We start from the raw sequence: 72,089 nt of genomic DNA, 5'->3' as shown, positions 1-72,089 counted from the left end.
GACTGCTCCCTGTTTGCAGTCATAAGCAAACTTTGTCAACTACAGAACTTTAGTTTTTTTCTTGTACTTTAGAGAAATAGATTACAAACAGTAGAGGTCCCAGTACTGATCCCTGTGGTGTTATTTTTTAAGAGTTCATGGAATTTTAGAATAAGGGCATTGTGATTAGAAATAAGACAGGGTATAGTGAACGTAGATATCTTTGAAATTATGTCCTGTGATACCAGTATTCTGTCAGTTCTAGTTTGTATGCCATATTTATAGGAATAATGAGTAGAGAGTAAAGATTTGAAGTCTCGCAGAGAGAATACATCTTTCAAGTTAAGATTTTCAATCCAGTATTTAAGCACTTTTGCAGTGGAAGTCATTCTTAGTTTTCTTTCATTACTAGAATATGAATAATCTCATAAACAGTTGAAGTCACTGCCTATTACTAAAGTGCCTTTACATACATCAAGAATAATGTCTATTTTTAGCTACATTTTGCCCCATCCCATGGCAACCAATACACATTTACTAGAGTCAATAATTTATTATGTTTTGTAACAACAAGAGTTGAGAGGCCATTTTGGTTCTCATATTTATGAATGATCTGTGGTAGGATAGCAGTTTTTCCATAAAATCATCACTCCTCTTTTCTTGCTATTAAATGAGAACTGTGACAAAACTGAATAATTAGTGAGATTCCATACATTATTTTCTGCATATTTAAAATGTGGTTCATGAAGGAATATAACTCGAGCCTTGTTTGCTTTTAAATAATGAAGCAGGTTAAATATTTTCCTTGGATTATTTAAACCATTGACATTCAAAGATAACAGAGTTAAGTCCATCTATAAAATATGTCAAGACAACAGTATAATCATCAACCTAAGTTGATCTAGCTAAATATTGTATAATTATACCTCCTGCAAATTTTGATGAGTTAAAAAACAACATTTCAGGCAAGATATTAAGTAAAATGGAAAACAGTAATAAATCAAATATAATAATTCTATTAAATACATGGAATTCACAAAAATCCTCACCTAGTAAATATAAAATCCACTAGACTACCTTTCACTATCTAACCAGCCTAGAGCTTATCAAAGAATAGAGAATTGATAGGATTAACAGAATTCTGCAGCAACAATCTTGTAATAAGGAGATCTATGAATTATAAGGATTATTTTTTCCAATGAGAAGATGGTGAGAGTAGACGTGGATAAGACAACTGAATCAATCTGAGTATGGGAAGGAGAGATGAGATGGTAAATGTATGTTTGCTCCTTTATATTAAATGTAGAAGTCCAAATGAATGAATACTGTAATGCCAGACAGAGTAAAAAGTTAATGCCATCAAGTCAATCCCACAAGTGCTACACACATCAAGTGCTACCAGACATAAATGATTGCACAACAGAGTATATGGAACTATTAAGAACTATCAGTTTAAGGTAGGAAAAGCTCGTATTAATGTCGGAAGTAATCTGCTATGTGATTGATACCCGAGTGAGAAAGGAAGATGGTACTGACTTTAACAAACAAGTATAGGAACTGAGGAGGCAAATAAAATTTGAGTCATTCTTGCTATCAGATGAAACTGAATTAGGCAAGCTTGCAATTATTACAGTACTAATTACATTAGCCCAAGGTTTGAGGTGCAATTTCCTAATGAAAGGCAAACTGATGCATTTCACTGTTCTCAAAGCAACAAAAACCAACAGCTCACACTAACCTCCAAGCCCATTTTTCCTTCCCAACATAACCAAGAAGTCTATTATCAGAGAATTGTACACACATACTCATATATATATATATATATATATATATATATATATATATATATATATATCAAGTACTTTAAATAGGTGATGAGATGAAAGAGATTATTTGCAAGTATTGCACATTAAAAGAACATGCTACCAAAATAGCAGTTGAGTTAAATGTAATTGAACACTTAGCATTTAAGAGAATTCAATTACAAAGCAGTAAAATCAAACTTCGAAAGAGTCACGAGACATACATTATTTTTAAATCAATTACCTGAATGATGGGAATGGACACTGTCTTAGTTCTCTAATGTGACTATATATATATATATATATATATATATATATATATATATATATATATATATATATATATATACACACAAACACACATACACACACACACACACACACACACACACACACATACACACTGTATATACTCCATTTTTGTCACAACCTTCCCCTTCATTTCCCTTCAATATTCCCTTTACTTACTAATTAAAAAGTGAATGGAATCTTTGGAGAATATTTGGTATGATAATATTAAGGAATAAGAAAGTCATTTTACTAAGACATGGGAGCCTTCATAGTCTTTGTGTTATTGTTCAAGGTTTTATCTGTTTTTTTTTCTTTTTCTTTGTGCCAGGCCATGAGTTCTTCACTGGAGATCTTTTTAAAGTATGTATATGTGTGTGTGTGTGTGTGTGGGGGGGGGTGTACAGTCCATGTCTTTAGTAGTTGGAAAAAGGTTTTTGCTTTTTATGAGGGAAGAAGATTCTTCTATATTGTTGAACATTCTGATACCATTTCAGAGATGAATTTTTATTTAGCAGAGAAAATTATTTGAGATTTGATCCTCTTTTTTTGCATATTTACATAACAGGCCAACATTTTTTTTATTTCTAAGGTTTTAGCTGAATAATCATTATCAAATCTTATGTTGTTCTGACTATATAAGCAATTTTAAGGATCAAGTCTTTAGCAATGAAAGAAATGAATTTTATTACTATAGCTCTTGGAGGAGTTGAAGTAGAAGGCATGGGTTTATCTATAGTTCTATGTACTCCTTTGATGTCATAGAAAAGTCCTATCTTAAGATTTAATAATTTTGGAATCCAAGAAGATAAAAAATGTAACTAGGTTGTCTTCTTCAGTTTTGTGTCTGGCAAACCAAATATTTTTAAGTTTCATCTACTTTCTCAGTTTTCAAGGTTGTCTATTTTGTTTTAAAACCGGGTGTTTTGTTTTAATAAATATTCTGTTTGAGTTTATTCCTCCTTTAATCTCCCTTCTATGTTATTTAGACCACTCCCAGTGTCAAATGGTTTAGTCTGATGCTGTAGGAACATTTCTTTAAAAATGTCAGCTTGTTTTAAGGAGTTCTGTTTCAATTTTTTAAGTTTTCCTGAAAACAATGTATTTTCAAAGATAAATCTTAAAATGCTGTTGTCACCAGCTGCATATACTTTTTCAGAAAAGAGCCAGAGTGGGAATGCTTAGAATTGCTCATTTTTATTCCAGCCATAGTTGCCATGTTTTCAAATGCCGAAAGCGGGACTTTTTTGTAGAAACATGAGATTTTGCAGTACAAGACATAGCCATGGTCGATGCAAAGGATATAACTTCACTTTTTTTGCAAAAATAAAAGCTTATTGTTGCATTTGAGATGCCTATGCTGTTTCATATAACATTTAGGTGCTTCAGATACAAAATAATTGTTTTATGCAACTATTAAAGAAAACTTAGGATTTTTTCCCTAAAATCTCAGAACATTAAGATTTTTTTGTCCTAAAATTTCAGGACATTAGGAAATTATTTTGTACTAAAATCTCAGGACATTTGTAATTTTTTTTTTTTTTTTTGCAGGACATAAAAAGAGGGACAGGTGCTAACCCTACTTCCAGCCAATAAGTCTCTCAAAGTTTCTAACAGGAAAATGTTGATGAAGCTTCACAAAATTTGGAGGCAAGTAAACTTACACTATTATAAAATAGTGTGTGAAGTAATTTTCCTTAGAAGTAAATATTTTCCTGTTTATTTTGTTTTTTTCCTGAAGAGCTCTAAAATGTTGCTGCTTTCATTTGGCCATCTAGGTTCTGCACCCCTGCTTTTATACTTTCCTTGCATGGGGAAGTGTGGACTACCTATTCTGTATGCTATATTAATGAAAATCTTAAACACACTGAACACTTTGAATAGCCTATAACAAAATAGTCAATCACTGTAATCCATCATTTATCCTTGATCATATACTGATAACTGCTTTCAGATGGACAATAACCCTTATTAACACTGTATTAGTAACTTAAATCTGAGTCAGGTTATAGGGAACTGTAGGGTATGGAATCCATGAATACATTTTAATGCTTCCTATTAATCTAATTCATGTTTGTAAGGAGGCTTTCTGTTTAAATAAAAAAGTGCTCCTAAAGAAAAAATGGCTATTTATGTGAAATATTTTCTTTTTTCTGCAGTGCAAATCATAGTACTGGTAACAAAGATATTCCAAAAGTACCTGTTGAGTCTGAAAATGACAATCCCTAGTTTTTTTAGTCAAATATGCCACAGTTTGCATTCACAGAACTATACTGATAAGGAAAGGAAGGAATGTGTAATTGTAAGGTTGTTGTTAGAACTAAGTTATTTTACAATAACTAGGATGAGACAGGAAATGTAGATACATCTCAGAACTACACAAATACTATGAATGTTGCGTAACTTTTGCCAGGAGGGGGACTACATGAGCATCTTGTTTCACATGTTGGAAGGGTGAAGTAACTGCAGGTTGAGATCTAAATACTGCAGTAATATGTGATTAGACCTGTGTAAAAAGTTGTGGTAACTGACCTAAAATTTAAAAAATTGACATGCCTCAACTTTTGTTTAGCATCATACAGCATTCACTGTTTATACTCATGAAAGCAACAACTCTATGCACAAAGGTTTTTTTTTTTGGAGAGTGAATTTAGATTCTTATTTTAGCATGTCTGTATTAGTGCCTTTATCTGTACTTACAGGATTTGGTATTTGGTTTCAGTGGTCTTATCTCTTTTGATTGTATTCAAAATGTCTTACAGTGGGATTGTGCAAAACCTGTGAACTCTTATGGTATTAACAATCTGATGGATTTTTTTCTGATTTTATTTCATATGGTTTGTGGGTTTATCACATGAATTCTTTGTCCTTCTATACAAGATGCCTAATTTATTATTATTATTTAAATAACGGTGGAATATGTAAGATATTATAAAAAGGAAATTCTTCCACAGTCCTTGTAAAAACAAATTTCGTACTTTATTATGATATTCTCTAGTAATGTGGTACACAACAATTTTACTTCTTTGAACATCACTCTTTTTGGCTTTGACATCGATGCTATCTTGGCCTAGAATTTTTTTTTCTGCACAGCTCTCAGTCATGACTTATATAGAGCAGAATGTTTATAACATATAAGGAAACAGGTATAGCAAAGATCTTCAGATAGAAATATTTCTAAATGTAAGGTATAATAATTGAAAATGTATGTATTAATTTATAGAATAAACAATTAAAATGAATATGTAAAATTTTAATTTGAGGTGGGAGAGAAGAGGCAACAGTATAAGGGATAAGCACTAATTAAAATAATACCATGCCACACTCCTGCTTGGCTTGTAACTTGGCCTGTCTAGATAAAGACTGATTAATCACACAAATACAAACTTTTGAATAGCCTCTAATATAAGTGCCTCTCATATTAGGGATTCCACCTCTGATCCAAGTATGAAGTTCTATGTGATTAATGACCCAACCATGTAGAATGACTTTTAGGGAACAGACAGAAAATCTAATGATATGAATACACATGAAAACTGAAGAAACTGGAAAAGAATGTATTACCAATACCTCGGCATTAAGCCTTTATGAAAGCACACACATAACCATCCAGATATTTTTTCAACACTGTGTTAATACAATAAAATCAGATTCAGGCACCTAGGCAACGAGACATTTCCCTGTGGAACATTTGGTTGGGGACACATGGCTGAAGTGACATTTAACTGCAGAGAAATATGTCTTTTTGTGAATTTCCTCTGGGCAAAGCGAAGCATAAACTGTCTTGCCCACAGCTTTAATAACCAAGTGCATGGGGGAAGAAGTGAAGAGTGTTGTGCTCAGTATACAGTACATGCTTATGTAGCTACAATATATAGAATTGTGCGACAGTATGGAGAATATCCTGCATGCTACTGCAGTCACATTTAGGCTCCAGTATGCATTTTAGGTAATGTTCTCTAGATACTGTGAAAGGGGTGGTAGTTCACACGCCCCACTTATAAAGGTGTTGCCAATTGTGCACTGTATTTTTACTGACACTGACATGCCCATTAGACAACCTGCTCCAGATGCCTGCCATACTGCCTGATGTCTCATGTTGCCTTGTGGGCTATGGACATTATTTTCCCCACGAGCATTTGGTTATTGAAGTTGTAGGCATGGCACTGCATTCTTCTCTTTGCCCACAGGAAATTCACAACAGCCATATTTCTCTGCAGCTGAATGTCATTTCAGCCATGTGTCTGCAACCAAATGTACCACAGGGAAAAGTAACGCTGCCTAGGCACCTGAACCCAATAAAATCAAATAATAGTGATAAAAACTACCCAGACTCACTGCTTCATTTTTTCCTAGCACTACTTGTGCATGTTTCAATACAGTGTGCAAGAATTGCTTAATGGTGTTTATATCAATGTTATTTATTCCGTGCAGCTATTTCTGAAACAATGCTTAATGGAAGGCATGCAATATTTATGTACAGTGGATAATGATAAGCACTCATTTCCTTAAACAAACCATCAGTGAATGTTAAGTGCCACAAACATGCTACAATTTATTTATTTATTTATTTTTTTCATTAACATTGTTAGTAAATGAGTTAATGCTCCCTTAACCCGCACTGTTAGATTTATAGTGAAGGGTTGAGAGATAACTGAGAACTATTCTCAACAGCCCCCCCCCCACCAACAAAGCACAAATTGCAGTGCTATTTGTCTAGTACTTTCAGTGTAGTCTTCTGTTGCTTCATATACATAACCTCTTCCATACTGAAATTTTATATACATTCAATGTTACAATTTGTAAGCAATAATCCATGGTAAATAAAACCATAATCATACCATTAAGTATAAACAAGCATGAGTAGACAAATTTCAACTTGCTGAAGGCAGAATTTATGAACTGCATTCCAGGCATCTAGCCTGCTTCATTGAGTAATGATATGCATTATTATGCTGATAAGCTTTTTCTAAGGCTATCTATTTTGTAGCATCCAGAGATCCAACATTTCCCCACCTATTAAATAGAGTTGTTATTCTTTTGGCTGTTGAGAGGAAAGACAAAAATCCAGAGAGAAATCTAGAGTTTCATTTTTTAAACCAATATTATTCTTGAGGTTAGGACATTTGGGTTTCATTTCACATTCGTGTGCTTGTCTTTTACTGCTGCAGAATGTCAATGTGGCATGCCAAGGTTTTAGCATAAGAATATCTGTCAAATCATTGTCAGTTGCAACCTGCTTGACAGGCCCTAAGAACACTATATCAATGTGAAGGAATATACACTTGGAACACCCCCGCATGTCATTTGCTAACATATGTTTCTCATGTACTAACAACACTTGCATGCATGTAATGGAACCAGATACATGCAACCCCCATGGGGTTGGTGTGTACTACATTACAGATTTTGGTACTGTTGATTTCAGAAACTTGTTTTGATATGAGGAGTGAAGCTGTAAGTCATGAAACAAATTCTTCAATCCTACAATGCAAGATATTTCATGAAAGGGACAGACCAAACCATATGTTCTAATTTCTCAAATGTTCTGTGTTTCTTATAAGTTATAGTTATATTATTTATAGATTTTAATGTGATATATAAATTTTTCTTAAGAAGAAGGAGTTAAGTAGTTTGAACAGATTTTCTGAATGCAGCATCTTGTTTTTCTGTACCATTTTGAAGTACTTTTCATTTCTTTTCTATATATTACTTTATTTTGATATATTTTAAGAGAGAAGTGAGTGCTGCGTTAGCATTTGTTAGTTTTATAATTTAATTATACATTGCTTTTATTAGCTTCCTGCAGCTATCAGCTGCTACCTGCTCCTTTCCTCAATCACCAGGTCTACTAGATCTGTCTTAGTTTCCCCAGGGCTCTGGCTGACCCATACCAACATCTGATAAGAAGATCAAAGATGTTAGTTTAGCATCATTCTTTAACCATGGAGTATGCCCTAACCTAACCAACCAATGGCAGCTTTAAGAGATCCGTTATAGCTGCTTCAGGATGTATATGTGCTTCTGCACATGGGCAAACTCCTGACCAAGTGACACGTCACTTGCAGCATGGAATTCACCTAGCTCATTATGCTAATATTGCATTTAGGCAAGTTGTCTCCCCCCAGTATGGGAGATCAAGCATCGTCCACTCACAGCTAGTCCTCTCCTCCTCTTTCTCCTACACCATGTCCGTCCAACAACCATACCACAGGTCAAACATGGGTTACTTGGGATGCACTCAGTACTTTATCCCTCTGCATCACAGAGCCCGATGACTATACTTTTTGATTAGTTTAGATACTTGCAATCTGGTTTGTTTGTTTGTAATTATATTTTTCTCATTAGCTGTGGTCTTTCTGTGTTATATTTAATTTACTATTCTGATATTTTTCACTTTGATATGAATGAAATTTATTTCGTTTTTTTATTTTAAGTGTGCAGTGTTTTGTGGGGATTGTGCATATAGATGTTGTATGTACAGTTATTTTTTTAATCATTGTGAATGGGAAATGTAATCCATGTTTCAGTTTTTATTTATTTATTTTAGTTTACTTTTATGTAAAATTAAGTGTAGTAGAGGTATTCAGAAAGAATAATAAAATAATCCCTCATTGAAAAATAGTGCAGTTGGAGTTGCAGAACATAGTCCAAAATAGGATTAGGTATATATATGTTTTGACCTGCTGTGGGCAGTGCTGTATAATGAAGCCATGCATTTTTGAACATGGCAGTCATTGCATAATTGGGTAGATCAGGATACAGTAGATTATATTGACCTGGGGCCATCAGCATGTGGGAATCATGCTTCCCATGATGTGCATTCAATTACGAAGTGAAGCATGATAAATATGTTACACAGGTGCAGCTGAGAGCCAGTGCTAAGGCTACAGACCAAAATGCCAGCGATGTTTGTTATAACTGGGAAGAAAATGGAGTAATGGGGCAGTCAGAAATGAGGATGAGCAGGCATATGAATGTAAAGAAGGGTAATGGGATTGGAATAGTGGCATGGGATGGAAAAAATAAAATACTTTTGTGGGATAGATTCTCTTTCCTTTTTTTGCAAAGAAGGATAAAAGGGGAGCAGGGGTAGTTATATGTAAAGGAAAGAAAATGTGTTTATTTACTGCATTTGTTACTGGGGTAGTCTGACTGGGCAAACAGATGCCCCTTTTCATTGGGGGCCAGGGGAGAAAAGCTCCATAGTACTTAAGAGTTAAACAGATAACATACAGGTATTTAAAATAATATGTTACAGAAATATAAACATACAAAGAGTTTAGTAAATTATATATAGTAGTTAAAAATATTTAGAAAATTGACATTTAGACATACAATATTGAGTTTATGGATGGTAGAAAGGGCAAACACAAAAGCATATAACACAATAAAGATTGACAAAGGAGGTGTTGATATGAAAGGGGGAGAAGCCACAATTGATACACACATATAGACAGAGGGTGGTGAATTAGTGAGGGACAGGACTGGGCAATTAACAGGGACTGTTATATACAAGGAATGGAAACACCATGATGTAAGATGAGGTGGGGTGAGGTCTGCCTAACAAACTGTTCAGTGATGAGTCCTTGAAGACATCAGTCATCTATTCATATGAGATATCATGGGTGGGCTCTGCCACAGATGGCCTGATGTTTGATGATAAGCAGCTATGAGAATCTGCAGATGTATGAGGGTGAATTCCAGGGTGCAACTTTGAAGCTTAATATGCTAGTCCACATCAGGTTTAAACAACCACTGTAACCCCCATCAATGACACTAAAGAAAACCCTAGTGTCACTCCCCAATGAAATGACTATGCCCTCCACCAGGAAAACAGCACCAGGAGCTCCTAGTGAGCCTTTCAAGTCACCATCCACACTGTGCATGGAATGAGGCAAGTAAGAACTAATCAAGCTATGCCAATGAAATGTACAGTCCTGTGGACCTCACACATATGTGGAGTTGTCATACACAATATGGTAAATGTGGTGATGTGTGGCAAGGCTTGGCACAGTGCCACAAGTAACATGTTTAACAATAGTACTATGAACAGGTAATTGACAAGTAATTACTGTAAGAGTAATCCATCTGGAAAACTCAGTCTCACTGTAGGGGCATGGAGCTTCATTACAGTTATTACAACAATGCTATTCCAGGAATACGTGTGACAGGGAAGGAGGGTGGTATGGGTGCAAATGCATTACTAAATGGCAGTCTGGCATGGGCGATAAGTACCTGTGCAGTGGTAATTATAGGTGCAAATGCATTATTAAATGGCAGTCTGGCATCGGTGATAAGTACCTGTGCAATGGTTATTATAGGTACAAATGCGTTATTAAATGGCAGTCTGGCATGGGCGATAAGTGCCTGTGCAGTGGTAATTATATACCTACAAGGTACTGAACATTAAAATGAAGTCTGGATCACATAGGATCACCCAATACCAATAGCTGGGAAAATAGATGGAAGAAAAACAGATATAGAAGTTCATGAAGACAAGACAAAAATAGCTTGTAATTTCTACACTTGGTGATTACAGTATCTTATGAACTGAGTTACACAAGTCATAAAATTCTAGGATTTGCAAGCAGGAATGAGAACAATGTGGAAGAAAGATATCTAGACAATTCCAAACATAGTAGGAGCAACAAGACTAACATAAAATAATTTACAATCATACTTAAATATGCTAGCAATAGCTATACTCCTGTATAAACCGCAGAAGGAGGCTATTATGGGTACATTGTTGATGCTGAGAAGAGCACTCTTGGATAATATCAAAGATTAAAGGAATACTAATTTCATAAACTCTATTCATACCCATCACAGAATTAGAAACCAAAACATCTAGTCTCACACCCCAGCAACCTTATCTGAAATGCTTAATACTCTCTATTATTGTAGAACCACTAAATCATGCAAATAATGTTGAGAATGTCATTACTGTTTTCTTTGTCTCCCACTGTATTTAAAATACTGTAATCTGCTCTTATAGAGTGCTGTGTCCTTCACTGTTGTGATCATGCTCTAGTAATTGTTGAGTTCTCAATGCCGCATGGGTCCAGATGACGACTGAAAAGGGTCAGTAGACCACATCACTAATCTGGTTAATACATATCAAATAAATAAACAAACAAATAGGAAGAGGGAATTTTGTAAATGGTAATGTACTGGTATGTAAGTGTAGACATGAAACAAGATGTTTAGGGTTGCCCAAAGCTATTACAGTAAACAAAAGTTAGCAACAATAGGGAATGAAGCAGTTGGTAACATTTGGCCTGTGAGTGTCAGCGTGTAGTGATTAAATGGACTTTCTTGTCAAGGTTTGTTATGTAATTGCCATATTACTGGTCTTAAATAACAGTGATGTTTAGATAACATCACATATTGAACATATTAGGGCTGTATTGAGGAAGCTCTGAGAGAGTTTTGGAAGTAGCTGGGTTGGAGATTTTTTTTCTTCTTAGTTTTCTCTTAGTGTGGTAGGAAGTGAGTTAAAATGGCAGAAAGAACTTCAAGGCTACAAGCGTGAAAGTAGAAATATCAAGTACAACTGAAAGCATAGTTATCACTTTTCATGAATATATCTGTATGAAAGATGAGGTAGATATGTTATAATAAAAAACTAAATAAAAGAAAAAAAGAAAGAAATCAGAATCTAAGAAATAGGAAAAGCTGGTGTATGTTAAAAAAGGGCATGTTCAATACATAGGATCATAGGATTATAAGATCATAGGAGGTTACTAGGCCATTGAGCTGGAGGTCATTTCAAGCCTAGCCGTTTCCTCCCAATGTAATATCATAGATACTCTAATCAATACCCAGGATTGTATTTAGTAATGACTTCCCATGTCCAGGAGGGTTGTGGGCACTTTCCCCAGTAAGAATTTACAGTGCTCCATCCACTCGTCCAGGATCTTTTTGAACAGTATCATAGAGGTGCTCTAATACACATGAATTGGCAGTCTATTCCAAAGATGCGGCAGGCACTGGGAGACAAATCTGTCCCTCCAGCATGTCCTATTCAAGTCACAGGCCATATTTAGGTCCCTGGAATGGGTAGCTGTAGTCTTGTTTGATTTATGGATGTGCAGCAGATTCATTAGGTTTGGGTCAGAGATTGATCTGTAGCCAGACATATGTCTCTCCTAAGAAATCTATACACAGCAGAGTACAGTGACAGTGACTTTAGTCAGTCTGTGTAAGGCAGGTGCTGGAGTCCCTTGATCTTCTTTGTTAGAAACCTCTGAGATCTCTCCAGTTGCTGCAGGTACTTTGTATGTTACATGCCAAAAGGGGTGCTGTACTCAATTATGGGCCTGAGTAGTGATGAGTATAGAGGGGTTAAAACCTCCTTTGCTCTAGAAGCGATGCCTTTGCTAATCAGGTGTGCTACGTAGAAGGCCTCCCCTACTACAGTAGACACATAGTGGTCAAAGTTAAGGTCATAGTCTACTTGTGATCCCAGATCCCTTACCACTTTATTGGTACATAGGGTATTATTGTTAATTTGATACTGGGGAGGGACATTGTTTTTACTGAAGTGAATGATTATGCATTTCTTTGCATTTGGTTTGAGTCTGTGACTAAGACACCAGTCATTGGTTTGTATAAGACCCCCCTGAAGTATACTGACATTATCTGGGGATTCAGTAATTGCACCCAGCTTGCAGTTGTCTGCAAACTTGCTCAGCCACAGCCCCTTAGTTTCTGAGAAGTATATACCAAACAGTAGGGGACCCAGCACTGAACTTTGTGGAACCCTACTGGTGACAGGTCTGCTGGTTGATGTGGAGTCACCCACTTTGATAGTGTGTGACTGGTTTGTGAGCCAGTTGGCAATCCATCTTACAACAAAGGAGTTTATATTCAATTTGCTAAGTTTATAGGTAATGTCTGAGTTTGGGATTGTGTCAAAAGCCTTTGCCAACTCGAGGTATGCTGTGTGCACAGATTTGGCCTCGTCAATGGTCCTGGTCACATTTTTGAAGAAATTCACCAGGTTTAACAAGTAGGACCTGCCTTGACAAAGCTGAATTGGGTAAGATCTAGGGTTGGAAGTTGCCTATGTCTTTATTTATGAGGTCCATGATGATACGTTCCAGGGCCAACAGATGAAGGTGGTTAGACTTATGGGTCTATAATTCTCCGGGTCTGTTGCTAAGCCACCTTTGTGGAGTGGAATAACTGTTGCTGTTCTCCATTCCACAGGAACAAAGCCTGTGGATAAGCTATGATTAAATAGGGTACTTAATGGTGTTACTAGTTCATGTTTTAGTTTGTTTAGAAGACAGCCTGGGATGCCGTCTGGACCCATAGAGGCTAAATTTTTGCCTTAGACAAGGCTTTAATGACCTGTTCTTTGCATATGTAGAGTAGAGGGGGAGTTGAGGGCAAGGTTTGTGATAAGGTTGGAGGGGATAGAGAGTGACATTTTTGCCAAATCTGTCTGCTAGCAGGTTTGCTATCTCTGCAGGATCTGAAAGAGTTTTTCAAGTGGTTGGGTTGGGTCCTAACTTTTAGGCTATGTACATGGACGTGATTGCTAGGTTTTTCCAAAGTTAGCCTTAGAGGATTTGAAATGTTGTCTTATTTGCCTGTTGAGGCTGAGAAGGGTGCTTTTCCATTGTTGGGACCTTGCCTAGTTTTCTTAGAAAGCAACTTTTTGCTTTTGTTGTAAAGTTTATTGATGCTGGATGTCCACCAGAGTGGCTTGTTTTTACTTGGGGCTCTGGTTTTGATTCTTTCTGGAACAGCCGAGTCTATACACTTATACAAGTGATTGTACAGGGTTTAAATGTAAGCTTTGATGCAGTTACCACTTCCAGCTGGGAGTGTGACTTGGAATGTATTTATTCCTTCCCCTAGGAGGGTATAGTTTGCCTTGCTGAAATTTTTTAGTATGACTTTGTCCTTTATGAGTTCTGGTGTTAATGTTAGATCAAAGGTGACTGATTTGCAGTCAGATTTAACTAATGAGTGCCCTACAGTTATGGTGGTGCATCTGTTTGTCATGTTAGCGAGAACCAGATCTAGTATGTTTGCTTCTCTTGTTGGAATTCGAAAAGTTTGTTCCGGGGCTTTGAGATAAAAAAAATCTAGAAACTTTTGCGAATGTGACTTAGGGTTAGAGTAGGTTTTTTCAGTTGATTGTGGGATAATTGAAATCCCCCATGACCAGAGTGTTTGATTTGTATTGACTGAAGGTTGGAAATGTATGGCTCATGTGCATCATGATTCATGGAGGGGGATCTATAACTAGCTATGACTTGAATGGGGGTCTTACCTAAAGTAATCTGAATTTGGAGTAACTCCATGGAGTTGTCCAGTCTAAATAGTTGGAAGGTGACTTTATCTCTAATATAGATAGAAATGCCACCTACTTTGGTTTTCACACAATTGTCTTGTGGTCTGAAGGTGTGGAATGTATTGTAGTCTTGCAAGGCCGGGGTACTGTCTGAAGCCTTGAACCAGGTTTCTGTGACTGCATAGACATCTACATCTTCTAGTGACAGAAGTTCTTCCAAGGTGTGCAGTTTTTGGTTTAAGCTCCTATCATTTAGCAGCATAACCCTTATTTTGTTATGACTGGCAATTTTCACGTCGGCAATTAAAACGTGCTATTGAAAACAAGTTGATAGAAGCAATTAAAGAAATTTTTAGAAAAAATATACAAGCAGTGGCAGTCTCCAGACTAAAGTAAGGGGAATGCTATGTTTCCGTTTGTTTTCTTCCTGAGACTAGATAATGGACTCTATAAAATGATGGCAAAAATAAGAATCTCTGAAAAAGAATTAGCAGTAAACTAACAGAGCTGGCCAATACATATGCAATGAATTAAACAATATCTAAAATGAATGTCAATGTTAAAGTAGCAGAGAGCCAACAATCTAATGGGTGATTTATAGCTACTGAATAAGTTGTGATAGATGCAGGAGATATTTATTTTATTTATTTTTATTTTTATTTTACATTTGTTGACAGGGCTAGTCTAACTGGATATATGTCCTTTTTCAGTAGAGGCCCGGGGAGAAAAGCTCCAGGTTATTATACATAGAACATACATAGTTCATAATAACAGGCTGTATAAGGTTATGATAAACTAAGAAACAATAAGCATGAGTAGCAATTATGAAAAAACAAAATAGTCAAAAAAAAATTTTTTTTTTTTTTTTGTAAAGTAAAATATTATGAAGGTGACGAAATATAAAAGAAAGGATAAAGAGAGATAGCTGTGAAGTAAAGATAGGACAGATATCAAAGATAGAACAGGATGAGTAGAGGAGTCCATAGTTTTCTAACAGCTTTAAAAGTTGTTTTAAGAAGGAGTGGTGAGAGAAAAATACCTAAGAAGAGAGGAGAGAAAGTTAAGATGAGTGAGTGCTGTACACGGGGTAAGTTCAATGTCAAAATGGGGTACAGATAACATGACTTGAGTAGAACGGCTTATGTTTAGTGTCTCCAAATATCTAAACTACTGAGAGTAGTGTAATGAGGCTATTAAAATCATCTCTTGTGAGGAAAGTAACTCATGTAGGTGGAGGTTGGGAACGTACTAAAGGTAAATGATGCATCCTTGCGAAAGAAGAAGAAGCAGTGAAGACATTATTAACCATCACTCAGGTAACAGTGGTATGTTTAAATGAAAAGCAGACAAAGGAAAAGAGGGTTCTATAAAGAATAAATAAATTGTGCAAAGCTCTGGAATAATACAATTGATAACCTCATGAATTGTTAGTATTATAGCAGATAGAAGAAAATCTAGAAATTTTCTTAATAATGTGAATTAGTTTTTTTTTTTTTTTTTTTTTTACAAAAATAAGCTCAAACTTCACACTGAGTATTCAGGAATTTAGTACAACACAATTATTTAAAAAATCAGTTTTGAAGATGGATGAAATGAGAACTATTACATCATGCTATTTTACCTTAAAAGTCATGGAATTATTTAAAGGTTTTGCAGGCAAGCTTGTAAATGTTATAAATGTGGTGAGCTTTACTGATTTCAAGGAAAAAGAAGATGGATTAAATATTTCAGGAAGTTTATGTAACAACAGACTATGTGTAAATCATTCCATCCAAGAAAAGATATAGAGAGGGAGTGAGAGAAGACCATATATAAATCATTTTGAGCAAGGACAGGAGGAGAGAGAGAGGCGCAAAGAGACTGGGGGATGGATTTATAGGCAGTTCGGATTGCACAATAGGTAATGTGTGCAGGAAACAGACACAATTCTTCCACAGATAGTTGAAGCAGAAACAGATTGCCCAAATGCAAAGTGCTCTATATGGGTCTAGCAATAATTTTTTTACTGGCACTGTATATTGGGCCGTACAGGACACTCAGTAGAATTGTCCACATAACACACAGTGCATACGAATGCATCACACTATGTGATAATCTGTGATTTCAAAGAATTACAGGTATCAGCTGACCACCACAGCAAAATAATGCTATTGGCATAAAGTCAGCTAATAGCATATAGCTGTCAAAATTATACTCAGTCATATTTGTTACTTTCCATGCCATCATGTAATACTCAGGACCAACTTGTAATGTGCAGTCTATATACACTCACATCAAATTGAAGTCACTTCAGACTTTATACAGCACATAGTTTAAAAAGTAAATACTACAAACACAAATGTGAAAGGGTGCAAAACAGAAAATGATGGGTGGAAGGGAGAATAAATAGAGCTAATAATGCTAGAAATGTCATAAAATTAGGAATTAACAGGTATTTATAACAAAAAGGAAACATAATCACATTTAATACAAGAGTTCTGGACATAATATGATAACATATTTCAAGATTCTGACAACAGACATAGTTACAAAAACTGTAAACAAATCACTTACATGGTATCAAATCATAATGTGTCTATGAAATTAGTACTGTTGCATCACTTAGATATGATTTATCTGAAAAATATTAGAACAATATCTTCTCTGGTGTTATAGAGGGATAAAGCTCTAAGACAGCCCAGCCAACCTAAGATCGTCTGAAGTGACTGATGGAGTGGTAAGGAAAGATGGGCATTACCAGTTCTGGTGGAAAGGTAGTTCTGGTGGAGTGTCCTGCAATGATCTCAAGTAAAGGCTGAGAACATCACTGCTGGGAGGCATGATTCAAAGGGGAGATAGGGTGGGGACATGGCTAAGTCACTGAAGAGGTAGGGCAAAATGACACATATCCTCAATACACCTGCCCCTCAGACATTACCTCTGGAACCATGTAGGGGGAGAAATGGGGTATATCATATGAAAACACCTGAGGTAGGTGATGACAGCCAGACACCCCTCCCCAGGATGCTCTTAAGATCTGCATCAGCCCAAGCCTTATCAAAGGATGTCTGGGAGGTTAGGAGGTGGCTGGTAGACCCAGCACTAGGTGTAAGGCACTGGGTAGGGAGTCCTAGAATGACGCAGAGGGAGAAAAAGCTCACCCCACAAAAAATATATTGGACTAAGATAGATTTGGATATTACATCACCTCCTTATTATAATTAAGTCTGAGGTCCCTCTAGCTTGTGGAAAAGGAGATTTCTCTTTATTTGACCATGATATTCAAAATCAGAATTTGCATATGCAATATCACACAAAAGGCACTAGGAAGAATGTTTCCTTCTGTCACTGAAGTGTAATGAACTGCTGTGGAATCAAACCAAAGACAAACAGTAAAATGCACGCATATAGATCAGCGATGCAGGAAACACTTGGAACTATACCTCGCAGCCTGCAATCATTGAAATGGGAACATGGCCCTAGAAAGTAGGTACATCCAGCTAAAACAATCTGGACTTCTAATCAGCATTTGAATACCAGATAGCACATATTTCTTCCTGATTCCAGCTGAAAAGTGGAACACTACACAGAAACAAATGCTGCATGTACCATCACAGTATTCACTAGAGATCACTACGATACGCAGAATGAGCCCTAGAAAGCTGCAAGTTTCCTACCAAGAACATTTTCTTATGGTGACTGAATGCTACAGGATTAGAGAGGGACTTATTAAAAACAGTAGGCAATACAGGGGTGTACTCTGAAGAAAATTTTCAAACAGGTCTGCATATTGCTTACATGCTTAAAAAACAGAAGCAAAAATGATGGAAAAATATAAGCGCATATTCAAAGACAGTGTAAAATGTATATATTTTAATGAACTGTACTGAAAAATTCTAATACAGTTCTGAAAAAGGAAGCAACAGAATTTGTGTTCAATTTCTTTAAATTAGTGGTGCCACTAGTATGGTGTCTTATTGTATGGTTATCTGTGTACTAGATAGTGAGAAAAATGTAATAAAAGGGAAATACAGAAAATTGTTTGAAGGTGTAAATCAAGCCTGCAAATAGGGACATGCCTCCAAAAATAGGTACATCATGTACAGAGGTAAATCAGACCTGAAAATTGGAACATTCTTCCAAAGTAGGAACAGTTTAGAGGTTTGTTTGGTACAGCTCCAGTGTCAAAAGAATTAGCAAAGGAGATACACAGAGCAGCTTGTTCACTTCTGTAACTGTATGTCATGTCATGGCCTACTCATGATGTAAAGGCTCACATATAAATAAATGGTCTACATAAGAAAATTGCTTTCACAAAGAGCATTTATATCTTTGTGCATCTTCTGCACACAACAACACAACAGAAGTCAGCTAGTAATTACTGGAATGTTTACGCACGCAAATAATTAAAAGTAAACACAAAACAGTCTGTGAAGCAGATATACAGTCTGGGGTCTTGGCTGGATCATCTCAAGATGGCAGAAGCTCAAATCAGAGATCTGAAGGCATCATCAATCTATATTTTGCATTTGTCACAGTGTACGTAGCTGGTAAAGAACTGGTTGAGCAACATGGAGGAGTATTCTTCATTATGCATATCCAAAGTGGTAACAGAAGAATACAGGGTGATAATATTTTTTAAAAGATTATCTATTGTCATACATGAAGTTGAGGTATCATAACTCTGTATACAGCCAGTAGGAAATATTATTAGCAGTGGAAAATACTATGGATACAGGTTTTGAGGAAATGATCATGCACCAAAATTCTGCCCTGCAGTATGTGGAAGACACAGTAAGAAAAGTACAGGAAAAATAGACAATCTGGAGAACAGAGTAAGGAGTAATAATGTCAGAACACATAAAAGACTAGGAAGTTATGGACTGTTTATTCAAAGTAAATTATGCACATGCCATCACAGTATTCATTAGGCTTTGCCAGGATATTTTCTTATGGTTATTGGTGCACTTTTCACCAGGTCTTTATAGTACTTACAAAAACCTGGCTCTGCTGAGAAAGTGATTCAAGATGTGAGCATTCAGACACTGTTAGTATATTGTGTACAATGATTCATAGGGCCATATGCTCTTATTAAGCTTACAGCAAAAATAAATAAATAAATAAACAAATAAATAAATAAATAAATATAAAAATACCAAGAGGCTCAGTCACCTAGTACTGGTGGATGACAGAGATCTATATTAAGCTGATTTTTCTCACATATCCCATTCCAAATTTGGAATTACCTATCAAGTTACTAATTTTATAGATTGCTAGAGAGAATCTACTTAATAAGCATGAGCAGCCTTTTCCAGAAACAATGTGCACACTGGGTATGACATACAATATTACTCATATGGGAATATAGATTTAATTCTCTAAACAGTGTGTCTGCATTACTCCTGATCTATTTAAATAAAGAAGTGCAAAGAGTGCTGTGCGCCACCCATTATGTGGGATGCTAAGTGAGCACTGCTGAGGAGCCTATATTACACTAAGAAGAGTCATGTGGTTTTCAGTATATCAGAGCTGCTAAGATATACAGGTCTTTCAATCTGGCTTAAGTGGGTAGCAAGGTGCACATTAAATGAGTTTTTTTTTTGTCCCATCCTCTAAATTTAATCTAGTTGACAGTCTTATTGAACTTAAATTGTATGTTAGGAAAATAAATTTTAAGTTAATTTTCTAGGGAATGAACCATGTACTGAGGTATTACATTGACATAGCACTTTTAACACTCCCCCTGTGCACCCTTTGTACTATTTGAAAGGATGTGTGAAAAATACCTTAGATCTTTGGAAGATGTTGTCAGAAAGAATAAATATTTTAATCTAAAGATAAATTAGCTTTATTGAACAATTTATCTAAAGATCCTAACCTAAGAATCATGAAACCTGACAAAGGCAGTGGAGTTGTGTTTATCAATAATACTGATTACTGTAGTAGGATATAAAAAAGTATTTAAACAATGATGAATTCTTTAAAATTGTATTCAAAAATGGAATTAATATTGCCTATCAAAAATGATCATTTGTTGAATAATATTTTCAGTGTTGGCAAGATGACCTGAACAGGTATTGATTATCTGATTGTTAAGAAGCTGATAGTACTGTCAATTTTTAAGATTCCAAAAGCTCATAAAGATATTTTGAATCTCCCTTTATGTCCCATTGTAGTAACAGGGGGTTCTAAGACTGAACCCTTAGCAAAGTGGGTTGACTATAAGCTTAAAGGATATTTTAATGACACATTGCATGTTTTAAAAGATTCCTGGCATTGTTTATCAAAAATTAGAGCTAGTCAATATAATAATGACATTTATTTTGTAACAACTGACATAAAAGATCTATTTTTGGTCATTCCTCAGAAATTGGGGATGGAATGGTTTGCAGAGGCTTTGACTACTGGTATCAACAAACTACACAATGAAATAAACCTGCTTTTTAATGGAGAATATTGCAAAAAGACAAAAGGTGTAGCCATGGGGACTTCTGCCCCAGTTTTTGCCAACACTGTACTGTGGACTTGGGAAACATCTTATGTGATTAACAGGGATTATTGGCAATATATTAATCTATACTTGAGATATTTAGATGATATCCTAACTTTTTGGAATGGACACATTGATTTGTTAGACAAGTTTGTTAATTACATTAGCAATACAGGCCATTTTTTTGGAAATTGTCCAGTAAGTACAATTTTGACAGAATAGTTTTTTTTGAATGTGGCCATCAAAAAGAATTCAAATACAGGTCAATAGAAATCTAGCATTTGCAGGAAAAGTACTTTTTCTAATAGCTTTCTACATTATAATAGTTACCATCCATCCAGGCAAGAGAGGAATTTGGTCAAAGGACAATTTGTTTGGTTGTCCAGATTAGTGTCAGAGCATACTACATTTGATAAGGAAGCGAAAATTCTCAGTGCTTTGTTTTTAGCATGAGGTTATCCTAGAGGCATACTTGGAAAGATATTTTGTGAAGTGAAAACCCTTAGATGTACAAGATACATACCCATTCTGGAAGGTGAAATTTAAATTCCACAGTCTAAAGATGGTCCAAGAGATGATTATGAAAATGCCATGGTATTGTCTTTTGGGGCTGCTACTAGACAAATAGAAGATATTGTCAACAAAAATTGGAAAACTAGTAGCTGAATTGTTTAATTTGAAAGACAAATTGGTAGAATGACCAGCTATGGTTTATAAGAGAAATAAGAATATTAAAGAAAATTGTAGAAAGGTGCGGAACCAAAATTAAACCTATGGTATGACTAAGTATGGAATATGCAGTGAATGTAGATTATATCAAATGGGCCTAATATTATGAATGATTCATACCCAAAATTACTGTCTAACAATGGTAAATTTAATTGTAATACTTCTGGGGATGTGTACCTAGCTAAGTGCCTTTCTTGTTGTGCATTTTATATAGGTAAAACAGAGACACAGTTAAAACAAAGAATTTATGAAAACAATTTATTTATCATGAAGAAATGCTCTTTATAAATGCTCTATTTTATGTTCCAATTAAAAACTATATGTTGTTTATACTGCAAAAAGTACAAAATAGAATGGTGAGAGGTGGCATGTGGGAAGCCAGATTAGAGTCTATGGGAACTATTCTGGCAAATCATACTGAATGCTGCCGGCCCAAGAGGGTTAAATGATAAGATCTCTTTGAATAGCATTCTAACATTGAAGCCAAGATGGATATGATTGTTAATTATCTTAAAATAGAAATGTATATACACAAATATAGTTCTAACACAATTTTTAATACATGTGACATAAGATATATTGTTTTAATATATATATTAATATATATATATATATATATATATATATATATATATATATATATATACATATATATATATATATATATATATATATATATATATATATATAAGAAAAGCATTCAAAAAAATAGTAAATCACACCAACAACTCTTGTAGAACTTATTATCAAGACTTCTTCACTTTACTATTGGACTGCTTGTTCACACTTTACTATTGGACTGCTTGTTCACACTTTACTATTGGAAAGGAACTGTTGTTAATTTAAATGGCCTGCTAGAACTAATGCATATAAAGGAAGTGAAAATGGTTGCTCATACTTATGAAACATGTCTTTCTGAAGAAGTCTTGATAATAAATGTTCAGTTCTTAGTTAAAATTTCTTCTCTTCATTCAATTTTTTGAGTTAATTTTAGTATATATATATATATATATATATATATATATATATATATATATATACTTAAAAAAAAAAAAATATATATATATATATGCATATATATATATATATATATATATATATATATATATATATATATATATATATATATATATCTATATATATATATATGGGTCTACTTCACATGATCGAATGTTCAAATGTTCGAATTCCATATGGCCGAGACCATATGATTGAACATTTGAATGTTCGAAAATGTATAGTAGACCTGCAAAAAAATAAACTGTGTATAACTCCCCAGACCCCTCGCAACTTAAATATATCAACTCCGAGATCACACTACAGAGAGGGCAAGGGAAATCTCCTGGTCCACACTATATGCTGATCCCCATTCAGAATTTCAAAGTTTTAAAACTTCAAACATATGGTCATTGATCATATAGGTTTCAAAGTTTTAAGATTCGAAATTCTGAAGGGGTCCCATATATATATATATATATATATATATATATATATATATATATATATATATATATATATATATATATATATATATATATATATATATATATATATATATATATATATATATATATATATATATATATATATATATATATATATATATATATATATATATATATCTATATATATATGCGTGTGTGTGTGTACATCCTGATATTCCTTGTTCAGTTTACATATTTGTCATTTGATGTAAGTTTTAGTTTTAGTTCATCAATTTCTTTTTGTATGACCACCAGTTTTTTATCCCGTTCTTTCCTTTTATTTATATACCAACTTTTGACTTTACCATGTCCAAAATATGGAATTCTATCCCCTCTAGCATCAGACAACAATTGAACCTAACCAAATGCAAAAAAACTGCATGTCTTTGGGTGGAGGAGGAAACCAGAGCACCCTCAGGAAATACAAACGAACACAGGTAGGACATACAAACTTCACACAGAAGGCATCCCAGCTGAGAGTTGAACCAAGGAACCTCTTGCTGTGAGGTGACAATACTATCCACTGTGCCACCCCAGTTCACCTTTCCTTACCTATTCTCTGTTTTCTACTCATACTACTCTCTTGCCCATGAATTTAAAATTGTAATGTGACATTTAAACCCTCATACTATATGCCAAATTATCTTGCGTTGATAAGCAATGACTCTGTTTTACTGATTGCTGATTTTGTTCTAGTACAGCTGCCTTTCAGTTATTGTATGCCCATATTACAACTTTGTGCTTTACATTTTTCTCTCTTATATCAAATTTCCTATTTTGTTCTGTTGGATCATTCCAGAAAACAAAGGCAATAAAAAAAGTAGGATGTAATTTTATTTTATTGTAGAACAGCATTTTGCTGTAGCTTACTTCTCTGCATTAACTGCCAAACATTCTATTTCTTATTATCAGGCTTTCCATATAATTTATGCTTGAACACTATAACTGTATCATGTCTGTTGAGTTTTTATTTTGATGAACTAATGTGTAGTTTTTCAAATTTTGTGCTTGAATGTTATGACTTTATTATGTCTGTTAAGTTCTCATTCTGACAAACTAATGTGTTGTTTTCATGTTTGTGCTTGAATGTTATGACTTTAGTTTTTCATCCTGTTAACCGTATGTATCTGGAGCTTTTCTCCACAGACATCCACTGAGTATGGGTACCTCATGACCCAGTCAGACTTTCACAGTAAACAAATGACAAACAAACAAATACAAATAAATAAATAACCATTTAAGGTCTGAGCTGCCAATGAACTGCTTCCTGTAATCAAGGGTACATAGTTTGATTCCTTCCATTTTGTTTTGACATTGTGCAACTCTGAACAAGTCATTCAACAAGACTGCTCCCAGCTGCCCCAGTGGAGCTTATCTGGTTAACAAATGGATAAAATAATTAAAATAAAGTTCCCGTAACTGATAATGTACATGAAGAAATAAAGAGGTTCCCATAACTGATATGCATATGAACAAAAACAAAATTTTTTATGAAGTTTTCAAACAGGTGCATACTAGGCTGTTAATCTGTGAGAATCTTAACAAGCCTGGCCTTACATTCCCATGTTAGTTTAGTCCAATAATCAAGAGATGGGCCAAGCAAGAACACATAAAGAAAAATGGAAAAGTCTCAATCTTTGAGGGGCAGGGGTGTTAAATGAGGGGGTGAATTTACAGTTACCAGTCTGTTCATCCAAATTATGGTTGAGTAGCATAATCAAGTATTTTGCTTTTATGTGGACTAGAAGACTGTTCCATAGAACCCTTTGTGATACGAGTCTATGCCTCAAACATTCTGCTTATTTTGTGAAAGAGGTGAGGTCCCTTGAGCAGGTGTTTTGATATCATTGGATTTGAATGTGCAATAGGCCCCACAGATTACAGTCTGTGGAATTTGTGCATACAAGGCAGAGGTTGCCATAGTAGCCTGTATAATACCGAAAAAAATGGACAAGTCTTTGATGCTGTCTGCATAGTGTTTTATGATTGGTATGTGAGAGAGCACTGGGGTCATTTGGTTGTAATAACTGTTTGGACAAGTACATAACCAAGAGGGGCATTATACTCAAGCACCCTTGAGTTCTGAGTATAGTGGAATGATTACATCTGCAGATCTGGATGTAATATCTGTAGATACATGTTGTATTTTGAAAACGCTTTTCTTAAAGCACAAGATATGTGGTGTCCAAAGGACAAGTCATTGTCGACATAGGTTCCCTGATTCCCTAATGGGATCATTTTTCTGGTATGTGTTGTCAGTGTGATGGCTGTAAGGAGAGTCATGTTTGCAGAGGGATACTTTTGTGCCTGTCTTGGCATTTGGTTTGGTCAATTGTTTTGACACCAGCTGTTTTGTTCAGCATAGGCTCTCTTGGAGGATCTTGATGTCATCTGGGGAGTTTATGATTGTATGAGACATGATCAGCCACAAACTCTCAACATTAATGTTAACATTATAGAAGTAAATGCCAAAGATGAATGACTCAAGGACTGAACCCTGTGGTACACTGCTAGTGACAAATATTTTGGGAGGCAGGGCATCCAACCCTAATTTTCTGGGCTCAGTTTGTGAGCCAGTTTGCTGTCCAGTTTGTTACGTTGCATGTGGCATTTTACTGGAAGTGTTTTATCTATACCTGTGTGTGATATGGTGTTGAACATCTTTGCTAGATCTAGATGTGCAATATGTGCTGTTTTGCCCCCCTTATCTTCAGTAACTCTACAAAAACCTGGCCAGGTTAAGTAGACAGGACCTGCCCTTGACAAATCCAAACTAGGTGGGTCTAGTGTCTGTAGGTTAATTTCATAATTTCCATTGCCACATAGATGAGTCTGGCGAGGGTCTAATTAACCTGGTCTGTTGAAGACCCACCTTTGTGCAAGGGAATGACTTCAGCTTTATTATGTTTAATTCTGCAGACTGCCAAAAAAGCAATAACTAGGAAATGGAAATCAAAATCTAAACTAACTGTATTTGAAGTACTGAATGCTATAAAATATATAAAAGAACTAGAACTAGGATCTGTAGAAGATGGGAAGAGCAAAGTACAGTATGTTCAGGTGGAGGAGTGAGGTTTTAAGGAAGGCAGAAATTGATCAAGTCATGTAATGCTGGACTAAATGAGAGTTGTTACAAGGAAACAAAACATAGATTTAATATATAATGTCCATAAATTAAAAAACATTAATATGGTTTATTTTCTTTTCTATTAATGTTTGTGTGCCTATGAATGAAGTGATGATTTAATAAAGGTGTTAAAAAATTGTATTCCTGTATATCACACACACACACACACACACACACACACACACACACACACACACACACACACACACACACACACGGGTAAGGGGGCATGAACGAGTGTTATGCATTAAATCCTGGTAGGAAGGACGAATTAGCATTGCCCTGAAACTATGTTTCAACTATGTTACAGATGTCAGTATCTTCAGGGGTCATAAAGTCTTTCATGAATCACACACTACCTAGCAGCTGATGGAATGGTAGCCCTTGCTGCTTTGGTAACCCCCACAACCATGGTTCAGATGGGGTCTTAATGGCAACATGTGTGCAGTCTATCACATTATGGTCCTCAGGAAAATGTACCATCTTGTACTCAGCACTCATGGTTTAGGCTCTCTCCTGAGGTAAAATAGGCAGATAAATATACTGATCCTCATTTTCCAAGAGTATGTCAAGGAACTGCAGAAGTATACCCAAGGTAGAACCCTGAGAAACACCAAGTGCACCCCAAATTTATCTCTAGAAGATCACCGTGACAAGTATGGTGGGGTTGATATCCTGGTGCCCACAGATATTGGAAGACCACTCATCTCCCACAGTAATTCTCTGTCGGCTATACAAATTCACTTTCCCACTCCTACCTTGGTAGTCAACTAACCAGACTATGCCCCCCCTCCCCCTGCAAATTCCTGGATCTGCCACTGATCAACTATCTACATATGACAGAGAAATTCATATTCTGAGTTTTTCCAAAAAGTGGCAATATACTCCCTTAGTGCTGCCAGTTGCACCACCCACACTCTTTGCGTAACCTGAGACAAATTAAATACCTGTCTTGAAACTAGCAAAAACTGATTTAGAACACAAAATAGAGCTGCATCTTCAATTAGGTAGCACTTCAACAAGTTTCCTCCATAAGTCTTGCACCGTGCTACAATCCCAGAATTTATGTAGCGTGGCTGTGTTAGTAGCACTACATCCAGAACAGACAAAACCCCCTTCCTGACACTGACCTCAGGGGTCCTAACCCTTTCCTGACACTACCCTCAGGGGCCCAGTACCCCTCATGTAAGAACAGAATCACTTTCTCTAAAATATGAAGAAACCCTCTGAGATTTTTCAAAAAATTCCTCAGATATACTATCTCTGCAATAGGGTCAATGCCATCCAGCAGGGAATCTTTGTCTGTGGATAAATGATCAATGGCATTTCTCTTGCACTTAATCAATAACTGATATATGCAAGAGTCCTTAAATGGTTTATAGGTTTATAGGCAAGAACTAAGCTAGCTGCCCTTGACAGACAATTTAAGCCTAGCCAGTTTCCCTTTTTGTGCTCAAATTAACTCATCCTGTTTGGTAAGAGATTGTCCCTACCCATGCAAAGAACAAGGCAGGAAACCACTGGATAAACACTTTATATAAGTAAAGCTTTCAGATACAATCCTTTCTCAATACAAAACAATGCATAGAACCAGCTCTTTATATATAGGTCCAAATATATCACATGACATGCAGCCAAAATCACATGATATGTCATCCAAATCACAAAAACATTTTAAAGAAACATTTTAAAAAAAACTTTTTTTAAAACTTGATACAAAAACTTGAAATACTTTAATAAAACTTTAAAAAAATATATATTTAGATAAAACTTCAGGCTAAGAGAGATTAGCTCTACTTAATTTAACTAAAATAGGTTTGAGACTGACTTGGCTATTCAAGCCTGGTTTTGAATCACTCATAAGTCTCAAGATCCATTCATATTCTTTAATTTCTAAGTGATTATTTAGGTCCCCTCCCCTAGGTGTAGGTGTAACGTGGTCAATAATTCTAAACCTAAAAAAATGCTGCTGACCAAATTCCTCTATATGTTTGAATAGTGCATTCCTGTCATAGCATCTCCTAATTTCTGACTTATGTTCAGTCATCCTGTCCTTAAGCCTGCGGGTAGTTTTGCCTACATAGAAAGCATTACATGCCTGGCAGGTAGCCAAGTAAACCACATGGGTAGTAATACATGTACCTGCTACTCTAAAACTAAATGTCCTACCATTGATAGGATGCACAACGATCATTTTCTGTACTACAAATGTCATCACAACAAGAACAGTTGTGACATTTGTGAGTACCATATTTCACTATAGTAGATACAGGTGTAGTCCTCTCAAAGTCCTTGTAACATAGTGAACTCTTAAGGGTCCTCATATTCTTATAAGAGAAATTGGGTTTAGGTCCCAATAAACTTCTTAGTTCATCTGATGCCAACAAGATGACCCAATTATCAGATATAATTTTTCTAACAGCGGGTGTCCTTAAATTATATGTAGTTGCATATCTAATAGGTGCTACAGATGTTTGTTTGCACCTAGAGTCAATACTAACAACATCCTCATACAAAACTGGTTTAAATAAAGTCCGCCTATCTTCCCTAATCTTAATGACCTGTTCATAAAGTAGAGATCTATCATACCCACTAAGCAAGAAATCATTAACCATCTCATTTAATTGTACTTCAAAGCAGTCATCATCGGTATTAAGCCTACTGAGTCTGCAGAATTGAGATTTAACAGTACTTCTAAATATGTGAGGTGCATGCATGCTTGTGGCATAAGTGTATCTACCTGAACAAACTTCTTTCCTAAAGATACTAGTTTGTAGTGTATCTCCAGCAAGATCTAACTTCAAATCCAAAATGTAATAGAAGTTTCAGATACTGTCATCTTAAACTTTAGAAAAGTAGATGCAGAGTTTAGATATTCCAGAATTTTTCAAGATCCTCATGGCTACCTTTCCAAAGTAGGAGGCAGTCATCTACAAAGCGTTGAAAAATGTGATATTACTTTTAAATGGGTTCCCATCACCAAACAAATCGTTCTTTCCCACTGATAGAGTATCAGGTTGGCATAAGTATTGGCTACAGAGGTACCCATGGCCACCCCTGTAAGTTGTAAATATGTGGAGCCATTAAAAAGGAAGTTGTTGTTTTCAATGTAACATCCATAAGGCTGCAGATAATTTCAACTTTGTTGGGATTATCACATGTATGTGTCCACAACAATTCTCTTAAAAGCTTCAGGCCTATATCATTAGGAATAACGGTGAAGAGTGATACAATGTCCAAAGAAACTAAAAGATACTTATTGTTAACTAAAGAAGCTTTTTCTTTATCCATCCATCCCCTTAATTTCTGTAATAAATCAAAGCTATCTTTAATGATAGAATCACATTTAGCCAGGTATGGAAGCAGTTGCCCATGTAGATAAATCGAGATGGGTTCTGTAACCCAACCCGCACCAGAGACAATAGGTCTCATAGGTGGATCTAGCTTAGATTTATGAATTTGGGGAGACCATAGAGATGTGGTATAACTGGACAAGTAACAGTGAGATAATTAAATAACTCAAGATCTATATCACCACTCAATTGCAAATCATACACAACCATGTTTACATATGCAACACTTTTTTTCACATCCAAACTGGTAATGCATTTAAAAGCTTTAGTGTCTTGTAGTAACAAACATAGAATCCATATAATCAACTCGGTTCATAAGAACCACAGCACCTCCTTTATGAGCCTGTTTTATAATTATATCTTTACAGGACTGTAAGCTCTTCAAAGCCTTAAATTCACCATAATTTAAATTAAATCTTTTTCTTTCTGGTAGATGGATTAAATAACTGCCTGATATGAATTTCACAAATATCATGAAATGCTTTAACCACTGGAGTACTGGTGGGTACAAATGTACTTGTTACCCCCAGTAGCTTCAGAACCACCAAATAGCAGTTTTAAATTTAAAAGTCTGGAGAAGATTTTTAAATCAGTTAATGCTGATACTAAATTTTCTTCACAGCAAGGGATGAAATTCAGGCCCTTTGAAAACAATGAATAATGAGTGTCATCTAACTCTATCGCTGATAGATTCAACGTGCCTCTGATAACTTGCGGCTCTGTTTCCCCAGTCCTAAAGGGCTCTCACTTTTTCTTTTATTAGACATACCTGACTGCAGCACCGGGGAACCTCTGTGCTGCAATAGATTGTCCCTACCCATCCCATGGCCGATAATTATATATTACCCCTAATGAGAATAACTGGGATCATACCATAGATAATTTGAGAGGAGTTATGTACAGAATAAAGCATTTAGGAGTTGCCTCTATCCATTAGTAGTACAGGGGGCAGCCCCTGGAGTAAATTTTCTGTTTTCCATCCATAGATCCAAGTTGTGCTTGAGCATGGACTGGAATGAACTTTGTCTTATGTGGATGGGGAGTCTGCTCCAAAACACTGATATCCTCTGCAAGATATACCTGTCCCTCCAAATCATTCTGTTCATATTGCAGAAGAGGTTTATATCCCTTGACTGAGTATTTTTGATGCCATTTGACTTGCTGATGTGTAGTAAAGTCATCAGTACTGGGTCAGAGGATGCCTTGTATGTCAGACATAGGTCATCTCTTGGCAGTCTGTAGAATACTGAGTATAGTAACGGGGCTTTGACCCAGTCCATGTATCACATGTTGTTTAGTCCCTGTATAATTTTAGTGAGGTAATTCTGTGGGCATTCCAGATGTTGCATGTGTCTGAACAGACAACTGCAAAAGGAGACATTATATTCAATGACTGGGCTAATGAAGGCTGAGTAAAGGGGGACAATGACATCCCTAGCTCTAGACAGAATTTTTTTTTATAAGCTGTGCAATATAGACTGACTTTCTTACAATAATTGTATATGTTGATCAAGGGTTAGGTCACTGCTCACATGTTCCCAAATCCAGAACAACTGGGTCAGCTCTCAGGCATGTATTGTTAATGTGGTAGTTCCCTGGAATAGAAGACTTCCCAAAGGATACAATAATGCATTTTCTGGCATTTAACTTCAGTCCATGATTTTAACATTAGTTATTTATTAATGACAAACGTTATTGCAGGGTGGCAAGGTCATTTGGGCATTAAATGACTGTTCAAGCTTGTAGTCTTCTGCAAACTTAGACAGAGCCATTTGGTACTTCAATAAAGAAGATGCCAAACATGAGAGGTCTCAGCACAGAACCCTGGGAGACTTCACTGGTGAGTAGTGTCTTTGTGGAGATAACTTCTCCTAATTTGATTTCCTGTGTCCTATCTGTGATCTAGTCAGCAATCCAGTGGGTGGCATGGGGTTTAGTCCCAGTTTATTTAGCTTTCCTGCTATGTTTGTGTGGGAGATTGTATCAAAAGCTTTGGCCAAGTTGAGATATGCAGTGTCTACTGTTTTGCATTCATGCATTGCTTTGGTGACCTTTTCAAAAAATCCACCAGGCTGAGTAAGCATGACCTATCCTTGATGAATCCAAACTGAGATGAGTCCACTATTTGGAGGTTCCCTATGTTCTGATTGACTAATTCCATGATAAGTCTTTCCATGGTTTTACATATGAGGCTGGTCAGACTTATGCGTCTGTAATTACCTGAGTCTGTGGAAGGTCATCCCTTATGCTGGAGAATGACTGCAGCTGTTCTCCATTTGCTTGATACAAAACTTGTGTGGCGGCTGAGATTAAACAGTGTTGTTAGAGTTGTGCCTAAATCAAGCATCATGTTATTTATGATGCATGCAGGGATATTTTAGCTTTTGATAGCACTTTTAGGACCTGGTCTTGTGTGATAGCTGGAGGCAAGAAAGTTTCTGGTATATCTTGAGGGACAGACGGAGGAAAGAGAGGGGTAAAGTTAGAGATAAATTTATTGGTTTCCTGTATCTTCAGCCTCAGGGTAGGTAACTTCATTCACAATCAGCTTAGCACATTGCTGCATTGTGATTTTGAGATTTTGTGGTGTTTAATTTTGGCACCTGCCACACTATTCTGGAATGGACATCTCAGGTGAAAATTGTGCTTCCTGTACCCAAGAAGAGAAAATGGTACATCCTATCATGAAGTAAAAATGGGGATAAGACCAAAACAGTGCCTTGGAAGTCAAGTACTGTAGAATCTGATCTTCACGTAAGATTCTTTGACTTTGGAACTCCATTGTCAAATCTTAAAGTCAATTTATACCACATTCTTAAGACTTTACATCCCACAGTTTGCCCATTTATGTAAAAATTATGATTTCCCCATATAGGCAATATCAAACTTTAGAGCTTCACAGGCCAGATGTATATGACATATTGTATTCCAGGACTTAAGATGTTTAGGGAGAGACCTACAATGCAAACACATACTCAGGGAGCTTTTACATTCATAATCACACTCTTTAGTTTCTCCAGTATAGAGTAGTAACTGTCTTAGCATAAAATATCTGATGCATTTAACCCAATAGGGGAACCATATTCCTGTTGAGCCAGAGGATGTATCAGTAACATGCCTGGGAATCATTCTTTATCTCCCTCTCCAAATGAGAGCAAATCCAGCTTCTCCAGGCACAGGTGCCTACAAACAACTTATCCAAAACTGTTTTTAGATTCAGATCTAACATAGTTCTGAGATTCATTTGAAAATAAATGATCATATATTTTGGTGAGACCATGACCATATAAAAAGAGACATCCAGACCTTCATCCTTCATGCTCTTAGCTTAGGGAATGGCTATATTTAATGAATAACTATTGCAGTACATCTAAATGTGAAAGAGAACCACACTATATACATGTGTAAATTTACTATTTGGAGAAAGTAAGACTCCTGCTAGTAGAACTGTAAACCACAGGGCAAATAAAACAGTGTATACAAAAAAGGAACAGCATCCATGAGCAGCAGTTCATATAATACACAGGATTAGTTAAAATATTACAGCTCACATCCGACTGCACTTTTAGGACTCACTGGTAAGACCTCTGTCTCACTGTTCCATGATATGGGGTTCAAAACTGGCTTCAAGTCACTGTCTGTGTGGTTAACATGCACTCCCTGTGTCTGTGTTAGTTTTCCCAGGTTATTTGGTTTCCTCCCACCTTCCAAAGTATGCTGTGTGCTTAGCTAAACTAATTTACTCAGTGTTTAATTTCTCCAAATGTTTAAGCTTTTTTTTAATACATTGACAGGAATGAGCCTCATTCCTAAGTCAAGTTATAAGTAAAGATCATGGCATCAGTTTAGTTTCAGTCTTTGGTGTTTGTCAAGAGTGCTTTTCTCAGCATCTACAATGTATCCATAGCTGCCTCTTTCTGTAATTCATATACTGTTACCAATATCGGCGACATCTTTAAATACACCTGAAAATTATTTTTTATTAGCTCAATTTTACCTACTACCACTGGAACTATGTGTGTCCTTATTCCATACTGACATACTTTGTGCTTGCATTTCTTACTAGTTTATAATGTTTGTCAGTTCACAGGATGCTATAATTAATAGCTATATACACTTCAGTAATCCATGCTACCTTGGCCTTTCATCTACTCAATTACAATATATGTCCTCCTTCTGTCTTCTTCCTAGCTGTTAATATGGGATGATCCCACATGTTCATAACTTTTTTCATTGTCAGTCTTAGTTCATATTTCCAGTGTCACTACCTGCATGGTTCAATGATGTACAGACTCCAGTGTAACAAGCATGTCACATTGTTATGTCTATCACTGGGAACATATTATAACCTGCAACAAGATGAACAACTGTCCCTGTTTCTCTATTGCTTGAACTACATTTGTCTAAATAGCCTACCTTTACTATGAATTTTATGAACCATCGTGTACATAGCCTGCTATCCTTTCATCATTATGTTTTAATTTGTCTTGGTTGTGACACTTGTGCATCAACATGTGGTTATTCCAGTTTGTCTCTGCACTTTCCATTTCCACTATAATTGTGGGCTTTCCAGCTTTGTTTCATTTTTTCTGATCATGTTCTTTGTTTTGTTGATTTTGCTGTTTTATACCTTCTGTTGCTACCTTACTTTGCCCACTATTAGTCTAATTACCATGCCTTCCCCTTTCCTAAATGCTTCTATTAACCTGAGCAAAAATATCCTCTTAGTCCTGACTTCTTCTTGCTTTAGAATGGTCACTATGTTTGGATCTGATGATGTCAATAAATATTATTTATTTAACATTCGTTGACCAGGAAAGTCCGACTAGGAACAGAGCCTATTTTCAGTGGAGGCCCAGGGAGAAACATTCCAGATGTATGTCTTTGGAACGTTGGAAGACACTAGAGTACCCAGAGGAAACTCACATGAATGCAGGGAGGGCATGCAGACTCCACACAGAAGGCACCCCCACAGAGAATCGAGCCCGAGGGCCTCCTGCTGTGAGGTGATAACTTTAACCACTGCACCACAGCGCTGCCCAAATATGCATCTGGTCCCACAATCACTGACCTATACATGTTATCTTCAAGGAGAGCTATGCCTTTGACTACCTCTTCTCTGATAGGCCCGGTCCGTGGCTGAAAAGAGTTTATGCACCAGCCCATTTACATTGCCAACAAAATAATGAGTTAATACTCTGTACTGCCTACTGCATGATGACACTTGGCTGATTTCTGATAATGTTAAGATGATTAGAGCTGTAAAGCTTCAGTCACTTATTCTGATATATTGTCTGTTGTTGCACTGTCACATTATAAACAAATTTTAATATGGTTGGCTATTTCTCACTTCTTTTCAATTAGCATTTCTGCCTGTTAGATAGGCACCATTTAATCAGTTGGCCTTTGTTGTACAATAGTGAAGGCAAATGGCTGCATGTAAAACTTCTTAAGGACTGTGCACCATAAGTATTTTCCAGCAGTGTACCTCTTTGTGTTATTATGCAGTAAAATTTAACTTCTTAACAGATGGAAAAGGGCCATGACCTTCCAATTCTTAAAAATATTGACCTATTTCACTCCTTTTCTTTCTGTCCCATGTTCTGGAATTAGTGATTTCATTACAAAGTACATGCCAGCATGTGAACTGTAAGTTATGTATCAGCACTGATTCATGCTTCAGAGAGTGCAAAGACAACTATCAAGTTGAATGGTATTATTACACATCAAGACATGTTCTGATCTATTTTTCTTCCAGCACAAAAGACCATCATCAGCACCTCTCCTTGAGTTTTCAATTCTCCAGACCCCCCAATCTCCTCTGGGCCAGCAAAGAGATTAATGCACCCTGGAACAGTCATACTGCTGCTGCTGAGAGAGTGTTTTTTTCTTATTTCTCCCCACACTTGCACATGGACAGTAACTCCCTAAGAGTAGGGCATGCAAAGGGTATCAGAGCAGAATTGTCCCTCATTATTGCAAGGGATTGATGACACCAGGATGCCCCACCTACCCTCAGGCTGCAACATGCAGTTGTTCTTTGAATAGGAAACTGAACTGCATGAGTGTGCCAAAAGTGTGTACACCTCTCTCCTTTCTCTAGGATGAAAATGCCCATCATCCCTGCATGCTATGTCAAGTGCCTGAGCCACAGTTTAAACTTGGCTTGCCAGGTCCATAGTCAGGTCTTCATGCTTGTGCAATACCTATGTACACACATATTAAAACATTTAACTCAGTCAGATACTCATCTTCTCATGGCTGAGTTTTGAAACATTGGTTTATTAGATGGCACTGTGTCATTATTTTGTTACTTCTTAAGTCATACAGCCTTCACAAATGTAGTAAATGAGATTATCAACTTTTGGAGTTTTATGGTTGATCGTGCACAAGATGACTGATAAAGGACATGGTACAACCTCCTCTGAGTTTTTGAAAGGAGGATTTCTTTTGGCATTGTAATTACAACATAGACTCTTTGTGCATATTAGGGGACGGGGGTAGTAGGAATATTCTTTGCATGGTAGGTGTGGGTCTTTGCCTAACACATAAAATAATGAATAGATATAGTGATCCTATTGAAAGCACCACAGGAAGTGCCAGTATTGATTCCTTAGGTGGTTTCTGTTCATCCTTTTTATTATAAACCTAATATTTGACTGTCCCCGCTACACCTATATACATATGCGCATGACCATGTCTTTCCATGCAGTATCTCTGGTCCTTCATGCATGATTTATCAAAGATAGATATTAGGTACATAGCTCAGAGTTTTTGTATCATTCATACCCAAACAAATACACTTTTTTTTTTACCTCACTCAGGCTTAAAACATGCCCTTCTAGCTTGATAGCCAGTGACCTCATTAATAGCACAGCAGTTGATATGGTTTTCTTCTATCAGTATGCATGACTGTATATGCCTCTGACCTTGGTCTCTAGCCACACTCCAAGTTTTATGCTTTCCACAATCAAATTATTTCCTGCAACAACATATGCTAATATGCGGCCCACATTTGTAAACTGCTACTAACAAAGATGTCCTCCTTATTTGTTGTTGTTGGTTACTCTCATGCCAAAATTTCACAGCTTCAAAACAACGTCATATGTTTGTTTTATTCTCTTGAGACTACTTAACGTAACATTGCCACTGCCATCTTGTCAACAGACTTGGACATTTCCCTAAGCCTTCAAGTGAAGACCTCCTAATACAAATACAGAAGCTTTCCCGTATCTCTCCTGATTCATGGCTCTGTTTGTCTGTCTTCTTGAATATTACCCAGTGCATATAAAATCAAGTACTGTAATAAATCATAATTCCCTAAACAATAGAAGTTGTTTATTGTTATGAGATCACAGAAAGTGCTAACCTCAGACATCAAAGCTAGAATATGCCTAATTCAGGGAACAGTCACTTTTACACTTCCTAGCCAGCATGCTCTGCGAGTACATTGAATGACATGATAAATAACTTCTTTACAATGATAGCATACTGTCAAGGTAGCTATTCATGGAGCTGTCAGTGTACTTTATGAATGCTGCTGTTGACAGAGTCTGTCAGCGTGTGCTGAATTCCTCCTGTATAAACAATGGCCAGTCCTTCAAGGTAACAACTGCCACCAACTAGGATAAATTAATACAATTGCAACTTCAACAATCTTTTTGAAAATGTGTCACACTATTATAAATCATGTCTGGGACCATCTGTCTCCATAAAACAGGCAACTTGTGTACTGTTTTACTTACTGGAATATTTGCATGTTGACTTCTATTCAGTATATGGTGAATTACTATGTTACTTGGACTGGCATATCCATTTTGCAATGTAAGGCATTTCTGAGTCAATAGAATGCTTAAAAAAAAAAAAACTCAGAACTTGCACTTTTCAATGCACTCAAACATGTGCCTGATTTTTCTTTCACTCACTTCATGGGTGAAAAGCTACATATTTAGGTCAGTCTACATTTAAAATTTGTAAATGGGCAAGCAACTAAATATGCAGCTAAGCAAATAAGTAAAACTTAATTAGCATATGAAACAGCAAGAGCAAACAGATCAGAAAGATTAAAATAGCAGAATGTGCTTAACATTGTCATTATAAATTCTTGTTTGGGGGACTTAATATTTGACATATCTTACTAGATGAAACTTGTATTTAATTTAATTGTTTAACTTAGTTGTTAGTTGATATGCATGACTTTATATTTAGAATTACAAGCAAAGTTTCTTATTTCTCAGACCTGTGTGTAGTCAATGTAACTTTATGATTGATTGATTGATAAGATTTATCCAAGGATGTTGTTCAACTTATTTTAATAAAGGTGAAGGCTGGTAAAAAAGTGTAAACATTTGTGATTACAACAGTGCATCATGCTGAGCATTTCTCATCATGGGAAAACAATGTTAGTTTTGTCTCTTCTTAAACTCTAAAATATCCTGTCTCCAGGTTGTTGCAGTACCATCACAGACAGTATCTAAGCTATATAAGAATGTATCTCTTAGGAGTCTTAGGTAAGGCACTGAATCAATGGCTTTTAACAGCTGTAGAAAAACAGTTGGTTACATTTGTTCTTATCAACTTAGAAGATGGTATTGTGCCTACTACTGATTTTTAAAGTGATCGAGTCCTCCTAATATTGCATACATTACAAAATATGTGCATATAATTATTATTATTGTTTTGTCTGAAATTAGGGATGTACATCTTCAAACTTGCAAGAAAAATTAAAAAGCTTAGTATGTCAAATGCACTAAAAAATCACAGTGCCAAAACTGATCGTTTATATTAATATTCTTTTTCATTGACTGCAAGTCTGAGTATATCAGCTTTGTGTGACAATTTCATAATGTAACAGAGAAATTATTACATATGTAAAGACTGCAGAATACAGTTTAATGATAATAGCAACTGTGATCTGAATGACGGTTATTTATCAGATCAGATCTGCTTTCTAAGAAATAAAAAAGTTAAGATGGTAACTAATGTAATCACACAGAATTATTTCTTGTAACTGGTTGCGAGATGAATGCCGACTTTGTCAAAGGCCGCATCGATGACTTTTCTAAATTTTCCCTGCACTGGTGTTATCTTCTTTATATAGTGGGTACAATGGTGAATCCATGGGGGCCATATTTAGAGCTGCTGTCATTTAAATGTTTTTTCTGTACTTTCACAGTAGTGTTTTTTACATAGCCATTGATTTCATTACACATATCCATTATTTGTATATTCTCGCTGCAATTATATTAAAATAGTTTATGCTACTTCTGCATTACTGTAAACTGCAGTGCAAAATGTTACAATGATAGCCAGGACTCATACGTTCATAAACTCATAGGTATATACGAGGCTAACAACCACCAGGGCCTTTATAAACCTAGCTGTGCAATCCAACCCAATTGAGTCTCTATGTATCATAGGAATTTATGAGGAGGGGATATGTTAGGAAGTTTATAGAAGTTATGTGGGGGGGGGTATGTTAGTTTTGACATTATGTCTAACTCTGTCTTTCAGAGACATCAGGGCCAGACCTGGGGTAAATTCTTGATTTCCCATCCATTAGTCAAGGTTATACTTAAATAGGGTTAGAGATCGACACTGCTTCACATGGATGTGGAGCTTCATCCGCAGCATGGGGATACTCTGAGACACATATATATGAATGGCCAACATATTTTATTTATGGCACAAGCAGAATTCAAATTTTTAAATCTAGTGGTTCTAATGTTGTTCATTTTGTGGGTCTGCAAAAGGTTAATCAGAGCTGGATCCGATGATGCCTTGTATGCCAGGCACACATCACCTCTCAGTAACCTGTAGGAGACAAAGTGTTGCCCTATCTCTATACTCTGTTGGAGACAGAGTATAGAGACAGGGCTTTAAGGTGTTCCATACAGGACAATGTGTTTATAGAATAAAGAACAAAAACGGCTTCAAGGATAAGGCTGAGTACAATAAAAAGAAAAACTGGTATATATGTATATATATATATATATATATATATATATATATATATATATATAAAGAGAACTCAGCTTCCACAACCAGATAACTCTTTAATAAGGTAGAATAAAAATGGTAAGCGCTTTCGCAACCTCAAACTGTCGTTTCATCAGACAAAGAACACTGAATAAAGACCATATTTTATACAAGTCATTAATTAAACAGTCATCTGATGTCATCAAATCAAACATTGTTTAAACATTTTTTAAAGAAATACGCTTTTTAAGAGATTAATTATTATGCTGACTGTCGTACTACTAATTTAGTGCATTTTGCATTTTGTATGAACTGCCATGCATATTATATAGGCAAAACCAATTGGCTACTAAAAGACTGGATTCTGGAACACATCAGGGACATCAGAAACCAGAAGGCCAATAATGCATTGGCTAGTCATGTCATTTCAACAGATCCTACACATACTTTTAAGTTCTTTGTTATACAGGTTATAGAGGCCAATTTACGAGGAGGAGACATTGACAGCAGTACAGAAGCAGCAGAACAAAAGTGGATTCTTTTATTAAATGCTGAAAAACCACCAGGTCTAAATGGCACATTTTCTGTCAAACCCTTTTTAAAACTGAGATGCCTTAAACATTAGTTACTTGCTTTTTAAATGTTTTATTAACATGTTTTTATCCATACATTTTTAATGTGAGTCATAATATGCTTTTACTTTATTTATACATTTACACTTAATAGTTAAGAGAGGGACTCATTTTTACATTGGTTTTTACTCTCTGTTTCTTTAAAAAATGTTTAAACAATGTTTGAGCAACCACAACTTTTTCATTCAAGCATTCATTTTGCCACAAAGTCCAGGTTATGTGAACTATAAAAAAACTGTAATTTATCATTTGTGATTCACACAAATCAGATTCATTCATTTTAAATTCTCCCTGTTTTACACCCAATACACACACACACACACACACACACACACACACACATATATTTATATATATATGTATATATATATATATATATATATATATATAGTGTGTTATGTTGCTTAGTCAACCAAGAAAAACATTGTAATAAATATGATCAAACACAAATGGTCGAAAACATACCTACCAAAAAAAAAATTCTTAAGCATTCGTTTTGCTGGGAGTAAGCCCCCCACATTTCCCACATCCCATGTTAATTATAGTACCAGCTCCAAGCTTGTGCTGCAGTGGGAAAAAATCAAATTCTCCAATCTCTGATGATCTGTGATCTCACAGTCAAAAAAGCCGGTATGTGTGATCAGCTGATTTTTGATATGACATGCTGGCTTTTATTATATAAATCTATCTATCTATCTATCTATCTATCTATCTATCTATCTATCTATCTATCTATCTATCTATCTATCTGTCTATCTATTTATCTATCTATCTATCTATCTATCTATCTATCTATCTATCTATCTATGGGTCCCCTATCAGAAACTCGAAATTGGTATGGTGGAGACCATATGATCAATTTTCTGAAAAATGTAAGCTTTTGAATGGTGATCACAGTACAGTGCAGATCAAGGAATTTACCCTTTCCCCCACTGTAGAGTGATCTCAGAGTTGGTATATATAGTATGCAGGGGTGGGGGGTGCAACCTGCCAAAATGTAGAAAAAAGGTAGATTGTTGTTGTTTTCCAAAGTTCGAGTTTTTGGAAACTTGATCATATCATCTCGACAACTGACAATATGAATTTTGAGTTTCTGAAAAATTGTGCTTCTGACATAGACCAATAAATATATATATAGATAGAGAGATAGCTATAGATGTCAATATAGATATAGATATACACACACATACACACACACACACACACACACACACATACACACACACACACACACACACACACACACACACACACACACGGTTCTACTTTGCTCTTTGCTTGGTCGAAAGCTCATATACTCGAACATTATTTTCATGAGATGAAAATGATAAAAAATGAAATCCTGAACTACACAGATTTTTCTCAGGGCAAGTAAACACTTGACAGCTTTGGAAAATATGCCCTTTTCCTCACTGTAATTCAATACAAGAGTTGGTATATATAGTTAGGGGATGTGGGGTGCAGACCTTCACATTAGGGGTGTGGGGCATAGCTGCCCACCTAGGTAGGTTTCAGATACTACAGGGTGTTTTTGTGACATTTTGGGCAAGTCTCTGCTTACCCTACGAAAAATGTGCTGTTCGGGGTTTTAGTTTTGTTTATTTTCATCTCAAGAAAATAATGTTTGAGTATTTGGGCTTTCAAGCATGAAAAGTAGATACACACACACACACACCACACACACACACACACACACACACACACACACACACACACACACACACACACACACACACACACACACACACACACACACACACACATGGTACTTTTTTCCATTCCATTGTGCTCCAAGTGGTATGATTTATGGGGTTGTAGTCTATGGTTTCATAGAAGAGTCTGAAATGTGAAGTTATGTTGCAGTCATATGTTATCTCCTGTGGGAGATGTCCTCCATATCATATATTTAGATTTGGTGAAGGAATTCAGTGATGATTGGACACTGGCAAACATCAGAAAATCATCGGAGAATTACATATAAAGATGGCTGACATTACATAAATTGATAACTTGTTCCTAAATAATAAATGAAATAAGTTTTGCACCCACAGTTTATAATTTGTGCAACACGTGCAGTAGATTAAAGCAAATAGGAACTGACCAGCACACTTAGAATGGTACTAAGTAGAAATGATCTAACGGATAAAAGGCCTAGAATAGTAGATTTTGGGTGGGGGGGTGATGCAAGAAAAGCCTTGATACATGTTCATGTTTAATGGAATATGTACTTTACTGTTAACACCATTTTATTTCAATGCATAACTTGTAATCCATTTTACAGATTTTTATTGCTTGTCCGGGTTTTCAGAAAATGAGTGTCAGAGTTGTAACAAAGCAGGACAGAATGCTTTTAACATGTAAACTGAGAAACAATTTCTTGTAATTTAGAACATTTGAGATTATGCCATTTAAGGAAGTGTTAGTAGGTATAATTGATACACAATGCATTTGTCCTTCAGCTGCAGTTTCTAGGTCAGCAACAGTCAATCAATTAAGCCCAAGGGGAGGGGCAGTTGGGTGGGGGAGTCAGTGAGTGTTCTGTGTAAGTGGCTTTCTGCAACCCTTCATAGCTTGCTAGCTCACAGAGGGTATATTTAGCGCAGGCATCTGTGGTGACAGTCACTTTTCAGCATTTAGGAAACACTAGTGCAGTCTTTTGGTCGACTGCCAGGTGCTACTGGGAAACATTTGCTGTGATTATTTTAAGAGCTCCCACAAGCATCAATCACCCTGAAGAAACTCAGTCAAGGCTGTCTGGCCTGCATTAGTTAGCATGGCTCTATTTTGTGTAGAGCAGATTGATGCTAGGATTAGAAAACATTCTTAGCACAAAATGAAAACCCAGTAATGAGATGCCGTGTTGCAGATTTAGTTGTAACTCTAGTTTTTGAGAGAAGAGAAAGCTATGTTTGTTATTTGAAGTAATAGGCATTTCAGGATAAGTCTTATTGAAGATGGGAAGTGCTTCACTGTCCTTGAAAATAATGCACTAGGTATATGTTCTTGGCATAATGGTGAAGGTATTTGCTTTACAGACACAAGGTGCAGCGTTTGATTCTCAAATGGAATATTTGGATAGACTTAAAAAAGGCCACAGGGGGAGTTTGCTTATTGCTAAGCTATTCCATACCTCATATTTCTCAGATCATGAACAGTGCCTACAAAAACAGAGGCACTGATTTAAAACAGGCACATATTCTACTGCAGGTAATAGTCACTCAAAAAATCATAAGGTAGCCAATGTTGCCTGCATGTACTGTAGAGCAAGTCTACACTTTTAATGAGTAGCAATGTTTTGTTTCATCATTGTTTTATTTTATAAGAGAGAAACGTATAATCATTTTCCAGAAAAACTAGTGTTTAACATCTGTACATTTTAAAACCTGTAGACTTCAGAAAAATTATTGTTTACATCAAAACCCAGAATGGTCCTACATGCTGTAAACTTCCTCCAGTTCAAGATTCTGGTAAATTGCATAGGAATCATAGCTAAAATGTTGCTTTTTTCCTTGATGCTAAAGTACATAAATCTTAGGAGAGGAAATTAAAGAAAAGTGAGGTTTGCGGTGATGGTAAGCAGAGCAGGGTAGACCAGCCTTTCCTAGACTCATAACAGTCACAGGTTCATCTTGATAGATCTCAAGCAATTCTTAAGCAAGCTGGGAGATAAAATTCTTCCAAACTTACTTTGGCACCCACTCTGCTGTGCATCTCCTGTGGGTGTTTCCCAGGAGAAATCCACAAGGTTGTCTAGACCTCTTCAGCAGAATCCTCACCAGATGGGAGTGCAGCGACTGCATTTTGACATTTTCCTGGATTGTTGAGCCCTTACTCTTTTACAGAATGTGAGTACAACTATATAGTTTGTTTGTGTCTTTCGGCTTTTCCCAGTTAGGGGTCGCCACAGTGGAACTCTGGTCCGCTAATGATTGGCAGTTGATTTTTATGTACCGGCTTGCCAGGCCTGATGCACAACCTGCAACGAAGGTACGCTCATTCATGCATGTCTCCACGCAGAAGACGCTCTAGCTGAGAATCGAACCGGACAGCGTCTTACTGTGAGGTGACAACGCTACCGCAGCACCACCACCACGGGTCTGAGTACAACTATATAATAATCTTCTTTTTCTTTCAGCTGTTCCTGTTAGGGCCACAGTGGATCATCTGTTTCCATTTCTTCCTATCCTCTGCATCTAGCTCTGTCACACCAACCACCTGCATGTCCTCTCTCACCACATCCATAAACCTTATCTTAGGCCTTCCTCTTTTCTTCTCACCTGGCAGCTTCATCCTTAGCATCATTTTCCCAATATACCCAGCATCTCTCCTCAGCTCATGTCCAAACTAACACATTCTCGCCTCTCTGGCTTTGTCTCTAAACCATCCAACCTGGGCTGACCCTCTAATATACTTATTCCTAATCCTGTCCACCCTCATCACACCCAGTGCAAAACTTAACATCTTTAACAATGCCATGTCCAGCTCTGACTCCTACCCTTTTGTCAGTGCCACTGTCTCCAACCCATATAACATAGCTGGTCTCACTACCCTCTTGTACTCGTCTGTCACTAATCATTCCTGACACTCTTCTCCACCCACTCCACCCTGTCTGTACTCTCTTCTTCACCTCTCTTCCACACACACCATTACTTTGAACTGTTGATTCCAAGTATTTAAACTCATCCATCTTCACCAACTCTACTCCCTGCATCCTCACCATTCCTCTATCCTCCCTCTCATTCACACCCACATATATTCTGTCTTAGCCCTGCTGACCTTCATTCCTCTCCTCTCTAGAGCATATCTCCACCTCTCCAGGGTCGCCTCAGCTTGTTCCTTACTCTCACTACAGATTACAATGTCATCTGCAAACATCATAGTCCACGGGGACTCCTGTCTGATCTTGTCTGTCAACCTGTCCATCACCACTGCAAATAAGAAAGGGCTCAGAGCTGATCATTGATGTAATCCCACCTCCACCTTAAATGCATCTGTCACTCCCACAGCAGAACTCACCGTTGTCACACTACCCTTGTACATATCCTGTACCACTCTTACATACTTCTCTGCCACTCTGGACTTCCTCATACAATACCACAACTCCTCTTGAGGCACCCTGTCATATGCTTTCTCTAAGTCCATAAAGACACAGCATAACTCCTTCTAGCCTTCTCTGTACTTCTCCATCAACACTCTCAGAGCAAACATTGCATCTGTAGTGCTCTTTCCTGGCATGAAACCATACTGCTGATCACTAATCCTCACCTCCCTTCTTAACCTAGCTTCCACTACTCTTTCCCATAACTTCATGCTGTGACTGATCAGTTTTATCCCTCTGTAGTTACTGCAGCTCTGCACATCACCCTTATTCTTAAAAATCTGTACCAAAACACTTTTTCTCCACTCCTCAGGTATCCTCTCACTTTCCAAAATTTCATTAAACAACAACTCCACTGCCATTTCTCCTAAACACCCCCATCCTTCCACAGGTATGTCATCTGGGCCAACAGCCCTTCCATTCTTCATCCTCTTAATAGCTCTTCTTACTTCATCCTTGGTAATCCATTGCACCTCCTGATTCACTATCCCCGCATCATCCAACCTTCTCTGTCTCTCATTCTCTTCATTCATCAGCTCCTCAAAGTACTCTTTCCATCTGCTCAACACACTCTCCTCACTTGTGAGTACATTTCCCTCATTATCCTTTATCACCCTTACCTGCTGCACATCTTTTCTAGCTCGGTCCCTCTGTCTAGCCAATCAGTACACATCCTTTTCTCCCTTCGTAGTGTCCAGCCTTTCATACAACTCTTCATACTCCTTATCCTTAGCCTTCACCACCTCTCTCTTTGCCATGCACCTCATCTCCTTATACTCCTGTCTACTTTCTTCATCTCTCTGACAATCCCACTTCTTCGCCAACCTCTTTCTCTGTATACTTTCCTGTACTTCCTCATTCCACCACCAGGTCTCCTTGTCCTCCATCCTCTTTCCAGATATCACACCAAGCACCTTTCTAGCTAGCTCCCTTACTAGCTCTGCTGTAGTTACTCAGCTATTAGGTAACTCATCACTGCCACCCAGTGCCCTTCTTAACTCTTCTCTGAACTCCACCTCACAATCACCCTTTTTCAATTTCCACCATTTGATCCTTTACACTGCCCTCACACTCCTCCTTTTCTTCTTGATCACCAGTGTCATCCTACAGACCACCATTCTATGCTGCCTAACTACACTTTCCCTGTCACCACTTTACAGTCTCCAATCTCCTTCAAACTGGCCCTCCTGCATAGCATATAATCTACCTGTGTGCATCTTCCTCCACTCTTGTATGTCACCCTATGCTCCTTCCTCTTGTTAAAATATGTATTCACCACAGCCATGTCCATCCTTTTCACAAACTCCACTACCATCTGACCTTCTGCATTCCTCTCCTTAATATCATACCTACCCATCACTTCATCATCCCCTCTGCTCCCTTCACCAACATGCTTATTGAAATCTGCTCCAATCATAGCTCTCTCACCCTTGGGTACAGTCATCATTACTTCATCCAACTCACTCCAAAATGTTTCTTTCTAATCCATTGCACAACCAACTTGCTGAGCATATGCACTAACAACTATATAATAATAGTAACAATAATAATAATAATAATAATAATAATTTATGTTTCTTGTATCTGTGAGCTCATACTTTTGGTCACTATCCAAAGCTTACAACTGGAGGCTTGATTACAGATATAGACTCACCTATAAAGTGAGGGTGCCATCCTATGACTGACATCTCCCTTACCACCTTACTCCATACTATTCCTCCATGTTTTTCATTATGCATATCGTCATCCTTTTCTCCCAGCTTGCTTTTACATGTACCAGATATTGCAACAGGAGAAGCTGAATGACAAGAAATTGTATGGGACTAAATGAATAATTTCTACATGTAAGTCAGACTAGAAATAAATGTCTTCAGCATTCACAGAATGTATGAACAGTACCACATATAGGTCAGTCTGGAATCACAGTATCATAGGAAGCTATCAAAGCAAGGGGCCTTTTGAAGCCTAGCCAGACTTCCCAATAAAATTTGATACATATCAGTTCCTACAGATCTGTTCCTTCAGCATAAATTATTTATGTTGCAGGTATTTTTTTTTACACATGTGCAACAGGGTTATGAAGATGTGAGGTATTGCCAGCAATGTCAGGAGAAGTATGGCAGTGGATATGTAACATATGCCAGCATAGCTAGCTGGAGTTTTGTAAAGAATTATATGTCATTTGCATATCAAATGGATTTGTGCCGATGCTTGGGTTAAAAATTTATTTTTAAAGCTGCTTGTGTTAAAAATGTACCAAAAGTGGGTCCTGAGCCTCCTGCTGGACAGAAAAAAGAAATATACCTGTATGTGAGACTGTATTATAATTGCTGAAATTAATATTGTAACAGATGATACTGGAAGAAAAGAGGTTAAGCTCAGCCCCAGCTAACTTTTAGAAAAATATCCTAAAATTAAATTACTCAACTTATGCCATCAAGATTGTATCTCACAGGTCTCAATGCAGCCAGAGATGAAAACTTTGTACTAAGAAGCCTTCCTTGGGGGTGAACTAACTGCTACTCTGGAAGGGTGAAAATTTTAAATTGTTTTATGACTTCCAGAAGCTGTAACACATCTTCGCAAAGCTCTATTTGTGTGTATGGTAACATATATGTGCAAGATTCTAGTTCAGTTTCTAGTAAAGAGGGGTAGTATGGAAAGTAGAAGTCAGATGACCAGAGATATGTGATGTTGTTCTGCAATCCAGCACAAAGATGATGTTTTAACACTAGATAACACTGAAGTCTCAGAGCAGTTTCTGAAACCTGAGATAGAAGGATCATTCACCTACTTCATCTTGACCTGCTTTAGTAAGTTACATGGGAATAGTAATTCTTCAGATCAGTCAGGAAAATATAGTGAGATTAGTTAAGTACTGTTTTTCTGTATCTGTGTGAATCTATCCATTCGTGTTATTTTTAATAGTTCTGGTGTTTATTGTAAATAGGTATTTAGCATGTTCATGTTATTTTATTTTTTATTATTAAATATATTTAAACTTTTCATTGTGTTGCTGGTCTTTCAGAGAATGTTTTAACCTTTGAGAGTACTTGTATTTATTTGGTGACACTGTGGCCGCCCCTGGAAGCCTTACTGCATTAGTCAAACACTGCTATTTGTATTAGTATTAATTTCCCTTTTAAGAGCCTTAGGGTAGCTGGCTTTGGAGTGTCTGGTGGCAGTAACTACCTTATAGTCTGGGCAAAGGGTAGCAGAGTGAGTAACTCTGTTCCAGCCTTTCCCAGGTATGTGTGTGTGTGTGTGTGTGTGTGTGTGTGTGTGTGTGTGTGTGTGTGTGTGTGTGTGTGTGTGTGTGTGTGTGTCAGCTGCTTGGAGCAGGGACACAGGCCACTGATTTCACAGTGAGAGTGGTGGAGGACTTGGATTGGACACTCGCCTGAGGAGTCTTACTGGGAGCCTGGAGAGAGAGAGAGGGAAACCCAGCCCCCAGACTCTGTGAGTTCCCTGTGTGCTCTTAAGGAAAATTGTGCTTGATGCAGAAAGCTGCATCCAGAAATACTGTGTGAATCTATTTTTGTTCCAGGTGAATGTCCCTCTCCAGTGTCAGTGGTGAGGATTCAAGTTCCTTGATTACTAGCCCAGAGGAGGTATGTCACAAGGTCCATTAGGGCTAGATCAGAGGATTATTTGTAGGCCAAGAAATTTGTAGGCCAAGTGTAGGTTGTCTCTCAGCAGCCTGTAGAAGACTAAATATAAGGACAAGGCTTTGAGGCAGTCTACACAGAACTTGTTTTCCACACCATGTATCCTTTTTTAGGAGGAATCTTTGTAGCTGATCCATTTGTTGCCTATGCCCTGCCAAGTCCATACCAAAAGGGACATTGTACTCAATGATTGCGATTTTGAGAACAGAGTACAAAGGAACAGTAACATGTTTGTATGTTGATGCCATACCACTGCTTATAAGTTGTGGAATGTGGAATGATTTCTTCACTATAGTATGCACATAATGGCCAAATACCAAATAATGATCTACATGCATTCCCAAATCCCTGACAACAGAGTCTACTCTGTGGGGTGTTTTGTTAGTGTAGTAGTACTTTGCTGGGGTAGCTGTCTTTCCATAAAATGCAATGATACACCTTTTGGCACTGAGCTTTACACCATGTCTCTGGTATCAGTTATTAGTCTGTGTCTGGCCTTCTTGAAGGATATTTGTGTCTTGGGAGGATTCAATGACTGCATTCAGTTTGCAATAATTTGCAAACTTGGTCAGTCAGAGGCCACTGACATTAGTCTTGACATCAGAGAAGTATATGCCAAACAGGAGTGACCCCAGCACAGCGTTCTGAGGTGTGCCACTAGTAACTGGCATTTTGTGGAGGTAGACTCCCCTATTCTAACTTCTTGGGTTCTGTCTGTAAGCCATCTGGCTATCTAGTGGGTAATGCAGGGGTTTATTCATAGTTTAGTGAGCTTTTCTACAATGCCTGAATGGGGTATTGTGTGAAATGCCCAGGCTATGTCAAGGTAGACAGCATGCACCATTATGCCCTCATTCATTGCTCATTCTCAAAGAAGTTCACTAGTCTGAGTAGGCAATACCTGCTTTTAGTAAACCCAAACTGATTTGGGTCCAATGCTGGTAAGTAAACTATGTCATCATTTATGATATCTATGATTATTCTCTCCATAGCTTTGCATATCAAGATAGGCTTATGGGTCAATAACTCCCTGGGTCTGTGGATGGCCCACCCTTGTACAGAGGGGTAGCTATTGCAATCCTTCATTCGTTTGGCACAAAGCCTGTTGGGGTCTGTGGTTAAATATTGTCTCCAGTGGGCCAAAGAGTTCATAATATTAAGGAAGCATCCTTGGATATTATTAGGACCCATTGATGTAGTCTTCTTGAGCTTGGAGAGCTCCTTGAGTACATGCTCTCTAGTGATATTTGGGGGAGTTAAGGATGTGGCTGTTTTCCTGATGGGCATCTGATGGGGGGAGGGAGTAAAATTTTTAATTTGTCAGCCTGTGGTTTGCTCTATCCTCTGGCTCGATGTAGGTGGCACCATTTGCAATTAATTTGTTACATTGTTATGTATTGCTTTTGAGGTTTCGGAGATAGCTGAAAAAAAGCTTTGTGACTGTGCTTGGCCTGAGGGGCTAATTGTACCACATAATTGGCTTTGGTAGACTCAGTTAGTCCCATGAGTTGCTTGATTAGGTTGATGAAAGATTTTTTTTATCATGTTGAGCATTACATCTCTTAATTTTTTTCATTACTTGTTCTTTTTGTTATACAACCTACTGATGCTGGGATTCCATCGGGGAGGTTTGTTTTTCTGAGTTAATCCTGTGCTTAATTCATGTAGATATAACTGTTTCTGTGCTGCTGTAAACATGGTTATACAGGGTTTCTGTGAACAATTCTGCACAGGCAGTGGTGTTCTCAGAGTTTGGGGAGGGCTTCAAATTTTGCCAAGGTGCTGCTTAGTAGTAGGAAGTTTGCCATGGAGTAATTCCTATAAGTTTCAGGGTTAGCAGGTGTCCTTGGTTTTACTTCTACTTCAAAGGAGACAGCTTTATGGTCTAAGCTGACAAAGAGGGCATTACAATAGGGAGTGTGCAATACTTCTCCATGTCTGTGAGGACCAGGTCAAGGGTATTTGTGCCGCTAGTGGGCACACGGATGTTTGCATTTAAAAAATCCAGGAACTTCTGGGTCTGCTTGTTAGGGCTCACCGTTTATAGTGGGGTAGTTAAAGCTGACAATGAGTTTGATGTTGGATTAAATTGGGAATATCTCCAGTACATTGAAGTATGCATTATGGCTTTCCTAGGTCACAGCAGGAGACCTATAGCTGGCAAGGATATGGTACAGGACTTTGTTTAAAGTACTAGTATGCCTTTAGTTATTGCCAGAATCTGTGCAAAGCATCATGTGTGCTCAGACAGGAATAGCATGCCGTTAAATATTACCTGACTCTATACACAGTAAAACAAAAAGAATTGTGGATGTACCAACATGGACTGCAAGACTGGCTTGAGATAAATACTTTCTTTTATTAAAACAGTTAAAATATATTGAATCTCTTGGAACTGATATTTTTTCTGGCCAATCAAAATAGTTTCAAAGGAAGTTGTCTTTTTAAGATCAGTTTTAAAGGGACTACCCCATTTAGTCCTGGAGAGCAATCAGCTCTCATCTCTGTAATCCATTTTGTCTCCTTTATCTCAGTTTTGTTATATAAATCCCCACCTCTCATGCTTTCTAGTACTTGCTCAAGTGCCATGAATTTAAAAATGCAATTTTTATTAATTTTCTTGACATGGCATAACAAGGCATTAGTTTCAACACTATTCCTTATATGTGACAGATGTTGCAGAATTCTTTCTTTAAATGGCATATTTGTTTTGCCAGTATAAAATGCAGGATAGAGTTCACAAGTAGCAATATATACAATATTCTTATTGTTACAGGTCACATATCCCCTTAAATAATAATCAGTCCTGTAACAGGATGCTTGAATTGATCCATTGTTTTTATATAATCACATGCCTTACAATGACCACATTTAAAAGTACCTTTCCTAGAGTCATTTTTATTTTTATTTTTGGGTCACTGGTATCCATCTTTATGACATAGCTGTTTCTATTTTTAAATGTAAATCTGGGGACATCCCCTTCTATTTATTTTATGTTGTCATTGGCTGTGAGAATAGACCAGAATTTCCTGATGACATAACATACCATTGCTGTATAAGTGCTCTTTCTGGCTCCTTGTTTTGAATAATAGGGACATCCTTTTCTTTCTCTCCACTCCATAGCGTCTTTAGGATTCATAGAAATGTCCCTCCTGTTAAACCCTCTTGCAGAAAAGGTATCAATGAATCACCTTTGTTCTGATAAAAAAGCACTGTCTTGGGTGCATAATCTTGATACTCAAAGAACTTTTTTTTCCACAATATTCAAAAAAATATGCCTGGGGTGGATGCTTGTCTTATGTAGCAGATGGTTTCTCCAGGTGTCTTTCCTATAGAGGGTGGAATTAAAACCTAATTTAGGATCCAGATATATTTTAACATCTAGATATTCTATCTCTTCAGTTGACATATGCAAATCAAATTCCAAAAAGGAAGTAGTAGTAGCCAGATAAGATACAAAATCCTGTAGACCTTCCTCATTTCTTTGCCATCCAAGAAAGACATCATCCACGAATCGTCTGCAAAAAATCAAATTATCTCTCCATGGATTGGAGATTTTCAAAATATGATCAGCTTCCCATTGATCTAAGACAAGGTGGGAGTAGCTATTGACACAAGGAGTGTCCATAGCTACCCCCCATTTTTGCCAGTAATACATATGACCATAAGTAAATATATTGTTCTCCAAGATCAGGTCTAAGAGTCTTCAAATCAGATGGATGTCCACAGTTCCTGAGCATGCAAAATTCCTAATGGCTTCAATTCCATAGTCATTGGGTATTACTGTGAACAAACACCATACATCCAGAGTAGCCATTGGCAGACCTGAGAAGTCTTCATGTACGCTCATTTTCAGATATAGATTCTCTAGAAATTGAGTGGTGTCTTTTATTACCGTGGTTGCTCATAACAATAACTTTTTCAGTTCTTCCTCTAAATACATGGATAGTGGTTCCATGATCTAACGTCTCCCTGATACAATCAGGTGCATAGGTGGATCCTTTGGGTCTTTATGTATCTTAGGCAAATGACTCAATATAGGTATTTGTGGATGAGTAACCTCAAGAAAATCATACAATTCTTTTGTAATACATTGGGTCATAAGCATATTGTAGATGGTGTCCTGCACATTATTTATAATCCTGTTGACATCATTCTTAGAGATCGTCAGATAAATGTTGTGGTCTTTTAATAAGTCTTCCATTTTCCTATTATAATGAGCAGAGTTCATTACTACTGTTGCTCCACCTTTATCTGCTGGTTTAATTATGACATCTTCCTTTTTTATTAACTCTTGCAAAGCTGTATTCTCACTGCAATCTAGATTGTAAAAATGTCTTTTGCTCCCTCCTTGTCTGAATCTGGCTACTTCATTTTCACAGATACATGTGAACATTTCCACTGTTGGATGTGGTAATGGCACATGCTTTCCTGTAACATTGACCAATACTTGCTTCTTTATTCGCAAATAAGTTTCTTAAGGTGACATTTCTTCCAAAGCATTTGATGCCAGTAGTAAACTCACTTAGTTTAGACTGAAGCAAGGGTATGAAAAACAAACCTCTTTCTAAAATAGCTCCTGGTTCAGTGGTTAGCATACAATCTGATATATTTATTACTAATGAGGTAGGGCCTTCTTGTTAAATTAAAGGACCACTTTCCTCTTCCTTTCCCATCTCATAGATCTGGGGGGTTCATGAGTCTTGGTGGTTGATAAAAAATTGTAAATTTTGGAAAATATGGGTCTGTGATGCCCCTTCTTTCGGTCGTGTGCCTATTTCCAATGGTAAGGATGGAATCTCCAGATGTAGTTCTCCTTTATCCCTTATCTGTTCCAGTTTTTCTTTAGTGTTACTAGGGCAGCATAAGTCTCTTTTATTATTGGAAGGTCCAGGAATAGAAAGCGCTTCCTTACTTTCCAAAACACATTTCCATTATGTCTACAGTACCTCCTTCAGTAGGGGTAGATCCCCTTATGGTCTGTTCGGCATGTTCAATATGGGTTAAATTATGGTTTTTAACACTTGATGGTATACCATTACCCTCAGTTCTTTTCTTATCATTTGGCCAATCAAAAGGTGGCAATTTTTAAAGTCTTTAAAATCTCTAGCCAGCTTCTGGCTTTTGATATTCCTCTGTCTGCCATCATATAATTTCAAATTAAACTGAAGGGCTTCCAATTTTGATATGCAGGCATTTAAAGAAAGAATTCTCTGACATGTGTGAGATATAAGGAATAGTATTGAAACAAATGTCTTTGTAATGCCACATCAAGAAAAATAATAAAAATTACATTTTTAAATGTATGGCACTTGAACAAGTACTAGAAGACATGAGAGGTGGGGATTTATGTAACAAAACTGAGATAATGGAAACAAAATGGATTATGGAGATGAGAGCTGACCGCTCTCCAGGAATGAATGGGGTAATCACTTTAAAACTGATCTTAAAAGGATGACATCCTTTGAAACTATTTTGATTGGCCAGAAAAAAAGAGGCTTGGCCAAAATCCTTAAAAGACTGGAGAGTTAGTAGATTGGAGGAGAAAAAGAGGCTTGACTGAAATTCTTTGAAGATTGGATGGCGATCTGATTGGAGAAGAAGAAATGAGTTGGCTGGATTATGGGCCAGGTTTAGCTATGTTTTGTTTTATAGAGTAAAATGATTGCCATGCTCAATAGGATCTGAAGAAGACTACAGCTGAAAGTACTAATCCATTCTGTTTGCTTTGTTTTATCTGTTCCAAGAGCTTAAACATATTTTAACTGTTTTAATAAAAGGAAGTATTCATTTCAAGCGAGTCTTGCAGTCCATGTTTGTACGTCTACAATTCTTTTTGTTTTACAGTTTTGTCTTTTGTTGGTCTACCTTTAATAATGTACAGATTTGTTTCTTATACAAAATTACCGTGCAGTCCCAAAAGAATCTCACAGTCAAACGAATAACAGTAGAAGTGAAGAACACTGCAAGATTCACCACCAGGAAACATAAAATAATTCCTTTTATTCACAAAACGAGCAGACAAGCACTTTCACGCACCAAAGTGCGCTTCATCAGATCTTAACATAATACAACAGTTCATCCATTGTATATATAGCAAAACAAGTGCAATCAATTAATTAATTATGCAAACTAATGCTCAAGCAATTAAAAAATTTTCATAGCGAAATGGAGGACTTCTTAAAAAGACGACTTCAATATCAGTTTCAAAACATCATAAATAGAATAAAATGAAATGAATAAAACAATCAGAAGTAAAAACGTTTTACAGGAGTTTTAACTATGCGCGCTGTATACTCTTGTGGATAACTGATATATGTTATGTCGTAGGACTGCCTTAAAATGTTTTATAACGTTTTTACTTCTGATTGTTTTATTCATTTCATTTTATTCCATTTATGATGTTTTGAAACTGATATTGACGTTGTCTTTTTAAGAAGTCCTCCATTTGACTATGAAAATCTTTTAATTGCTTGAGCATTAGTTTGCATAATTAATTAATTGATTGCACTTGTTTTGCTATTTATACAATGGATGAACTGTTGTACTATGTTAAGATCTGATGAAGCGCACTTTGGTGCATGAAAGCGCTTGTCTGTTCGTTCTGTGAATAAAAAGAATCATTTTATGTTTCCTGGTGGTGAATCCTGCAGTGTTCTTCACTTCTACAGATTTGTTTCTTCATATGGCTCTATACACAGCACCACATGCAGTGGCGGCTGGTGACTTCAAATCAAAGGGGGGCTGCAGGAGACAGCTGGATGGGTGGGGTCAATGGGAATGGGTGTGGCCAACTAGAAAGGGGAGGGGCTATGCTCAAAACCACAAAAACTACAACTTTAATTAAATACACTGCCCTGGGTGCCAAACCATCATTATGAGAGTCCAGTCAAGACAAAATGAAGTGTAGTAGAAAAAAATATTTCAATCCATTGGCTGCATGACAGCTTACGTAATATCTAGATGGAAACAAAAAGGATGTGAGGCATGAAAAAATAAATTACTTTTTAAATACATTACTGGAATGTCAGTCAAAAAAAAGTATAAGAAAAACAAGCAGCACTTAACTCAAATCACTTCTCCTTGCAATCCAGTTCTAATTATAATTTATATTCAGCTTTATTAAAGTATCAAGTAACATGCACTTCTCCTTGCAATCCAGTTCTAATTATAATTTATATTCAGCTTTATTAAAGTATCAAGTAACATGCTGAAAGTAGCAATCTCTGTGATACCCCCACTTGTAAAAATGTTTCTTATCCAAAAAAGACCTGCTGCCTGACAACAACTATCTACTTGTTTCATGGGGAAAACATGATCAAAGTAAAAAAATGAAAAGCAAACAAGCTCAACATATATTGCTTAAAGGATTACTTCCCAGGATATGGACCACGCATGATAGATTGGCATTCTGTTTAGTTTGCAGGTAAAGCCTGTAATGAGCTTAACATAATGTAATCCTGTCCTTTATTACAAATACTGTCATATACATTTCAATACCCAAGGCTTATACGTTATCTAGTTATATAAGTATTCTCTGCATGGCAACAACAGAAATGCTTTCAATGTTGGCAATACTGCTTATTAAAACCTACTTGCATCTTACAATATCAGGCAAGCTTACCTGATGATCATTAAAGCACTGCTACTTAAACACAGAGCAAAAGGCACTTTCTGAATAATAATAATAATAAGCATAAATCAACAGTATAAAAATATGACAGAAACCAGAACATTCTGCAAAATCAATGACAGAAACCAGAACATTCTGCAAAATCAATGACAGATGAAAGGCCAGTGTAGTACTTGTGTTTACCTTGGATGGGGGGGGGGATAGTCTGCACATTTACCCTGCATAACTGCTCCCTGCCTTGCTTGGACACATCCAGAGTCACTACATGTTGGAGTGGGGTGCAACAAGTTTGTCACAATTTGAAATGTCTCTGATTGACTGCGATAGCCCTGACAGATTTGTCATAACTCTCAACCTCAGAGCAAGAAATCTGGACAAAGCCATACATAGAAGTGGGACAAAGGCCCAAAAATAAGGACAATTTTTAAATATTGCTCTTATAAACTTAGAAAGATAATAGAATAGTAAGACTTGCATTAGTATGAATTTTCTGAAGGGTATGAAATCTGAAACTGAAATGTCTGTCATTATTTCTAACTTCAGTCTTTAATGATTTGCCAGTAATTTACCAAAAAAACACAATTTTATGAAAAATGGACCAAAAATGTGATGCAAAAATATAAAATAGCCACACAATACAGCTGGGAACCTGTCAAAGAAGGGACACTTTTTAATATTAGTACTGCTAACTTGAGCAGCTGGCAAAATAAAAGAATCTACATGCATTTCTGAAATAAAAGTAATCTGTAACTGATTATTACAGTTATTTATTTATTAATTGTAAACCCTCCATGTTTTCTTCCAAAATTGCCATTTTGCAGAGGGATTATTAAGGGAAAAGTAACATTTTGAGCCAAAATCAGGGACAGTTGAGAGGTTTGGATATGCCTAATTCTATAAAGCAATTTATTTGCACGTACCTCTCTACCTGTTAATACAGGAAATCTGGACAAGGCCAAATATATTGAGTGAACATACAAACACTACTAAAAATTGCTCTTGTATAAACTTAAGACAGATTAGCCAGAAAACCACACATTTTATGAGGAACAAACCTAAAATAAGAAGCAAGCATCTATTCATTCTGCAAAAATATGGACAGCAGAAAGGTATAGTTCAACCAGGGCTGTCTGAGTTTGCTGCCCTTCCCCTCTCAAAATCATGGTCGAATTGAGCCTCCCCCTTGCAGCCATTCCAGTGTCCCATTCCTTGGTTATTTTGTCCCATTTACCATAAACACTGTAATGTGCATACTGCTTTACTTCTGCAATGATTTCGATTTCATTTGAAAGTTTTATTTTGCATTTTTACAGCACAAACCCCAATAGATATCTACTAAACAAAGCAATGCAGTCTCACAATGAAAACAGACTTAGCATTAAAACTTCTCTGCCCTTGAAACTCGCATGCATTGAAACAGCATTGAAACGCACAATCAAAGAAAATACATTTTGCCAGGGGCAGATAAAGATTAACTTTGGGTTGTTTTCAAATCATAGGCCCCTTTTGAGCTGTTTTCAAATCATAGGCCCCTTGAACAAAAAACATACACATGCTCTTTGATACACCTTTCCGATTGTATTAAATTGTATTCCTTGTACAATACAGTACAGTTGTTAGAGGGCATTTTAAATTTATTGTTATGAACATTTTTCCAGTAAACGATGAAATAAAATGCATGCACCAATGACAAAACTGCCTAGTTCAGAACATTTCCATCATAAAAGTCTACTCAACCTTCTATAGTCCACCAGTATCAGTAAATATGCACAATCTCTGAAGTAGTAAAAGTTATCTAAATAATTCCACATTAAAGAAGAGGAAGAAAATGTTTTTGCAAGAAACCTTTGTTTATCAGGCTTATTTATTTAAATGGTGCCATTCAGAGAAACTGTCAGATTTAAAGGAAGCATTGTGCAGGTATGCTGTAATTGGGCAAATGAAATTGACTAATACTTTGCTTTAAGTTTTATTTATGTTGCCATCCTCCAGTTCATGGTTTTGCCAAAAAAAGTAAATGCTGTGTAAAGTTTTATAAATAAAAGTTACTATTTATAAAAAGAAAAAAAGAAAGAAGCAGGTATTTTCACTCCATAAAACATGTTTGGTGGATGCAGCAGGCAATTACTATCGTCTTAATTCCACTTACTGTTGCCAGTGAGTTTTTTCCCCTCTTATAATCTGTCAAGGATTCTGTCTGAAATGAGTAGTCAGTCTCTAGAGGGTCATCCTGAGGCAGGGGGCATATGGCACTACAGTCGAGCAGTTCCTTCTGTTGACTGCTACCATCACTAAACGGATGGTGGTTGTAACCTAATCTTTGGCATATATGAATTATGTTGTTGTTTAAACCACACAGTGCTGAATGCCTAGAACCACAGCGTTAACCTTTGAAAAGATATCTATCTAGGAAGGCAGGAGGCATAGTAGCTAGGCAAGAATCCCAGCAGCACATGTTAAGTAGGAGGTCCTCCATGGATACATGGACATCACTAGCTTGGCCTCTAGTGACTTGGATAAGGTAAAGATTACCTTAATAGCAAGGGAAGGAGTTACCTCAGAGAACAGATCCTCAAATTCAATGAATGGAGTTTCTGTAGAATTAAGAACATCTAGATACAGCTATTTCATTTGAAATATATCATGAAGTTTGCTATGACCCTGCAGGGGTAAACATTAAAGAAACTAAGATGGAAATTCTAGTTAAAGATTATTTCAAAATGGGTTTACCAATAATTGTTAAGGAGTGTGGGTGTCAGGCAGACCCACATGATGCAAAATCCTTTGCAAAATTAGAGTATTTTCTGATATCAAACTGTAAAGAAATAAACACCCAAACAGTTTACTGAAAAGTCAAGGAATAAAGGGAAAGAAACCATGTCTTCTATGCTTTTCTTTCGATGGGGAAAGAGAGTGCACATTGATGAGCATCATGGGGGAAATTAAAACAGAAATTCCCATTAGGGAACTAAAAAAGTGGATGGGGTGAGCAGGATATGGAATGTGTCCAGGCTGGCCTTCTGTTATTATGCCACACAAAATTAATGAAATATGTTGTTAAGCTAGTGGGGCAAGAGTTACAAGATTTGCTTGACTCTTGGAGTGTGATCGCTCTTGTAGAAGCTTGATACATTTCTAGAAAAAAAAAGTCCATTCAGGAAAGACAGTAAAAAGAGAAAGTACCCAGTTGCTCTTTAGGAGGTAGTGGCCCAGTTTGGGAAAGAGCTACACTTAGTAGCAGTGGTGCTCACCTTTAACCATAATGTAGTCATTGCAAATGATGGAAGCAGTGGGAACAGGACATATCTCTTGTACAGACTCACATCTTTTAAACTACAGGTCATCAGAATTCTCCCCTAATATATCACTGACTTTCTCAAGGTGCTCAGCTACTTCTTATTTCAAACACATACCTGTCTGGTCACCATATATCTCCCCCTGCATATCTTCTGCTAAATATTCCTCACTAACTCATCACCCACAGAACTTAATCTCTGTCTCATCTCACAGTAATTCTGTTCTTCTTTATCCTTATCCAAGGACCTTCTTTGCATTACACAATATATCAAACTGCCTTTATTTGTATATTTATATGTAAATATATATCTAGATAGATATCTCACTACTTGAGTGCCTCACTACCTCCAATACTGTATTTCTATAAAAATTAAAGTGTGTATTGAACAGTGCAACCACCAAAATTGTCTTTGTATTAATTTTGTATAAATGTTTTACTTTAATGTACATTTACTAGAGTGCTACGTCCCAAACTATCGTTGTATTACTTTTACAAAGCCTTCACTTTAATCTATATGTATTGCATAGTGCAGTTAACTAATTGTTGAACTCTTGACATGCTTCTGTTGTAACCTTATGCATGCTGTTGCTTAAATATATGTCAATTGCCATAATAACTTTGCAGGTATAACCATGAATCTTTTATCTGGGCATCTCTTTAATTCCCAGTCAGAATGCATATATTTACTTATTTAATTTCCTTTTCTTAATTGGGTGGGTGAGATGGTTTACTGATCTTTTTCACTCACATCCTGGTTGCAAATACAAGTAATAGCTGTGTAATTATAGCTTGCTCATTAATAACTAGAACATTTGCAGCACCATTATGCAAACAGGAAAGTTGATATTTACAATAGAAGCTGCCTGAGTTATAAGAGTTATACATGAGGATCTCAAGTTGTCCAGAATATTACATGTTTTTTCTTTTCCGGCTGAAACAACATTTGATGCCAGACAATCAGCCAGAGTCTTAAAAGCAGTTACACTCTGCCTTCTTTTACAGGAGTGCTTTTAAAGATTTTTTGAATGCTATGAATGAATGAATGAATGTTTTTACATCAGTCACAATAGCATATTGATTTGTGCTATGTAAAAGAAACTAGTAGAAAAAAACATGGTCCACTAAGAATGCAGCAGCCATATTCAACACAAACACACACACACACACACACACACACACACACACACACACACACACACACACACACACACACACACACACACACACACACAAACAAACACACACAAACACGAGTACTTTATGTACCACTGCCATGGCAAACTGCAGCAGGTACAGAGAGAACTGACTGAGAACTCACTACTCAGCAAGTATAAAGAATTTCTTTAACAGCTAATATTAAAAAAAAAAAAAAAAAAAAATGGAGAGAAAGAAATTCCTAAAATTAAATAAGTTAATGCAACTTTCTCTCAAAAAATCTGTAATTACTAATAAACAGAAATACTGGTTTCTTTTTACCTTGAGATTCATTCATTATGACAATTAAAAAAGATGCAGGTGCCTGGGACAATAAAAAATACTACAGCACATACCACCAAGAAGAAAACTTGAGTCTCTGTACTCTAGTTCTTCTAACTTCTTCAGTTCTTCTTCTTCAGCTGCTAACACCCAGCACAGCTATTAATTAGCTGACAAAAATATATTTAGGCCGCCAAAAAAAAATAAAATAAAAATCCAAATCCAGAAATCCTTCACTTGACTGTGACTGTCACGATTCAAGAAACGATTTGAATCAGTCCACAAGTTCCCACAAACCAAACTGGCTGCAACTGATTGATTCTCGCTCTTTTCCCAGCACATAAAGCCCGGGAAGAGAGCAACAACCAATCAGCAGCCATTTAGCCCAAGTATGTCATCTACGTACCTGCGGACGTCGCAGTCTGAACCCCTTCCAATTCTATGCAGTTCCAAACCGCATAGACTGCTGGGCATCACACTGATGCCTTCATTTGCTCACCGGGCTGCAGCAGAAACAAACAGAAAAAAAAAATCTTTATTTGAAACCGCCGCAACCCAAGGTGATCAAAGTGCGCATGCACGTACTCGCCAAGGCAGGAACTTGAAAGACGAGTTGCGGGACTCACGGAGTCAGACTAGTCTGAACTGTGACTGTGAGACAGTAAAAAAAAAAAAATAACAAACAAAAAAAAAACTTTTTTCTTTTTTTTGTTGGGGGGGGCTGCAGTCCGGCAGTCCGATGCCATGAGCCACCCCTGACCACATGTATGTCAGACTGGAATAGTATGTCCTTAACTGTTACCTGAGTCCAGACACAGGATCATATGTGGTCTGACTGGAATAGTATGCCTATGCCCTTAACTGTTACCTGAGTCTATGCCCAGTACCATGTGTGGTCAGATTGGAATAGTATGCCCTTAACTGTTACCTGAGTCTATGCCCAGTACCATGTGTGGTCAGATTGGAATAGCATATCTTTAGCTTTTGCCTGAATCAACATACAGCATTAGCTACGTGTCAGGATCACTACTGCATAAAAATATGATGTTGTGTTACATAACAGCAAGAACTCTGACATTCTTACAGAGCAAGATGCATTCCAAAGTAATTTATACTCAGGGAAAGGTGCTGTCCCAAGCTTCTAAGGAAAGATAACATGGCATGATTTCAAAGGAAGGCTTGCAGGCAGGCAACATATACAATAGGAAGCAAACAAGCCTTTGTGGGTGGGCCCCTCATCTATAGTTAATACTGTAAGACAGATTCCTCTCAGTGCCCCACTTTGTGGGGCAAATACCCATTCACCGTGTACAGAATTAAAATTGGCATGCTCTGTTTAAAGAGTCATTCAGTGACTCAGGTTCTTCCCTCACAGTGCTCTTAAAAAGGAAAAAAAAAATTTGTTAAACCAATCAAAAATGACTTACATACAAAAAAATGAAATACTTGTGGGAAGTAATGTCAGAATTCCCTAAATATAATGGATGTTACTGAGTGACAGATTGTTTATTTACTGTGAATAATCTTGTTCTGTTAAAGATTGATATTGCTTTGTATAACGTACATTGGCCCCTGTTCATTTCATTAGTTTTGTTGTGTTTCAGACTTTAGATATTGATAAGGACGTGCTGAGCATGCAAGGGCACTCACAGAGGAAACTCAGAAGAAGCAAAACAGAGTTTATAAACTGACTCTAAACAGTTGTTTCAAAAATTATTTAGAATTGTCAGACCAAGTGCAGCAAACACTTAACCTCTGAGAATGTTCTGCTAAAAAAACTCAGCACGTGTAGGAGATCCAGTGTTACACTAGAAAATATGCTATGCGGATAACAGGGTTCATTGCACTAGCCTGGTTAGTCAACTAAGTAATTGACAAACAAACAAACAGATGAATGAGAGTACAAGGTTTAGTAATTAAGAAACATTTGCATACAATATAAGTAATACGTGACAACTTGCAAGCGGTCAACCACCGTAAGTGATCAAACTGTAAGCAAATATTTTTGATGTGACAGACCCAGCAAACTCATTCAGCTGGACCAGCATTTGTATGAATCAAAAAAGAAAACAGTGCTGATACTCTTATGGCAATGCTGAGCACATTGCTGATGTCCTTGAACAGGTTTCACATTGTTGACCTTATACCAGCTTTATATACCCTCTGACAAACTTATGCATGGCCCTTACAAACGTACCATGCAGTCTTGTCTTTTGCACCACAACCTGCTTCATTAGATAAAATTCTCTCATGTATGTTGAAATTGCATTCCAATTCTACATCACAACATAGACAATAGAGGTTATCTGTCATACCTCTCAACTGTCCAGATTTTCGCAGAATGTCCAAATTTTTGAGTCATATTTTTGATTTGTTCCTCATAAAATTTGTATTTTTGTGGCAAACAAGTGAGGACTGAATTTACTAAATAATGACGGGCATTTGAGTTTCAAACTTCATATCCTTAAGAAAATGCATGGTAATACATGACCTTTTTATTCTAGTAACTTTCTAAGTTTATAACAGCAATATTTAAAATGTGTCCCTATTTTTGGGGCTTTGTCCCCCCATTATCTCTGGTTTTCTCCAGATTTTTTGTGCCAAGAGTTTGAGAGCTATGCTATTGTGTTTATACAGCAGTTTGAAGTGGCAGCAACTAGTTAGACATGAGTTCCTTGCAGTGCATTGGTTTGTTAAAAGGACAAAAGGTGACATCATGCCATTGAAATGGCTATATAGATAGACAGCAGGCAAGATGCCAAGGACTTTGTAAGTGCCACTTGTTGAAGACATTTTCCCTACAGCTTTCCTCATTCAGTTTCCCCGACCATTTAGACTGTCCATCAAACGGCAAGTCAAGTTGTTTCTTTTCAGTGTTTACAGCCAGAAGTGACTAGAGCATCTGCAGTTGGGATACATGTTGAAATGATTCCTACCATTCATTTAAAACCTCATTCCCCTGTGATAATCTCCATTTGTTCTGCACATTATACCTGACACTACATGCAATTATATTTCCTTTTGTATTTATTGTGTTTTCATTAAACAAACAAGAATAAATTAGCCAACTAAAAGAAGTCAGCACAGCTTTGGCAGGGCACACTCTTTTGATGATGAGGACAATTGCTATCTCAAAATGTCATCACTAAGCACGAGCCCAGCTCAGTGCTAAACTTTGGATCTGTTTTACCTTCAATCAGCAAGCTGAAGATGAAGGTTATAGTTCTTAGTCAGTTGTGTGATTCCTGAGTAAGGCACTACTAAACCCTGCTCCTGAATGTGTGCAATATTTTAGCATGCTCCTGCAAAGCAAAGCAATACAAAAATGATCACATTTGAAACTTTATAATGTCCATAGATGCAACAGAGGCCAGGGTTCATACACATGTTGCATAGTCATAGTGCGGCATTGAGCAGGAAGCCACCACTCAAGGACAAGCTGCAATTCCAAGTCAAAGATAGAGCAATACTGCAGCAAAGTGCACTGAACATGAAAAAATTATATATATATATATATATATATATATATATATATATATATATATATATATATGGTTTCACTTCATAATACTGAAATATCAAAACATTGAAAATGAGAAAACTTCATAATATGGAAGCTCAAAATACTGAAAATCAAAATCCTGAACACTCAAAATCCTGAATGTCAAAATACTGAAAGCAATAAGATACGTATACTGACTGTTAACAACAAAAACCTAATTACATTCCTTCAAATATAAGCAGGGGGGCAAGCCTCCTTGCACCCCACACCTCCTGCTACCTAAATATATCGACTCCAAGACTGCACTTCGTGCACCCCCAATACCCCCTGCTACTTAAGTATATTAACTCCAAGATTGCACTTAGTATAGCCAATTTAAAGCATTTACTGTTTGTTACTGTATCTTTTTGTCTGTTTGAAACAAAAAAAACCCCAAAAAAAACAAAAAATATCCTTGTTTTCCCGCCTTTACTGAACTAGAATAGTCCAGTCATCAGATTTTGCTGATCTCTGGGCTGTGTCATAGTTCCTGTGTTGTCCATATCCTTATTTGGATAGGAGGAAGCTTCTTTGTTCACCAGTGGGAGTGGGGAGCACTGAGCAGTCTATTTGTCCCTAAAGGTGTGGTTCCAGCACAGCAACTTGTACTTTATTGGCCATTTTGAGCAATTTCCTAACTCTTTTCAACCCCCTGCTATAAAGCCCACTTTAGCGTGCTTTTGTGCACTTTTGCGCAAATTTGCTCATAGAGCAGCATCGGGCAGCGCCAGTTAATCAAGTTTAAACTATTTCTGGTTCCGCAAAGTCTGCTCTTCAATTTTTCCCTTAGAACTGCTCTACTTGCAATCTAAACAGTCTATTCTCTATCTGAAAAGTCCAGCACTTGCTCCTAAAGCATTTTTATACAGATAAAGCACTCTTAAACAAAAAGGAAGTACTTCATTCACCTAAATCCCCTTGAGTACCCATTTCCCTATAGGTCCTTTCTGACTCAGTTACACAGCAATCCTATACACTATTATAGAATGTCGAAGGGTCAGTTGCTGGTGTCTTCTCCTGTTCAGCTGGTGAATCTGGGAATCTTGAGGCAATGTTACAACTGCCTCATGTGCACAGACAACCCTCTCCTCCTCCCGACAAATACAAATATATGTGAGAGATGCAACTATATAGCCAAACTGGAGGCTGAGCTCTCTCAACTCAGTACTGGCAAAACCAGTCAGGAGGAGAAGGTAACCATGCACACCACAATCCCAGTCTCACATAGACCTATCACAACTGCAAACCAAACACATAAACACACAAAAACATTCTCGGAGGCTCTAATTAAAAATCTACCAAAACAACAGAGGCTTCCAAAGCAGACACCCAAGCGACCACTACCTCAAGACATAGCACATGCAACACATAGTTCACAAAGTCAGTGTGCTAAACAGTCACAGCCCTTAAGGCCAAACAACATGCCAGATACACTTGTAATAGGTGACTCCATAGTCAGACACACTGACGTCCCGCTCACCAGACTGAACAAGGAAAAGGTTACAGTAAGCTGCCTGTCGGGCGCTAGAATCCGCCACATAACACAAGCACTCAGGTCACTCCAAAGCAAGTACAAATATGACTCAGTCATTGTCCATGCCGGTGTGAATGACCTGAGACGTACCTCCCTGGACTACATGAAAAGAGACATAGAGGAGCTCTCTGATTATGTAGCCCAGGCTGGTATGACCCTGACCCTGAGCAGCATCTTACCCTCACCAAGAATGATGCCACAGTACAGAAACAAAATGATCAGCTTTAACAATTGGCTTAATTACTGGTGTCATTCTAAGGGGATCCAAAATATGTCTGCTTGGGATGACATGCTTGATCCCTGGGCTTCTGGATATTGGCCAAGGCTCTTGCCACCCCCATAGTGCCTTTTTTAGGCAAGGCTCAAAAGACAAACCCACCTCCCTAGAAAACACAAGTGAAAAAAAACTAAGGGTAATGCTGCTCAATGCCAGAAGTCTAAACCTCAAGATGCATGCTCTCAAAGCCCTCCTCAGTATGGAGAACATTGATGTCTGTGCAGTGACTGAAACCTGGTTCAAGGCTCCTGAGAGCACCCCAGCACTACCAGGTTATACCTCATATCATGCTTTCCGGCCCCAAAACTTGGACCAAACCACAAAAGGAGGGGGAGTATCCATATTCATCAAAGATACCCACACCTCCAGGTTAGTGGCAACGCACGAAGCATCGGAGACCATCCAGGTGCAACTAACCATAGGCAAAACTGCCCTACAGTTTGTAGCATGCTACAGACCACCCTCTCAAACTCAGGAACCCCACTTAGCCTTCCTGAAGACACTGGAAAGTATGAACGTCTCTCCAAATACCATCATATTGGGAGACTTCAACTACCCAAACATAGACTGGGAACATTACTCAAGCCCCAACACCCTAGCCCAAAGGTTCCTAGAATTCATAAACTCAAATGAGATGGAACAACTAGTCACCACTCCCACAAGAGGAGATAATATACTAGACCTGATCATCACAAACATGGGGACAAAATGCACCACACCGGAAGTATACCCCTCATTGGTGAGATCAGACCATAAATCAATCTCACTGGAAATCCACATCCCGCCCCCACCCCCTGCACAAAAGACCACAGTGAAGAATTTCTCAAAAGCCGACTTCACACTTCTTAAGACTGAAGTGGTATCCTTCAAGGCCCCTGGGCCAGTGGAAACCACAACCCACACCGCTGAATCCTTTATAAATGCCTTCTACGGACACCTTCAAGAATGCATGGATCATGCAATCCCTAATAAAACCAAGACCCATTCACACAAAGGCAGGTGTCCTGTCTGGTGAATCCCAGCCATTAACAAACTTTACAACAGGAGGAGGAAGCTACTACATGACAGAGCAAAATCCCTAAAAGGGAAGGCATTTCTGATCAGTACTAGCAAAAAACTACGATAACTCATAAAATCATCCAAGGCCAACTTTGAGAGAAAAATCGCAAAAGACACAAAAGACAATCACAAGGCCTTCTTTAGCTATGTTAGAAACCTGGGTGGAAACTCCCAGATATGCTCAGAGTTAGTCCAAAATGACACAAAATACACTGAACCCACAGACGTTGCCAACATTCTGGCAGACAGGTTCAGTGCAAATTTCTCTGCCCCCCCCCCCAAAGGAGAAATATGTATCCCAGCAGAGTGTAGCCTCCCTAACATCTCAGATGCCCAGGTGAGAGCCGCCCTCTCCAAAGCTAAAAACACAGCATCAATGGGGCCGGACGGTGTCCCGGGCTGCGTGCTACATGAACTCCAAGAGGAACTAAACCCGCACATAAGGCTGCTGTTTAATCTTAGCCTTACTACAGGATACGTACCCAAAGAGTGGCATACAGCAACAGTGGTCCCACTCCACAAAGGAGGTGCTTCTACAGACTCTGGAAATTACCGCCCCATAAGCTTGATGAGCCTGGTCTGCAAAGCTATGGAAAGGATCATTATGGAACTCATAAACAAAGACATTGGGGACCTACAGACATTGGATCCTACCCAATTCGGCTTTGTCAAGGGCAGATCCTGCCTTTTGAACCTGGTCGACTTTTTTGAAACAATCACTAAGGCCATTGATGAGGGTAAGGCAGTTCACACAGCCTACCTTGACCTTGCAAAAGCCTTCGACACAATACCCCACTCGGGCATCATAGACAAACTCACCAGCTTAAATGTAAACCCATATGTCACAAGATGGGTTACAAACTGGCACAAGGACAGAACCCACAAGGTCAGAATTGCTGGAGCCATGTCAGACTCTAAGCCAGTCACAAGCGGTGTCCCACAGGGCTCAGTCCTGGGACCCCTCTTGTTCGGCATTTATTTTTCCGAGGTGCAAGCAAACATAGGAGGATTGTGGCTGACAAAGTTCGTAGATGACTGCAAACTGGGTGCCATAATTGATACTCCAGCGGACACAAGCATCCTTCAGAAAGGCCTCATAGAAACGGATAATTGGTGCCAGAGCCATGGCCTTAAACTGAACGCCAAAAAATGTATAGTCATACCCTTTGGGAAAAACAAGGTACCCACAAATTACCACATAGGTGGTAATCCATTAAGTACGGAAGAGGTAATCAGGGACCTAGGGACCCAAGTTGACAGTAACCTCTCATTTGACACTCACATTGCCAAGGTGGTTAGGAAGACCTTCTATATTGCCCACCTTATCATGAAGGGATTCACATCTAGATCAAGAGAGGTCATTGTGCCCCTGTACTCTTCTCTTATCAGCCCCATGATTGAGTATAATGCCCCATTTGGGATGTATCTTACCCGACACCTGCAGCAGTTAGAAAGACCCCAAAAGTTCCTCACCAAGAGGATAAAGGGTCTCAAACATATGTCATATGCTGCCCGGCTAAAGAAACTCCAGCTCTATTCAGTCGCATACCGCCTACTCAGAGGTGATCTATGCCTGACGTACAAGGCCATGTCCAATCCGGAATTAATGGACATGCTCCACCTCAGAAAATCCAAATCCATCAGAGCCACGAGAGCAAGAGATTTGAACCTCAACACAGAAATAAATAGGACGTGCTGGAGGGACAAATTCATAACCCAGAGGCTCCCTACACTCTGGAACAGAATCCCAGTCCATGTTAGGCAGAGCCCCTCACTAACTCTCTTCAAGAGAAATCTTGACGAGTGGATGGGAGATCGTAGGTTTACCCCGGGGGTCATCTCTGTGTCACTGCTAGACAGAGGCACAGTAAACTAAACCCTAAATGGGCGTAGTATTCTCATCCCAAGGGGTGGTGAAAGCCACACACACTCTGGCTAGGCTTATAAATGCCCTAGGGCAGATAGCCTAGTATGAACCTATGAACCTATGAAGTGCTTGCCCCATTGCTTATACTTGTGGAAAGTAATATGATTTATCTTGTTTAAACTCCTTATATGTATGCTGTGTGTTTTTAGTATTTTGAGTTTTCAGGATTTTGAAGTTACAGCATTTTGGCTTCAGTGTTTTGAATTTTAGTATTATGATAGTTCAGTATTAGGAAGTGAAACCATATATACACATATACATATATATATATATATATATATATATATATATATATACACACACACACACACACACAAACACACACACATATATATATATATATATATATATATATATATATATATATATTTATAATACATGCATACATTCATTTATATTCATTTATCTATATATATAAATTAGGATATGAGAGGGGCACATACGAGATTCATAGACATGAATCACAGTAAACCATTCAGTTAAGTTGTTTTCATTATAAAAAAAAAAGCTTGCAGGAAATTACATAACTGCAAGCAGCAGATATGTTTGGAGTAGCAGCAGTGCTTGTTCAGCTGCATTTATTTTTTCTGTGTGCCACAACCTTATTGTCATTAGTGCATCTTGTGACAGGCAGTGAGATGGAAAATGATAAATGCAACAAATCAAGTGCCACCAGCTAAATGACCAACAGCTGTTGGGCCATTTTCACATGGGCAGAGATATTATATAAGCATTGCTTAAAATGTATGGCCCACAGATGGGATTGAGAGGAAAGCATGAATTTCATATACTAATGAATGTGTTGTAAGTCATACTATACTGGCTACAAGCACATTTCAGAGGCAAACATGACACTTTGGATATATCCCAGGCCCGATCCTGCACAATACTCTGTATATTTCTTGTACGTGGGGATGAGCAGATTATTTCTTCAGAAACCAGGGTGAGTGACAACCATGAAATCCCATGGCTCAGGTTCATAGTATGTTAGGATAACAACCACTAGGGCTATTATAAGCCTAGCCGTGAAACCAAAATGTGAGCACAAATTTGATTTATATAGGGCATGGTTTACTGACTGCTTTATTCTATCAGAGACATCGGAACCAAAATAGGGTTGAATTTCTGATTACCCATTCATTGGTCCACATTGCACCAAAATAGGGATAGGGAAGACCTCTGCTTTGCATAGACAGGAGGCTAATCCAGAGAACAATAATTCTCTGAGAAAGCTATATGTCTCTCCAACATGTCCTATTTATGTTGCAAGCAAACATTTAGGTCTTTTAATCTAATAGTTCTGCTACTGCTTATTTTGCAGATGTGCAAAAGGTGCAACAAAACAGCTTCCAGGGATGGCCTATATGCCACGCAAAGATCACCTCTTGGAAGTCTGTATGATGCCAAGTAGAGAGAGAAAGGACTTTGAGGCACTCTGCAAAGGACATTATGTTTAGTCCCTGTATTCTTTTGGTAAGGAACTTTTGTGGTTGTTCCAGTTGCTGCATGTGTCTGGTCAGGTACATACTGAAGGGGGCATTATACTCTATGATTGGTTTGATGGGGGCCGAGTACAGTGGTTTGATGACCTGTATGCACCTAAATACATTTCCTTTGCTTATAAATTGAGCAACATAGAATGATTTTTTTACTACCATGGACACATGTTAGTCAAAGGCTAGGATACTATCTACATGAATTTCCAAATCCCTGACTAGTGAATTAACTTTACATAGTTAGCCGAGGTGGCAGACTTCCTAAATGGTACTATAATGCATTTTTGGTATTGAGTTTTATGCCATGGTTTTGGCACCAAATATTTGTCTGTATTAAACCTTCCTGAAGGGTGTTCTCATCTTGGGGGGGGGATTCGATGACTGCTCCTCGTTTGCAATCATCTGAAAACTTGGTCAGCCAAAGGCCTTTCATTGGCTTTGACATCCAAACAGTAGATGCCAAAGAGGAGTGAAACCAGCACAGAGCTCTGGGGGACTCTACTGGTGACCTGCCTCTTTATGGAGGTGGCCTCACTGATTCTAATCTCTTGGGCCCTATCCAGTTGTGATATAAAGGGGTTTATACCTAGTACCATAAGTCTGTCAACAATGCCAGAGTGGGTTATTATATCAAATGCTTTAGCCAGATCTAGATAGGCAGTATGCATCACTATCTTCTCGTCCATTGTGTTAGTGACCTTTACAAAGCAGTCACCAGATTCGGTAAGCATTGCCTTCCTTTAGCAAAGCCAAACTGGGGTGGATCCAGTTTCTGGAGGTTTCCTATGTCCTTGTCAATAATTTCCATGATAATTTTTTTCATGGCTTTGCAAATAAGACTAGTCAGACTAATGGCTTTGTAGTTTCCAGGATCTGTTAAAGGTCCTCTTATGAAGGTGGATGACCATTGCAGTTTGCCATTCAAGTGGTA

Source organism: Protopterus annectens, chromosome 6.part0 (genome assembly GCF_019279795.1).
Source record: "Protopterus annectens isolate FY-2018-M chromosome 6.part0, PAN1.0, whole genome shotgun sequence".
Taxonomy (NCBI): Eukaryota; Metazoa; Chordata; order Ceratodontiformes; family Protopteridae; genus Protopterus; species Protopterus annectens.
This window is presented reverse-complemented; position numbering follows the sequence as displayed.